At 36.4% G+C, this 72,089-nt stretch overlaps 1 protein-coding gene across 1 annotated transcript; it reads left to right on the top strand.

Annotated features, from left to right (window-relative positions):
* The first annotated feature begins 21,525 nt into the window (after positions 1–21,525).
* Positions 21,526–58,088, top strand: LOC145693529 (protein takeout-like). Its single transcript, XM_081769599.1, has 6 exons — positions 21,526–21,718; positions 36,774–36,866; positions 38,145–38,292; positions 48,533–48,666; positions 51,255–51,410; positions 56,531–58,088. Exons 1-6 carry the CDS (start codon positions 21,652–21,654, stop codon positions 56,683–56,685), a joined length of 753 nt encoding a protein of 250 aa, XP_081625725.1. The 5' UTR covers positions 21,526–21,651; the 3' UTR covers positions 56,686–58,088.
* The last annotated feature ends 14,001 nt before the right edge of the window (positions 58,089–72,089 follow it).

The following is a 72,089-nucleotide window of genomic DNA, read 5'->3' as shown; positions in this document are numbered from 1 at the left end:
CTTTCGAACAGTTAAAGCAATTCCTCAACAATACAGTACCGACAATCAGTCAGCGTCCAAAAAAAATTCCGGGCTGGCCGACCTACAAATGATGAGAGAATCCGAGCATTTCAGCGCATCTGTAGTTATTTGGAAGAGCACGATGATGAGCAACTAACTGTGGGAGAACTTGTTACAAACATGGGCACATTTCTTGAAGGGACTGGTCAAATTGCATATGACAGACGGCACGTGAAGCGTCAACTAATGGAGTACTTCGGTGAAAAAATTATAATTTCTAGTGACAGTGGAAAAAACGACTTCATTACACTTCGAGAAACTGCCAAATCACATTCTACGGGCATATCGTGATTTACCACGAGAGTATGGTGAAGAAAAAGAAAAAATAGAATAATAGAAACCGTAGCTCGACTGATCAAAAGCGACATAAAATCCAAACTACAAACTGGAAGTAATACATATCCTTCACCCAGTGACTTGACCATTCAGGAATTCCTTCAGTACCTAGCCTAAAAGTATTGTATACCACACTTTTTGCCGGAAAGGACAATGAAACCAAAATAGCATCGATTGGCCAGTGTTTGATGCAAGCAGTCAGACCAAGAGATATGTTAGCTCCTCTGCAGTTAGGTGTTGCTGTGCAGCTGCACCAGCACTATCGATCGAAACACATTGACACGCTGCATCACCTGGGATTTTGCTCTTCATACGCGGAAGTGCAGCGGTTTGAACGCTGTGCTGCAAGTACATTTGGTAATCGTGTGATCGAAATGCCAGCAGACCAGACTCTCCTCTTTGCAGCGGATAATGTAGACCATAATCTCCAAACGCTGAGTGGTTTAGGCACATTCCATGGTATGGAAATGTTGGCGGCCATTACTCCATCCACTATTACCAGTCTAACCATTCTTCGGAGTCCCGTCTCTGATGCTGATGTGAAGTCCCTTGCCAGTGTTCCTATTCACGCATACACTGAAGCCAGGGCTATTCTTCAAAAGGTCAACTGTGAACTGGTAACAGCACCATCACCGAACGAAAGCTCCCTGGATATTTTGTGGAAACTTTCCTGGCACTTTCCGTCACGCACACCAAACTGGTCAGGAATGATGCAGGCCATTCACGCAGCTCCATCTCTTCATCATTCAGGGAAATCCACTGTTCTTTGGATTTCCACCTCCATCCATCTGAAATGTCATACATCTATTCCACTTTAGTGTCCCTGAATAATTTTGCGAGAAAATATAAAGTCACACCAATCATCACCTTAGACCAACCACTGTTTTGGAAAGCTTCACGTATCCTGCATGACAGAGCACATAACACCAGTATTAAGGACACGGTTCTCCTGTTGGGCTCATTTCATACTCTGATGAACCTTCTAGGAGCAATTGGTTCCCTGATGGATGGTTCAGGCTTACGTGAAATCTTGCATGAGGTTTATGGAGAAAATTGGGTTGTACATATGTTAAGTTGCAAATCCATAGCAAGAGCCTTCCGTGCGTACATGATGGTTGACCTCGCATTAAGTGCATTGCTTGTGGAGAATGTTTTTCTGGAGACCGATAACGGAACACACAGAACTATCAACGATGCTTACTCTCTCTACCAGAGTCTGATGTCGGGTGAGATTACTGTAACTGGAGCTAGTTCTTCACCTCTTCTTCAAGAAGCCCGAGAAAAAATAGAAGCACGAAAGTCAGAACTTATTAACACATCAAAAACAAGTCAGTTGTGGCTTGCATACCAGCGCATGTTGACTACAGCAAGGAAATTTGTGGCAGCAGACCGAACAGGAAGCTGGGAGGATCACCTTGATGCTATAGCAGAGTGCATTCCCATATTCCCTGCAGCAGGAGATTTCAATTATTTGAAGTCGACGTGCTTGTACCTGCAAACAATGTTAACGCTGCCATCGGTTAATCCAACAGTTCACGAAAGCTTTCAAAATGGGTTCGGAGTTACTAGAAGAAGCAACCGTTATTGGGATGGGTTGTCCTCTGATCTAGTCATAGAGCAGGTTCTGATGAGATCGCTAAAATCCACTGGAGGTCTAACTCTTGGGAGTGGAATGACAGAGATGCAACGAACTTTGTGGGTGCTCTCAATGCCAGAATGCTCCGAGTACAATCTGGCGATGCAAACTCTTACTCATACAGCATATGTCACTAGCGAACAACATAGAGAAGCCGAAACGTCAAGAATGTCACGTGATATCAGTGACACACGTCGCATTCTTGTAGGACTGCAGCCCATTTCACCACTTGACGGAGACAAATAGTTGAGAAACATTGCCACTGGCGTCACAGCGGATTCCTCGGTCAACGTCCATAATTTATTTTCAGTTGGAGAAGAGCTTGCGAAGAAACTATCTGGCAAAGACCTGTTCACTGTGAAGTGGAAACGTGCAGATAAATTCAAAACTCTAGCATCCCCGAGTGGTGTTAAAATCAGCAGCGATATCTCCGTCGATTTGAATCTTTTGCTTCAAAGACTGTTAGTTGTCACTAATGCAGGCAGCACATCTTTAGAGGAGACCTTAGCGCATGAATTATGTGCCTACCCACCAGCTTTATTTGAGTCACCCAGCATGATACGTAAGGCAGACAAAGCCCCACTGGCCCATGCGATATTAGAATTCAGCAAGCAGCAGACCGCACAGTTTGAGGAAACGGAGCCAGACAATATTCTGTATGTCTTAGACGGAGGATCTCAGTTACATAGACTACCATGGTGTAAAGGCAGTTCGTACAACAATATCGCTGCATCATTTGTTGAGTATACGGTTCGTAAATATGGCACAATCAACCATCGTGTTTGATGGGTATGGAATTTGCTCACCATTGTTCATTGCAACTGCGCTACCAGGTGTGCAAGAACGAATTGTACTTGCAGAAAGCATGCCCTTTGATATACTATTGCTTGTGGTGTGTGCCAAGAAACTGAATGTTTTAACTTTAAATGAATATGGTGAGGACAGTGTTAGCGTAGGCGATGACGATGTAGATGTATAATTTCCCTCCCAAAGTCTTTCGTCTTCCCATTCTTTTGCTTTAGAATATTTTTGCTTTATATATATAGATGTTATGTTTCTATAAAACGTATTGTCTTGTACACTGTATTATGGTATGACCTTCTATTTTCTATTGCTTGTGGCGTATGCCAAAAAACTGAATGTTTTAACTGTTTAAACGAATATGGCGAGGGCAGTGTTAGCGTAGGCAATGACGATGTAGATGTGTAATTTGCCTCCCAAAGTCTTTCGTTATTCCCATTCTTTTGCTTAAAAATATTTTTGTTTTATGTATAGTACTTATATTAAAGCGACCTTTGATTTAAAGAAAGAAACAAGATTTTTTCATGCGTAGAACGATTATCAGGGTTGCCAGAGTCCAAGAAAGGTAAAAGTGTAGATTTTCCCAATGTTTTAAAGGTTTCTTCTTCTTCTTTTTCTACAGGTTGGGCACAGGGGATACAAACGATACGTCGTTGGCAAGGTAGTTCCATAAGCTTTCCAACGCGGTATGTTTCATGTCTCTTTGACAATTAGGGATGAAGCTAGATCTAAGAAACAGAAGTTAGACCACAGTAAAAAATATACAGTGACCCTCCTTGGTCCGCGGTTCCGAATTTTTATCTCCCTTACTGTTGTACCTACGTCCTTCGTTTTTTAATATTATTGTTACCAATGTCTGTTCTACGCGTAGGAAGTTTTCTGCCGGCGTATGAGGACGTACAGTATTGCCAGGGTCCAAGAAATATCAATTAAAAAAACAAAAAAATCGACTTTCTTCTTCTTCTTGTACGGGTTGGGCATGATGGGTACAAAAGTCACTTCATTGGAATTTGTGGTCTATGAGTGTTTCAACGAGGTATCATTTATGTCTCTGTGTCAATTAAGAGGGCTACTAGAGCCGCCAACGTAAAGGTCTACGATTTTTTCGAAAAACCATGGTCCGCCATTTTGAAAACCGTTTTTGGAGGTGTTCCCGTGGTCCGATTTTGTCGGATTTTGGATATTTTCATCAGGTGGGGTACCTAAACAAAATATAGGTGTAAAACTAAAGGTTGCAATTTTGCCCAGGTCAAACCGTATTTTGCCTCGACTAATATAGTACCATTAGAAAAAAATAATAAAACTTTATATTGGGTTGGCGACACTCTCTTGCTACTTGACGCCTCTGAAAACAGCGTATCGATTCAAACTTCTATCATTTCCGACCTATTCGGTGTGTAATTTTTAGAGGAATCATCACAGGCCCGTATCCACGGGGTTACTAGGGGGGCCGGACTCCCCTAAACTTTGGCTGCCCCCCTAAAAGTTTCACGGTAGGCTTGCAAATAATGAACTATAATATGATTGGGTCGGGCCCCCCTAACTTCTACCGCACCCCCCTACATTTTTGGGCTGGCTACAGGTCTGAATCATCTTACATATTCACTTATGGCTGACAGCTTGACACAAATCACATGTGATCCGTTACAAAAATCCTTATTGGAAAAAGGTACCTCACTATAAATCACTCTTCTACATACATTAATAGTCTATTTATGAGAAAGGAATGCGATATTTTCAGCATTAATGCTGTTTCTGTAAATAAAACTATTGAACTCATCTGAAATCTAAAAAGTCACTTATTACAGTCTAATGAAAAGTGAGAACGCTGTACGCTCTTCGATTTTTATATAACGTGTTGAAAGTTCTCTAAAAATTTATTTAACTAAATGCAAAGAAAACGCAGTAACCTTTGATTGTGCCAAATTTAGACCAACTAGTTGTTGCGTCTTAAACTTCGGCCCGCGGTACACTATCATAATTTGAAATAATTAAATTTAAACAATTTATTTTTCCTTCCTATGCCAACCAAGAGAGAAAAACAGTTAGAAGGTTCCGCTTCCTGTGCGGTAAGAGACTGAAGATTGCGCCTTCTGGAGCTCAATAATATTTGATGATATAGGGATGTTCGGATAGCTGCAAAAAATAGTTTTAAACTTGTACTTAAACTATCATAATAGTTTTAAATTTGCGAATGACTCGCACGGTAGCGACATCTGTTGGCATTACTCAGGCAGTAGGCAGCGACACATATTGGATAGATTGTTTACTACTAGGACTTAACGTTACGTACAGACTTTGTTATTATAAACACGAGTGTGATAAGAATTGTATCCATAGTAGTGCTCAACGGTTCTGCTTATTCAAATTGCTCGTTTAACTCTTTAAATGATTTCAAATTGAAGATGATTCGTTTGCGTTAGACTGGTTAGAAGATTTTTACGAACACGATTTTCATGTGTAATTAATAACATCTTCTGATATCACAATTGCTACAGATAATTTTAGCGACATATGTAAAATATCAGGTAGTCCTATAATGCAATTATTGGTTTGATTAGATTTCTTCTAGTCACGTATTAGGGAGGAATTCCAATCAAGAGTATCAGAATATTAAAGATAAATCACGTTACCGAAATCTTTTAATAAGACGTAACACCTTTTTCATCCATGTCTATACCAGTGCTTTCCAATCTTTCCTTTATGGCAACACACAGAATTTTACATCACGACACTCATGCACTAATATTAAATAAGCTTCCGCCAGTAGTCCAGCACGTGTGTCTTTATTGTACAGACTTCTGGTTCGATATCAGATGAGAAAGATACATGAATTTAATTTCTCAATCATTTGCTTATTTATTCATCTTTCTCCTTTATCCTAAATGGCATAATCGTGGGATGTTAAACTATAAAATTTTATTTAAATTCACTGATATTAGTTATAAAACAAAAATTGTGTAGTAACAAAAGTGGTTTATTTTAAAGAGTTTTTTTTTTTTTTCAGGGGATTTCCTAAGTATAATACACTAGACATATATTGCGCTAAATACCTTTATTAACAGATTCAAAACGTTTTTAGTTTTTGATCCAAGCTCATTCTCCAAGGTTAAGAGAGACCGTAAAGATGATACAAACAAAATGATGGAGTAAAAGATGTAGGAGGAAACGGGAGAACTCCTCAGCAAGCCAACTTACACCGCATTTGTAAACCTCAAAGCCCAATTAGGGTGAGCTAGGATAGAATCACAGACCCCACGCATTAGAGGTGAACGCTCTTATCTCTAAACCACTAGGAACCTATATAACGAAATCTCATATTCAATACGATCATTCGTTTACTTATTCCTCAAAATTGATTTAACATACCTGTACTAGGAGAAAAGGACGTACATGGTACAGTTTGTGGAAGTTGAGTATTTCCAGCGGATGAACACATGCAACATATATATCAATCAACTCGTCTTGACGAGAGAAAGCGATGTGTACCGTGTATAGGTTGCATGTGTACAGTCTCTGAATAAAGCCCAAAATCGAAAAGTATATTTGGTACCATAACGCAATTCGTCACTTAGGGGTCATGGTGCCAAATATACTTTTCGAGGATGGGCTTTGTTCAGAGACTGTACACATGCAACCTATACACGGTACCTAATACAGCTTCCGGTTGCTGGGTTATTTCCAGCGCTTTCACACATGCACGCTGTAGGTCCATCAATCAACTTATCTTCAGGAAAGAAAGCGATTGGTATTGGAATTGCTCACTTCCGGTCAGCTATTCATGGCATATGGTCCCACTTTTTCTACTCTCCGGGGGGTGGGATATACAAGCTGTTATGCACTTGCCTTTATTACAGTGAATTTTCTTGAATGGAAGCGATCAGTACCTAAATTTTACATTTTTGAGTCTTCTCTATGACTGTTCATATCGCTTTGCGGACACAAGTGAAGAGCGGGAGACTCACAAAGGCAATGATTTGCAATAGATTGACGTAGCATTTTAATAAGTGGATATTGCTGTAGGTTTGTGGCAAACTTGGGAAACTGGTAGACGATATAAAATAAAAATAACTTTTTCTTATAAATCTATATCCAAGTTCGGCTCATTGCGGCTCTACAGTCCTTGGAAGTTGTCAGAGTGCAATAGGTTTTGCCACTCACAAGGGAAGGTCCCACAAATTGTCGCTCAAATCTGATTGCTACATAGTACATCTGATAGAGCATTATGACAAATGAAAATTAGCAAAATTTAAGGTGCTATGGACCAGAAGAATAGGAGCTACGGGGATTCAAAATTTGAATATCCAAAAAATTATACCGTGGAAATATAGCTATACGTTTTAAGTAAATATCTTGAAAATGCTAAAACAATTAGAACAAATGTTGCACAATATAATGAGAACAAAATGCTGTATCGAAAATCGCAAACAATGTTGCCATAGATGAAGCAGTGTTAATAACTCAGCATAAAAGTATTTTGTTTGAAATAGCACCATATACAAATATGCACAGATTTAAGATGCACTATTATTACTAAACATAACAGTGAAGTGTAGTGGTACAGTGATGCACAGTGTTGGAGCTAAGTGTGCTGAAAAGCTACAATGGAGAAGTCTGGTATGTGACAACAAAGGGTAAGGAATCTGGGTCTCATATTATGAATTTAATTCAAATGCAGAATAATACCGATAATATAACATAGCAAAATATCAGTACTGTCACAAAAGATTGATGCATTTCAAAAACGAACTAGTGATGCCATTTTTAAGTCTTGTGTCAGCACCGAAGTAATATAGGGCGGGGCCTAAAGCGTAAATTGGGTTCCGAACCACTATGAGAGACGAAAGATGACAATGAAATACAAGGGGAAACGTACAACAAAAACCTCCGTGTCCGAGGCAGAATTGGAATCCGCTATAACTAACAAGTCGGTGGCCTAGCCTTCTAGACCACACAGCTATCCGGCCGATTAAAAACGAAAGGAGGTAGTAATGAAATAATTATATTTCCAATCTAAATACGGTAATATTACAGTATAAGTAACATAATCATATGATTTGTAGGAAAGGAAGTAAAAGAATATATCACTTAACACTAGGGTGACCAACCGTCCCGTAAAAACGGGATTGTCCCGTTTTTTCACTACCATTCACGGTGTCTCGAAAAATTCTTCCGGGACGCCAAATTGTCCCGTATTTACTTACATTCGTACAAAAAACCTTTCGAATCGCTAAAATTTCCTAATTTATATTATTTTTTCTAAGCTATGTGATTATATTGGAATATGTCTAATTACTGAGTAACGTCATTACGACTTTTGCGATATTGGATGTGGTGGCTGCACTGTTTTCCCTCCTAGCCCCCCTCCCTCTGCAGACGACAGTGCAAGGGTCTGAAAGTCTTATGAAGAACAATGTAACCTGTTTTTACTCTCTGTTTGGTCGCATTGAGGCTCTGTCGAGTACAGTGTTTCCGTGATATGACTAAGATGTAACACACTAGGAAACGGGAACAAAGGTATAGAACTATAAAAGTAAAAGTAAAAATAAAATCAGTTGTAAGTGAAATAATGTTTAAAAGTAAGAAAATGCAAATAAAAGGAGTTGGAATCCGATGCTGAGAGTAATTATAAATCCTGTCGGGAATAGATTTGAGCGCTCATATATTTTTAGTGATGGTTTCAAATATTTCATTTTTTGTTAGCTACTGATAGTTACTTGTTGTCTAATTAATTCCACAACCTTTCCAATAGGTTTTAAAACGAAAAAGTGTAAATTTGCCCTTTTTGTGAGAGATACAAAGAAAGACATATATATAGAGAGAACTGAGAGGCTCAAAAATATATTTAGGGGAGGAATCTATTCAGAAATAAAAGGTGTCCCGTTTTTTTTCTAGTTGACGATTTGGTAACCCTACATAACACTAAAGACATAAACCAAGAAAGTACTCTATCAAATCTGGATAATCTGGAAAAGCAGTTTACAGAATTAAAAAAAAAAAAACGGTTTTCTTTATTTGCGTGTAACATTTTGTTTTCGCGAGTTGTCTGCTTATGATAGTTGTAGTATGCTATCTATTCGGTCTGTATATCATCTTAAAGTAGTTTTCAAAAATTTCCCGCCAATAGTTTTCAAGAACAGATTTGTGTCCAAATGGTTATTTTGTATAGTTTTTCGTAAAGTGTTTTTGAGTAGTTGTAGCCAAATGGTAACAAAGTTCAATAAAGAATATAGTAGTCTCATAAGAAAGGAGAAATAAACGAAACATGGTAAGAGTTGTTTATTTTATAGGATTTAATATGTAAATCTGAAATATTAATTGTATAAGAAAACGTGAGATACTAGCTATAAAAGTCCACATGCAAAAAAATATTGAAACTTACATTTCTCTGAAAATATTTATTGAAAAATATATTTAAATATATATGAAGTTTTATAGAATATTTTTATTTTCTTTATTTCAGTTTTATATAAAACTGAAATAAAGAAAAGAAAATATATGGGATATATGAACGTAGTGTAACAATGACTTACTAAGTGAAAAATCATTCTTTATCGTGATACGAGAGAGTACATAAATACTTATAGGTGGAACTCCATAAAGAAATTCTTTCGCTGAGTCAGACACAGTCTGGTGTCACATTTCACGCATACTATTCTTGTTTCTCCCAACTTACAATAACGACATCATCCCTTATATGTGTTGTCTGGCCAGTCAGAAACAAAATCTTTTCTCGTATCGTCACATGGTCACATAGCAACAGGTCGGCATTTCTTCACTTGAAGTTCGCCCAAGCTTTCTAAAGATGGTCTTCTTCGTTTAGGCTTTCCGCATGATACTAGCACAGATGCAATATCAACCAGAAATAATTTAAGATGTTTGGATGATTTCCCAAATACGATACACTCCCTTTTATAAAGTTACCAGCTGTTGACAACAGCTAAATCCAACATGTACCGAAAAACTCTAAGATACCATCGTTTGGATTTCATTGGTGTACGGCAAAATACTATAAGCATGTTTGATTTGTCTTTACCTCCCATGTGCTTGTTATAACGTTTGATGATAGCAGCACATGGAACACGCACTTTACCTTTTTCCACTTTGTCATACTTCTTTACATATTCTAGTGGCTGAATTCCTGCTACCGACCGTTACGCACTTATAGTCTACCCACTTTACAACACTGATATCGTCACTACTATAATAATCATAATTTATCTTTCGTTCGTTGACAAAATCTTATCTTCTGCCACATAACATCCTCCTAAAAGATTTTATTTACGAATATTCAGTGAGTTTGCCTAATGTCTTCTGTCCACACATGGTGTAGGATCAGTTTGCGTGCTGGTCCTAACAACAGTGATAGAGTACTCATCAGAAATTGTTGAAAGTAACATATCTAATAAGAAAGTGAACTACACATGCCGCGATCTATAAAAGACGTAATACCACCTCCCTACTTCATTTGTTTCTTTGTTGTAGACCTACTAATGATACATGGACCTATTGATTATAGTTGAATCCGAACAACTATTTTCGTTCAACTGTACTCCACCAGAAATTGAAGCCGGAACCACGCGCACAACAGATAAGCGTAGTAGCCACTAGATCGGGTGGGGATCCTTTCCACCACATTTGCGCTGAAAGACGAAAAACAATATTGTCATATGTCACCATATAATCTTGAAATACTATACCTCAGGTATATTATCTGGATTGGAACCACTGCAAGTAAGATCAGGTTCTGAATCCGAGGTTCCGATATCCGATAAAGTAGAAGAGTAAGTGATCACTATTATTGGTCTGATTCTTAGTTTCCTTCCATAGAGCATATCAACTGAGATAACTTCTTCATCAATTTTTGACAAAACACCTGCAAAAATATAAATATCACAATATTTACATTCACATCTGACATGAGATTTCACAGTAAAACGTATTTATAGGCTGGCCACAAATTCCCATTACTCCTTGATAAATGCTAATGTAAGTTTTCCCGTTACATTAGCGGGTCAGCAGACGCGCTTTTGAGCCGTTCCGTTTCGAAGTGTTGTGAATCACCAGCGATGCCTGGACATGTTGCAGAACTGGTTTGTTCCTCTCTTGGAGGAGCACGGAAATAAAGAAACATGTTGGTTTTAGCATGATGGGGCACCTGCCTATTTATGCCCTCGCAGTACGCAAATATCGTTGCACATAAAGGACATCGCTGCACAAAACCATTACGATATACTGCCGAACTGAGAGAAGATATGAAACAAGCTTTCACTCAAGTTACACCTGCAATGCTCGGCAAACTATCGCTCAGAAACTGACGGCGTATTATGCTTTGTCATGAGAGTGACGGTCAACAGACTGATCCTTTGGACACTTGATGTTTCCTATCTCAATACAACTTCTCCAAAGCATCGTTGTTCATGCCATTCAGGTCTTTCCGTGTAGTACTTTACGTACGTTTAGTGGTTTATGTTACCTATTTGCAGGGGTAACAGGATTATGTCCACCCTGTATATCCCATACTGAGTCCCTGTATGAAATTTAAAATTTGATTAATAAACAGAGTACTATGTTTCTTTTTCACGTTAGATTTTCTATAAAGAATATCAAATAATTCATCATTGTAAGCTAGTCCAATATATTCTGTTTTATCCTCTAGTAAAAGTATAAGTATAATCCTTTCCCGCACAATTTAACCGAATGTTTACGTACTATATTTTTATCGTAAATAGTAATCAATTGTTGACATTATGCCGTTTTTATACTTGCACATTGTTGGGCAATATCTTACAAACAAGAAGATATCGAGAATAATAAAAACATAAATTGCTTACCTTCAGTATCTAATATTTTGTGTCTGCTTCCGGCACTGCCTGCAAAACAGCAACATATCCACAGACTACTTCCCGCGTAAAATGCACCAGAGTTGTCACAAGGGGCAATAGCTGATCTTCCATCGCAGAAAGTATGTAGCTACACAAATAACCGCAATGAACAATACCGGAATATAACACTCTTCAAACGCAATAGGCAAAATAAAAAAATGTGTAGCCAAATGGTAGCGAAAACTCGTAAAGGGGTATGTGCACATTTGTATATGGTGCTATTTCAAACAAAATATTTTTATGCTGAGTGGTTAACACTGCTTCATTTATGGCAACATTGAGGTTTTCGATACAGCATTTTGTTCTCACTATATGGTGCACTTTTTGTTTTGATTGCTTTAACTGTTTTATTAAAGATATGTACTTATACGTACATAATTTCATGATAAAATATTTTGGATATTCAAATGTTGAAGCCTCGTGGGTCCTATGCTTCTGGTCCATAACACCTTAAATTTTGCTCATTTTCATTTCTCATGATGCTCTATCAGATGTACTATGTGGCAATCAGATTTTAGCAACACATTGTGGGACCTTCCCTTGTCAGATTAAAGCGCGCCTGCAATATCTGACAAACCGCTATACGTAGCTCTTCTATTAGTTGCCTAATACAAGAATATCAACCTCTGTAATGTCCTAGCGACAATGTTAACCTTATAGGCTGAAAATGACCCTTGAAACGTTGAGCAAAAAAATACCGACACTTTAAAAAATCAATGGGAACTGAAAAATCTACACAAAATTTGGAGTCGACTAGCAAAAACAGTTCTTTCTAGTACTTGTGGTTTACGATGTCTATTTGTCTAAAGAACTGGCCACAAACAAAATAGCATTTTAATATATTGTTCCGATACAGCTTAACTGTTGGGATTGAAATGAGAGGCACCTAAGAGGTGTGGGGTAACGATACCAAAGTTGTTTGAATAAAACACATGTTTAATGGGGGTGACTCCACCATTAGTCTTAGGCGACTAGAACCGTGAGCAAAGCTAGGCAGGGTAACGAATATGAATTTAGTGCTAAAATAATTTGAAAATAGCCAATGTATGTTCACTAAGCATTGGTAGCAATAGGGCGTTAGAGGAATAGATGGTTGAGCAAGGATTAGCAACTAATTTAAAACAGCCTTACCCTAATTCTAAGTAGTTCCAATCTCCTCCTTCTTACTCATAGATGATGCTTAAGCGCTGTCCCCGAAGTTCCAGTATCTTGCAGGTCGCGACGTTTTAATGGTAACCATGATGAAGACATGTCCGACAAACGACCACGTCATCGAATGTCGGACCAAAGGTAAGGAGATTCCGATGTGTTCCGCGTCGTGGTTGAAATTCAAAGACCCAGATCGTGCTCTCTCAATTGGTTCGGACCCGATTATCCTCTGTCGTCAAGACGACATTGTCGTGACATCACATGATTTCCTGATCGTGGTCAATTACCCAAAAGCGACATTGACAAAGTTCGTGTTTCCACATGTCGTCGACACAACATAGAGTTCTTAAACTTCTTCCCCAGCTTACTAACGTTGACAGATAAACGTACCAAAAGGAGACTCCCCTGAGTCAAAGTGCTTCTTTCTATATACATAACTTCCATGTTGTAACACAGTGTTGTGGGTAAACGAACGAAACGGACAATGTCTTCTAGTAAACTAACTATGAGGAGCCAATAAGGTTGAACCAATTGAGAGAAGCAATTGATCTAACAAAGGTAACTAAAAGCGTCGCATGTGAGACTGTTAAAGGGTGAAGGTTCTTAAAGGTCGCTACCACTGTTTATTACAAATTATTTACAAGTACAAAGACTTCCTCAATAACAACAAAGCAATAGTTTATTTATGTTTCGATGTAAAGTCAGCTAGCGACGTACCACACAATATCGGTGTTAATAACATAAAGGCAGTGACCTCTTGAAGACTGCTTGGCTTCCATTTATGACTGAATTTCCACAAGAAATAAAGATTCATATCCCGTAACAATATAGATTTTCACCTGCTACCCCTTAAGTTTTTGCTTTGGAATAGATAATTAGAATAGCTAGGATTAGGATTTAGATTTCTGGGCTTTCGGCAACTATGGCCATGTTAGCCCATCACGTGAAAGGGATGTCGTCCCTCGGCGATTACACTATACGAGGAAAGGGAACGAATAAGGGATTGGGAAAGGAAGGAAGCGGTCTGGAACCTGTGGACACCCAGGGAAACCTCACTCAGGGTGACTGGCCTGAAAAAGCTTTGACATTTTTTCGACCGAGTGTACCCACCGGTCGATTAGCCCGTAGATACACTTCTGAAAAAATCACCATTATTACACTTCCAGGGTCATTTTGACCCACATATATTTAACAAGGAAACAGACTGGAAGCATATATTTTTTACGTTTCTTTGTAGTAGTGCTGTGCAGTGTACTTTTTTGCGATTGATTAGTGTTTATGCATGCCGCTAATCAGTCGCAATGGTTAGGTTGGCTAGAGTAGCTCGCACACAATCAGGGGTTTGAAGTTTGTGTTTCAATCCGACAAAGTGGTTAGAATTGCATGTGAAGCTAGATGTCTTATAAGTTATTACATGAAATTGTACAAAGTTAATCGAGTAAATATTGCATGAAATATAATGCAAACAACGCCTACTTTTACCTTTCTGAGAAATAACAATGTGTTTATATATTATACTAAAGTCAGAGTTTTATTGCTTTGAATTTAAACATATTTTTTATAACAATTGTGCTGGCTAATGCTGTCCAAATCTCAACTAGAAATATGTACTAAATATGTTCTTTCTTCGAATACACTTGTACTATGTTCCTTGTACTTCAAAATGTTCCTTGTACTTTCCTTGATACAACGTTACACACAGTCTTCGCACACGGAAATGGTATGTGATGAAAAATATATTTGTGGCAACGATAGCAACATGTTGAAGTTTTTCTGTTCTTAGAATATGGGCAAACGGCACATCTTTTTCTCTTTGGCTTTCCAACAGTCGTTCGTTGTTGTTTTTCACACATGTTGATTCCACACTTTATCAAAGCATCTGCTACAGTTCTTCTCAAATTCGGAATACAAGCTCGCATTTCCATAAGAGGTTTCATCATTTCCTCTGCAAGTTCCTTGAGAAACAGCCTGCGACGATCCGTGAGATTCGGTTTCAAATCTGGACATGTAGATGTGTACAATATGTAAGCATTTACAGCGGCTACATCCAACATGTTGAAAAATAACGCCAATGGCCAACGTTTTGTTTGTCTTTTGGCTGTGTACGTTCTCACTAGCTCGTCCAGTAAGTCAACACCACCTTTAGTATCATTATAAAATGTAATTATTTCAAGTTTTCTCTTATTGCTTTTCTGGTCAATACTAGCGTCGTGGTGCATTGAAGAAAGAAGAAGAACACTTTTATTCTTCTTTGGAACAAAGCTCACCATTGTCACTTCATGGAGAAACACAGATGTAGACGAATATTTAGCACGAGACTTGTCAGCAATCATAGTGGGAGGAACTTCCCTTCTGTGTTTACGTATCGTTCCAACTAGTGTAATATTTTTATTCAACAATTGTTTAGCTAGAGGTAAGCTTGTAAAATAATTATATTTCGACCAAGATGTCCATTCAAAATAGCACTTAATTCCATGACAATACTTGCGGACAGATTAGTGTTTGTAGGCCCCCCAGGTGACTTACCAGTATACACTATGCCCTTGTACGCATAACCAGAATTTGAGTCACAAATCCAAAATACTTTTATCCCATATTTCTTTGGTTTTTGCGGTATATATAGAATAAAACCGCACCTACCTTTGTAAGGTACTAACTGTTCATCGACGGTAAGAAATAAGCTCGGCACCATAACACTTGTACAGTTCTGTACAAATATATTCCATACAAAACTAATAGGTGCAAGGCAATCAATTTTACTTCTCACAGCCCTTGTACGTTTGTCATCAAATCGAATCATTCGGAGAATGTTCAGGAAACGGTTTATACTCCTAGTGGCTCTAAAACTGGGATTTGATCGAGAATCTAAAAATAGTTCTTTCACAGGTACATTCCAACTCTTTTGAACACCAGCACGTAATAGTACACCTAAGAAAGCGGCCAGTTCGATAGTATCAACTTCTTTCCAAGCAATGCGCTTTTCTTGTGCAACCCGTTTGCCTTCCAAATTAGTACAAAGGCGAATTTCTTCCAGAAGGTTAGGGCTAAGGAAATAGTCAAGTGCACTTTTCGGTGTAGTCACAGTAACATGGTTAGCAGGACCGGGATTGTTTCTTACAACATTATATGCACGAGTCTTTGAACATTTAGGGGGATACTTGCTCCAAACAGTACCGTCCTTAGAAATATAATGTCTATCCGATTGAGATGGCATACGGTTTACGAGGCGATTCGCAAGGGGAATGTCTTCTTCGTTATCATTTCCACTATGGTATTCATCACTCGAGTCTGCCGTGAAAGAATCCGAAGCAGACATTGTCATAGTTTCAAGTTCAGATTCGTCATCTTCACTTTCTTCTACAAGCAGCTCATCCAATATTTCTTCTTCTGTCAGAGCACTCATTATGGATTTATGTATGAAATTCGACCAGTGAACCACAAGAAACTGTAAATCTAAAACAAATATGGAAGCACAGTGTAACAAGCAATATTATTTTCTTCTTCTTCTTCTTCTTCTTCTTTCTTCTTTTCTTCTTCTTCTTCTTGTTTCTTTTCTTCTTCCTCGTTTTCTTTTTCTTTTATAAACATGCAATTACTTATTTTCACTTCAATGCAACCATGATAAACAATTTTCATTTATCAATGATTTTTTGTTTCTCATAGTAAGGAGAAAGACTTTAAAAAGTGTAAGGGTCAATCTGACCCACAAAGTGTAAAAAAGGGGTGTTTGTTAAATATCACGTAACAAAGAAACATTTATACACAAAAATATTATTTCATACCAGCAATTATAAGCACAAATAATGATATGAGAATTCATAAAAGGACAACTGTAGAAAAGGTGTATAAGGCACAGAAAAAAATCAATTGAATTACTCGCAGGGTCAATTTGACCCTGAAAGTGTATCTAAGGGTTAGAATAGCAATGGGAGATTTGCGCCACTTTTCTTTAGCTATGTTCCTATGAATGCGGATGAAATAGAACTGGTAGATCATGTCAAGTTTGTGATAGATCATGTAAGGAAGGAGGAAAAGACCAACAACTTTCGTATAGCGTCTAGATGTTAATGTAGATATGATCAAGTCGTTCAGCAATTCAAAATAGTGCTTGCAAAACGTCCGGAGTTGTCGTAATCAGAATCAATAATGTAGTAAATCTAAATAAGTTTAAATATTTATGATTAGCTGTAACAACTCAATGCGCACTTATCGAGGGTTTTTTTTTTAAAAAAAAAGATAGATAGAAAGAAAGTGAGTTGTGAAACTACGCTAAACATACAGATTATAAATATTTAATACTGAAACCCTAAGTGGTAATTCTACAATGCCTGGCTTCTGTAGAGGAATAACGCGGAAACGGAGCCTATATTTGGCTGGAACGCTAAATATATTTTAAACAAAGACTCTTCTCGTTACAATTACCGCTTTAGACTACGAGGGCTCTGTACAGACCTTCAAGATAATCTCCCTGTTTGGGAATGACGGAATTCCAACGTCCAGGTAGCTTTTACATTCCATCAAGAACACCATCTTTGTGAACCTGTCGAATGGTTCAGGTAACGGCTCCAGAAAGTTCTTTCAGACATGAGAACTGACAGGCCTGTAGCCAGCCCAAAAATGTAGGTGTGGGGCGGGTGAAGTTAGGGGGCCGAAAGGGAGAAAGAGAACATTTCCCAACCGTATTTGAGCTTTTGATGCAAAATATTAACGATGTACGGGCGAGCATTGTTGTAGAGAATCAACGGACCCGCCCTGAGTAACTGCGGTTGGGTTTTGTGCATTTTTGTGCAGAGTTTCAGCAAAATTTCACAATAGCATGCTGCTGTGATACTTCTTTCACATGGAACTCTGTCTGTTATGGTAATGCCTTGGTGATGGTAAGAAAAAAATCATTTGCTTAACCTTTCATTGAGATCGAGTAACCCAACTAGAAACTGTACGACGTTCCACTGTTGCCAGAGCACAAACTTCACGTAAGGCACTGTGAATTTCTGTCGAATTTTTGCCATATAAAGTTTCAATCTTTATATACAACCTCAGATCTTCAAACGAGACGTTACCCGTGACACCTGCCGCCTCCATTTCCAACACTTGTTACAGTCACACTAGAAAGCGCACAAACTTACAGTTCTGCTTTCTCAAGATCTCAGTTTCAACTGACGAAATGTTTACCTTGATTTCATCATCTACGCCGTACTGTTGGCATACTGTGCAATATTTATGAAATGACCCTCGTATTATGAGCAACATTGAAAACGGAACTAGTTTATTTCTGCCACTTTCAGTTTGAATAGAGGGTTAAATATCACACTGAATCCATAGCATAACATCGTTGAATACTACGTTTTTGTTCTATTGCGATCAGTGCTGACACTGGAAATTGTAAACTGCATTACAGCAGTTCGGGTTACATCTTAAACTGCAGGTGCAAGTCTCATATAGCCTTGATGCTTAAAAGAGATGCTGAACAATCAAATAAACCTCTTCTAGCTATCTGTTAACGTTTTCATTCTATGACGATGAACGTTGAGACCGAATTTGGGTTTAAATTTGAGTTTAGCGTCCCTTTCAGCAACGAGGCTATATCAAACGAGTACCTACATCTTAAAGACATGCGCTCTTGCCGACAATCGAACGCGGATCCACTGCGCCAAAAGTACGTACAGTAACTATATAACCACGAAGAGCTAGAACATTTGGAAGTTGTTGATTTCTAGCTTCCAAGTTGGAATAGAGTGCTCATAGAAGTTTGATTGATTTTGGAAAACCGTTTCTCGTTATCCTTTATCGTTTTTGCTTTGATTCAAGTCGACAGGCTGACGGACGGACATAGCCGCTCTACAAAACTTCCTATATTTACACATAGCATAGTTTTAAAGTTTAAAAAGGTATATTACTGATGGAAAATGCATATTATTACTCTATAGAGAACCTCTTGTCTTCGCATGTACTTCGATTAATAATGATGATTTGATAGTATTGATGTAAAAAAAAAAAATCTTCGCTGCATGTACTTCTTGGATAGGAATGTTAGTTATTAGGTAACGAGAGTATATACGGGCTAATATCTTCTGAAATTAACTTTAGAATCAAATAATGGGTGTCCTATTTGTGCTGTAAGGTGTTGCAAAAAAAAAAGCTGGAACTTCAAGGTTATTAAAAATGGAACGCTACACGAAAAACAACGTGTTTTGATTGTTGAGCAATATTTTAAATATAATGAAGGCTTGGTAGCTATATTTCGCAATCTTCGTACAAAATATGATCAGAACAGTGATTTGACTTCATCTGTGGAGAGATTAATTTAAAAAATTCGGGAGACTGGATCAGTTTGTGATCTTAAACACTTTGGGCGTCCTTCAACAAGTCGTTCAACATAAAACATCGAAGCAGTTCGTGCGAGTGTTGCTAAGTGAGAGTCCAGGAACATCAATTCGATACCGTGGTCAAAAATTGGACATTTCAAGAAGCTATCTTTATACAGTACATTTTCATGAAAGGTTTGCATTTCATGCTTACAAAGTTCAATTGACTCGAGAACTGAAAGGTTTTTGAAGTTTAAGGTTTGCGTACAAGCCCACAACAACTCATGTATTGGAGGAGGAAATTGAGCGCTGTATCAAAGAATTTCAACCACATTTATACAACACGGTTAAGGAAAATTTCAATAAAAGAGTGCGTATGTGCCAGCAAAGCTGTGGAGACCATTTACGCCATATGCTGTTCCATGCATAACCCAATACTGTAGAGTTAATGAATCAATTTAAAAAAAAATACAATTTTAATTATATATCTGTGTTTTCAATCAACGTTAGTTCTTGAATTGTGGAACACCCTGAATTGTGGGACACCCTTTAAATAGGCAAATAATGGTGCAACAATAGGCAAATAAAACAATGAATTCAGAGTATTCCGAATTAAGGAATTACTACAATACAAATACTAATAATCAAATATAGTAGTGCCAATAATTTATTTAACCAATAGGTTTAAAACGTGCAAACGCCCTTGCCGTACTGGAATGCTACTCCTCGTGAGATTAGCGAAATCAAGCAATGTCTGGTGTGGTCGATTAGTAATGGGGTTAGGAATTAGAATTCTGGGCCCTCGGGATCTATAGGCATGTTCGTCATGTATGAGGAATGACGTCTCTCGGCGATCACACTATCCGGGGAAAGGGAAGGAAGAAAGGATTAAGGAAGGAAGGAATTGGTCTGGGACTTATGTGTTAGGTACCATCCAGGCATTTGCCTGGTGTGATGAGGAAAACCTCACTCAGGATAGCTTCCCTGAAAGAGCTTCTACACTTTTTTCAACCGAGAGTCACCACTGGGAATCAAACCCGGGACCGCTCGTACCAAATACGAGAGCGTTAGCACTTGGGTCTTGTCGAGAGGAAAAATGAGTGCTAGTTCGTACTTTCCAGATGCTGTTGGCATTGCGACGTCCACCCTGCGTCTTGTGGACAACTGGGAAGCTTCTTGAGACAAAGAGATAAAAACTCTGAACTAGACAGCCAGCGTTAACAGTGAGGAAGAATATGCGCTGACCACTCTTCACCCCAAAGGCATGAGTGCTATACGCCGGCTAGTGGGACCTTTCCCCCTAACGGTTGTAGCAACATAGAAATTCTAAGCTTAAAATGTGAGATGCGTATCCACGTTGGAAAATACACTCTGGGGTCATTAGTAATTAATAAAAATTTTCAGGGAAGAAGGCCGCTACGTGGGGTAAGAGGAAGATATAAAGTTGAATATTAAGAGAATGAATAGTAATCATAAATCTGATTAAATCGGTTTGGAACTGGTTAGAAAACATAGACGAAACATTGTTTCTACAGCGATATGCTTCTCGGTTCATAGAGTTAGTAAGTTAGACTATATTTCTTAAAAGCGAAAAATAATAAGCGTTCATAGGCGAAACCTTGAGGTATGAAGCACAATATCAATTAATAACTGTTCGATTTAAAGGCAACTATGTTAAATGAAAAAATAATTGAAGTAATAACATTGTATGATATAATAAGATTTTTTTTTACAGTTTTTTATTAATTAAATACACAGGTAAGGGAACAGAATATGTCAGAAAGCCATGTGAATATAGCGAAGCGAAAGTAAGGTCAAGAGGCACTTTACTTGCCTAAAGAACTTTGACAGGAAAAAACAATAAAGAAAAGAAAAACCAAGAAACGGTAGCATAAACAAGTTCATACGGCAGGCTGACCGACCTTGGAGCAATCATCTTTTTCCCATGTGGAAACCAGCATGTTTTCTGTCTTACATGTGAATATAAGCTCTTTTTTGTTTTGTTTTTTTCCTTCTACGAATAAGGAAATCTAATTGGAAAAGTAGGAGGGGGAAGGAGAAGAAAGATGAGAACGCGTGGATAACACTACAACTTGATACACACTATCATGAGAAGTGAAAAAAAAATGAAGTTTTTTAAGAGGAAGAGAAAAAAGCCACAACATCTGTGAAAATTTTGCTCGAGATCTTGCTTCACATGACTCACCTCTGAGTCGCTGATTGGCATGTTGAAAGAGACGAATCAATTCCCTTTTTCCCCGCCTCCTCTACCTAAACCAATGAAAGCTATCCTTCATATCTTTGATATGATAAACAAAAAATGACATTACTATATAACTGCACATGGTGCCGGGTTCTCAACGCAGTGTGTGTTTGTTTTCTGTTTAGTATATACTGCTTTTAATTTTTTTGCGTACACACGTACGCACATAGGTTTATTTCTTACATATTCAGCAAGAGTGTCTAACGAATTTGTAAGATGTTCACTTCATACGTATTAGGCATAACTTTGCTATGTGTAGCATCATTGGCTAACGGAAAGCTATGTAAGTACAATATTTACGAATATCTATATATATTAAAATGCTAGGTTTATATATTTGTGGTCAAGAAAAGTTTATGTGTTTATGGTTAAGGGTCTTCACTAGAGCAAAATTAAACTACCGCTAATTTTAGAGTTTTTGTGTAATATCTTCAAAACAAATAAAAATATTCGAAAAGCAGAAACGTAGTGAACTAGACTATACGATTTTACATGTAATACCGTTATCACAACTCATCTATCTTCTTACGATTTGCAACTGTAGCTAGTTTTAGTATTTTTGCGGGTTCCGTAAATAGCGGCATACCAAAAGTAGATAGGTGAATTGTGGTGAAGGTATCACATGCAAAATCGTATTGTCTAGTTCACTACGTTTCTGCTTTTCGAATATTTGTATTTGCTTTGAAGATATTACGGAAAAACTCTAAAATTAGCGGTAGTTTAATTTCGCTGTAGTGAAGACCCTTAACTCCGTTTATATGTTTGTAACCAATTACTTTTGACAATGAAATCTCGCCTCATCTCGGAAAACAGAAGCTCCAGAAACGTGCTAACATTATTTACACTGGTCTATTTCAAATTTTGTGTAGATCTACCAGTTCTTATTCAAAATTTCAAGCCAAAAAAAAATATATTTTTTTTTCTATGGAAGTTTTAGGGATTGCTCTCGCCCGAAAAGGGCCTAGTTAAGGTTTATAGCTTGCGTTAGGCAACCGGTAGAAGAGTTATGTACGGCGGGTTGATAGACATTACAGGCGCTATTCTGAAATCAGAATGGCAAAACTTATTGAATGCTGGCAAATTCAAATGCTGCAACGAGGAATACTTGGACGGATATGGATTTATAAGGGGAAAAATTCATTTGACATAATTTGTCACTTCTCCAAGTTTACCACAAACTCAACCCAACATCTATATATTAAAATGCTACGTTTATATGTTAGTTTATATAACAATTCACTCTCCTTGTAAGTCGCCTTGTTCTTCGCTTGTGTGTATAAAGAGATGTGCACAAATACAGTGAAGAAGTGGGAAGGAGATGCATGGTCGTCTCAGAATGATGTGCTGAGTATACAGTGCAGGTTCAGCTAGTACATACATAATTTACTCCTTTTAACACATCAACTTGGAAGGAAAGAAAGTCAATATTTTGTCCATATCACTCTGATTGGCCATACCCTTTCATCAACCTTAAGATATAAAAAATTATTTGTATTTGAGATTTATTTATTTATTTATTATTTATTCATGTATTGGCCTACAGAGCTTTCACACTTTAATATTTCCGTGTCTCACCAAGAGCAAAATTTTACCGTTTACTTCTTTCTCAACATTTTTTAATGTTAATTTAGTTTAAGAAAAAAAATATCGTTTAGAAATGTCTTGTTTTATTTTTGAAAATGTTTAAGTTTTTCGACAAAATGTTGAAGTTATTATCGGACTCGTATCAACTGTAATGTTACCAGTTAGAGAGACTGAATTAAGATTATTTTTACAAAAAGTTATTATGTGTTTATCTACTTTTTTATACGAGTACTTCACCGAAAACGAAAAAAAAGAGAGAATAATAATAGAATTGGTCATAATATGTTCAATCTGCGAATAGGTTTATCTGTTGGTTACATATCGCAGTTTCATAATCTATGAAACGTGTGGTGTAATTTCGTTTCCTGTATGTGACGTATAATTTAATTCGATAATGTGTCTCTTTGTAGCTAAGCGGCTATTGCGTGTGGTACCAGGTTCGATTTCTGGTAGGAGCTCATGTGGTTCTGATACCACTTTAAACCGTAGCTCCACGTCTTATATAGCCTCAGCGCTGAATGAGAAACGCGAAACTGGAAACCAGCCAAGCTATGTTCTAACCAGTAAAATTATATAGTATCAGATCATCAGGGAACGTGTATACCTTAGCTTACATATTGTGGGTCGATAATTTCGGAAAAATGGTGAAGTTCAAGATTATTTGTGTGTTGGGGAAGGAAGTTAGGGAAACATCATTCTCATTACTGGTCTATTCTCTTATCCCTTCTAAAGAGCGAATTAACGTAAAGTAAGCAATTTTGATGACTAAAATTAATTGTACCACTCTATATAATGAACAGTCTACATTTTCTATGCAACATAATGCATTCCTGTTAAAGGTTATTTTCTTTCGAGTTTAACGTTTCACAAATATGCTCCGAGACTAGGGAGACGGTGATGGTGATAATGATCAAAATTGCAGAATGAAGAAAGTGTGATGAAACGGAAGAACTCTGAGAAAACTCACGCATACAGTATTTGCCTGCCACAAATCCCACTTGACGCATGCTGGTATCGAATGAGGGATTCTCATGCAGAAAGATGAGCGCTCTGCTACTGAGCTACCTCGGCCTCCATTTTTGTTCAAACCACCGTGCATTTTCATTAACTATGTATAACACTCGAACATCATGTAATTCGTAGTTCATTTTGATTTTGTGTGTCTAACATAGTACAGTTTTTTCTGTTGTCTCTATGTAATATCCAGCACATTTTCTTTTTCTCTGTGTAACACATATTCAACGAACTTAAGAGTCTTCATCCCGGCGAAATTAAAATACCGCTAATTTTACAGTAATTATGTGATATATTCAAATAGATAGAAGATAATCGAAATGTGGAACAAGAGCGCCCTAGACAATATTATTTTACATGAGAAACCGTTATCACGACTCATTTATCTGCTTTCGATTTCGAGCCATTTCGAAAATCGGCATTTATTTTCGCGTTTCTAAACAGCTGAAAACGGAAAGGCGCTACGTGACTTGTCATAACGGTACCTCAGGCAAAATAATATTGTCTAGGGCGCTCTTGTTCCATTTTTTAATTATATTTTATCTATTTGAAGATATCACATAATTACTGTAAAATTAGCGGTATTTTAATTTCGCCGGGATAAAGACTCTTAAGAAGTTCGTTACTGAATTCTCTCTCTCTCTCTCTCTCTCTCTCTCTCTCTCTGTGTGTGTGTGTGTGTGTGTGTGTGTGTGTTATTTGCAAATTTTTCAATTTTGAGCCGTCCATCAGATAGAGCATTAAAAACTATCTAAAAGAAGTGATTAAATTTTTCGCGGTACTCATAACGTTCCCGAGATATTGACCAAAAAAAGTTCCGATTACGAGAGATTGAAGGAACCATATCTCGGGAACCGTAAGTTGTAGAGAGATGACATTGGTGTTGATCAATACCATTGCCACTTACTGGTTCAATAATTATTAATATGTTTACAATTTGATATAAATTTCGAAAAAAAATGTTTTTTGTAAAATTAGTTCTCTTTGAACATTCTCAACTGGTTTTTCTTGTATCTTGTTCATTACAGCTTTTGAAACTATTCCACAGCATTGATAACACCAAACACACCAGAGCATCAAATATATATATTAGTAATACGTGTGTAACAGTTTAGCAATGTAACATCAAATTCATCAGACACGTTATCTGATCGTGTCTCATGAAGGCAATGTTATTTTGTCGAAATTGTTACACAAATATTATTGATACGAGTGTCGCGTATATATTTAATGCTCTGGTGAGTTTGGTTTTATTATATTTTCTCTATGTAACATACGATATACTTCTATTCTTTAAATAACACACAATGATAGTGAATTTTCATTATCTTTACACAAAGTACAGTGGACTTTTAATCACACACACACACGAACACACACACACACACACACACACACACACACATATATATATATATATATATATATATATATATATATATATTAGGGTGGTCCAGAAACATATGGCCAAAAACGAAATTTGTGCAGGGTACCGCGGCACCCTCTAATTTTTTTACTTTCAATGTTAGTATTATTTTGGTAGAATTTCAGCTTCCTAGTCTCACTGGAAGATGGTGCTCAACCACCCTTCTCCTTAGAAATACAATTGGACCTCGACTATCTGATAGTTTTCGGGATATTTCTCAGCGCCTGTTCAACCGATTTGCACCAAATTTGGAGGGCTAGCTTCTATTGCTATCTAGTTTTGTTCCTTAAAATGTAAAATATATCGGTTGAATAGAAGCTGAGAAATAGCCTGGAAACTGTCGGATAATTGAGGTTTTACTGTATTTTTATAGGTATATAGAAATTTTAATTTTAAAAAAGTTAAGTTTTTACACGCTATATTTTTTATTTAGAAACGACATAAATTAGAGAAGCATGTACATTGTACACACAATTACATTTGTACAATTTACATACTATATTTAGATGCCTTATACCGGTGTATACACACATGGAAAGTATACCAAACACAAGTGACGTCCTCCATGGTGGACTACGGTACAGAAAGACATGGTCGATAGAATGAACTCAAAAGTGCAAAATAAAAATAAATGCGCAAAGTAATAAACGACAAAGAAAACTAAAACAATTATTTTATCTCTATCTTATCCTGTTAAAACAGTGAATGCTTAATAGTTCCACAGTGTCCAATTCACAATTGCAAGGCATCTATGGCGGACTTTTTAGTTGTCTGTGTTGAAAGTGCTTTCCGATTTACCTCAACAACTTGCAGGAGAAACTGTTTATCTTCTTCTTCGTTTGTTAAGAGATTATTAATCTCCACGAAAAGCTTGATCCCTCTTTTTGCGGTGTCATTCACGACTCGAAGTTGTTTCACTCGCTCTCTGCCTTCCAAATATTCATGGTTCTTCTTCCATTCACCCGGCCGAAGGTTAAGAAATTCATCTCCAATCTGTGAACTGAAGAGAAGCTTTGCCGTTAGACTGGTTGCAAAATCTCCGAGACTTACTCCTTCTTTAAGTAAGGTTGCATCATCTCTCACGTTCTTCTCTCTGGACTCAGGTGTCATTCCTTGGACAATTTTGTTTTTCTCTTCTGCCATAACTTTGTCTGAGAACAAGGTAAGACCTACCAATTCATCAGAAAGGTACCATAAATGACGTAAGAGGGCTTTTCTCGTGGCGATGCTGATCTCATAATTGATATCTTGCTATTTCTGCAACTGATTCCAGAAGTTCGTATCTCCACCAAGAGCTTCAGCTGCTAATGGAGCTTGTATCCATACCTTCGTGTAGAGAAGGGCTCCGAACAGCACGAAACGCACAAATTGGTTTTCTTCCTCCTTCGGCAGCTTGAACACATCATGCTGATCTTGAAAAAGGAAGATTTTCATTACGTAGATTAACTTCTCCATCCACCGAGCGTGGTGAACTGGCCCTGGAGCTCTTCAATGTATCTTGTTAGAGGAAGATCCTAGAACAAGCATCGTCAGCTCGATGAGTTCATGATAATCGTCTCTGCGTTGTAATTCCCTTTCGATAGTTTTCTTCAGGAAGTCTACAGTTGAGACCATGCAAATTTCACTTTCCTTCTTGATTTCCAATGGCCAAAAATTCTCTCTCTGAACCCGGCCCCAAACCGCCTTCAACCTTTTGAAGATAGGGATATCAGGTGAACTCAAGCAACCATAGCATAGGGTGAAGACTTTTTCCAAAATCAATTTCTTCACCTGGTGACGACAGGCTAACCACAGAAACTCTCGGCCAATCCTGTGTTCAAGAAGAACGCACACCCCATTGATATGACCTGTGTTCACAGGGATGGTGTCGAAACTCATGGCCTGCACTTCTGTCGATTAAGTTAAAATGTGTGATAAGGTCATGAACGATCTTGTCTTGATTTTGCCCTGTCCCTGAATACAATTTTGGCATACCAAGAAGCTTCTCGTGACCATCGCCAGAAACAAGTACTGTCAGACGGTCAACTTTTCCCCCACTGAAAATTTCAGGTAGAATTTTCCCATCCCAGTGGATCACGAGAGGGTATTCCGGAGAAAATTCTCTCTTCAGGGAATCCGCTCTCTTTTCTCTGAATTTCTCTTGCTCCCTGCGGACTGTGCTTCGTGAAAGTGGAAGGGATCTATTGTCGCAACTGAGAGCTGTTGCTATCGGGACCATTAACCGGACTGCTTGGCGATCAGATGTTTTGTTTCAATCCAGGTGTTGTGACCTTTTCCTCCCGTTTCTGTCGTTTCCGGATAAGACATCCAGCTGGTTCAAATTCCTCATCCGAACTGGAAGAATTTTCGGAGTTTTCTTCTTCATCTGTAAAACAAACATTGGAAGCTGCTGCTGCTGATGATGTTAAAGCAATTGCTCTTTGTCTGCGTTCATCTTTGTTTCGTCGCTGAAGAGGTCTCTCCTGCTTTTGTACAAGTGCCTTGTCTACTGCAGCCAGAAACATCTTACGATTCCCCCTTTGGTCTAGGAGAAAATCGCAAGCTTACTTTATTTTCATAACCGTCAAGGCATCAGCGTGGGCGATATCAAAGAGTGGTTCCAATAACTTTACAAACTCCAACTCCCAACTGCACTGGGCTTCAGAAGTGCGCCCTTTGTTTTTTCAGCATCAACCAACTGCAATAGATTTTTTCTATTTTTAACTTTATATTTCCTCAGAGTTGTAGAAATTGCAGCCTTAGACCACAAAATCATCAATTACTCGGTTGTCACCTGGCTCGCAATTCGCAATTATTGTGTGATACCTTTAGGTGATAATGAAGCCGTGGTAAGAAATGCTTCGTAGTTTGGAGCTGTTTCAACCTTAATAGCGGCAGTAAGTCACGAACACCAAACAGGAAAACTTCGTTACTCGAGCAAGTTGATGCCATTTTGTGAGAAGTTCAGAAAAAATCACTTCGAAACCTAGGTTGAATCGTATTTACAGTTTTGTCCCGAACTCAGTTTAACTTACTATAACTTATTTAATAATTACTAATAATAAAGTCTATACTTAAATATTGAACACTTGAGTAAAAAACAATAACCTTAGCCATGTCTCACTAATTGTATGTGTATACCTTGTAATAGAAGAAATAAGGAATGTCTCACGTTTATGATATGCTTTTAAAAAATGCTATATATAACAAAACAAAATAATGGGGAAAATGTGATCTTTTATGGGGTCGTTGAGCACCATCTTCCCTTTGATTTAGAAATCCAAAATTTTACCCTAAAGTTACTATGTATGAATGTAAAAAACTTAGGGGGTGCCCCAGGTTGTAGCACAAAAATGAATTTTTTGGACCACCCTAATATATATATATATATACAATACGGAGACTTCATTTCCTCTGTGAAACACAAATTTCTTTTTTATTTTCTCCATGTAACACTGGTTTCATATGCATATAATTTCTTCTATGAAATACAGCGTGAATGTTCACTTTTCTATTTACTGCAGTGCATTTTTCTTTCTTTTCTTGAATATTTAATACACTTTTATCTCTCCTTTTTTTCTAATGCATATTCCCTCTTCATTTCCTCTATGTAACTCACAATCTACTTTCATTGGTTTCTGTATTATCTGTTGTAATTATAGTATTCTGGAAGCATATTATAACTGCGATAGTATTATTAATAGTGATCCTACATCTTCCTAACTGGACAATCCTTCAAACTAATATGAAATCAGAATACACTTTACTAAGGTTGTTTTACCTCGCTTTGCCACTTTTCTACTAAACTTTGAGATTTGTACTTTTAGTATTAGGCGTACGGATACGTTATCAAGATTAGAAAGTTCGGGATTCGAATGGGAGTCTATTATCCATTTGAATAACTGTACATGACGCACGTGTGCTCTCATTAAATTTCTCACGCAAAAATAAATTTTGAATAGCATTGACTTTATAAGAGTTTAAATAGTGGTGAGGGGTAAATGGAATGAAATTTTTAGTTTAGTCTCACACAGTTGTGCCTTTTAAGCTGAAGAAACGGATAATTATGAAAATGAATGATTATGAAAGAATTGGTGGAATGAGACTGTGGGAGGAAATGGGAGACCCTTTAGAAATCCCCGGTCACGATATCTTCCACCACAAATTTGCATGACCTCTCACCGGACATGAGAACTCTACCACTGAGCCAGGATGCAGCCTCTGAAAAAAACGACATACAGACATCATAATAGAATAGGATCATAATACATCCTATCATTGGACCCTTGGAGGTCATATTGGAGTTCCTCCGGGAGCAGTTGTCCTCGGACACTGACATATACCGTTACGGTAATGCCAAGGATTACTACAACTTTGTTCGTCAATATCGGGAAAGTTACTTGTTTTTGGTTTATGGTTCGCAACAAAGTTGGTGATACGAAATATTGATATAAACGTGAAAGTGAATGCAAGATTCTTCCAGGCATTATGGCTCCTTATGGTGCGGACACCAACTAAATGAAAATTCATATGTCTAAGGCTTCAAGTCATACGGCCAGATCATCTCAGCGCTTTTATCAGAAAATGGAACGGGAATTAGAAATTTCTGTCATTCTGTTTCAATACATTCCTGTGAAGAACCAAGGTGTCAGAAGAATGGATTTCTGTGACATTTGCTTATTGGAAAGACGCCTTCAACATCGGAGTTCGCTCACCTTCTATGGTCTCTGGACATTTTGCAGGGAGGACTAAGACCAAATTTCTTTTCCGGTGCTCCGCTAAAATTTGCTCTAATGCAGCCTTCAATGTTGGTCGATAATCCATTGTACTAAGAATTCAATAAAACACCATTGTTGCTGGCGGCAAGGTTTCTCGTAATGTTAGTACCTTTCAAAATTTGTCTGATATAAACCGAACAACCTTCTGTATCAATGACTTTTATATTATTACTTCTTTGCAATATTTTAATTCTTGTAAAAAAATACTAAATACGACGAATTTTGTAAAACGGACCAAAACTTATTTATTATCTACCTATATAAATAAAAATTAAAGTGACTATGTTAGTGACTATAACTCTTGTACCACCCAACCTACGTATTTCGATCAAATTTTCAACATTAGATGAGGTTCGCGCCTGGAATGATTTTTATAATTTCACTTTGACGGTGCAACTTAGGAAAGAGGGAAGGGTAGATATATAAGAATGATCGAAAATGTCCTATATTAGTGTCAAATCTATATTTTTCGGTGTCGCTAAGATAAAACTTCCGATGCCGTTTAAACGAAACATATTTTTTCTTATTATAACCTAGTGGAATAGGTAAGTAACGCTAGTAGTTTTTAAAGGAGAAAAATAGTTATGGTTCATTTTACAAGTAAAAATGAATCCACTCCGGGCAAACCAAACACTTACAATACTTCGACATATACAGAATTGAGATTTTATGTAATAAGTATTACATTCTACGCCATCCACACTTACAATACTTCGGGACATACAGAAAGGAAATTTGATCAGTATCACTCTCTGGTCCCTTTACTCCCTAGATTTATCCAGGTATTTACTTTTACAAAGATTAGGTAAGTCCTTGAGCCACATTCGAACAAAGGCAAAAAGAAAACAAATAATTCCTGAGACCATCAGTGGTCGAGCTCATACTCTTGCTTCAAACAGGTTCTAAAATATTAGACTTAAGTGTATTAATACCTTATTTTCTCAGTTCATTTGTTCAAAAAATATATTGCAAAGAAGTTTTAATGTTAAATTACCATAGCACGATTTATAAGACTATGTTTTTCCACTACTTCGATTATTAAGAGTAATTTGTGTCTTTTAGGAATAATATGCCAAAGACAAAAGCACAGTCTCTAAATTACTATTGCGCACAATACCTTAGAAACTATTGGTCTGTCAATCTGACTGCCTCCACTCATTTACCCATTCCATAAATAGTGTTGCTTCATTATAATTTCAAATAGTGTATTACGCACCATTATAATTAAGCAATATTAAAGGACTAAAAGTTAAAAATGCTTTTCTGAAAAGAAAATCAACAGCGTTTTTATTTTCCACGGGTCCCTTCTATTCGCCTGGTAGCCGCGGGGGTCTCACGAGCAAAGCGGTGATATCAGAAATCGGGCCCTGGTCCCGAGGCCGCAGAAATGGAGTCCTGAAGTTTTGGGTTCGGGTTCCTTCTATTTGCCTATTGAACATGGAGTTCTTGGACGTGGTTTGTGGTGTTAGAAAGATCTGGCTCCTCTGAGGACAACGATAAAATCAGAAATTAGACCCTAACCCGAATGTTTCGTTGTGTTAAATGACGAGTGAACACCCAGCGACTGCAACTCTTGTTGCTAAATCAGATATCAATTCTAAAGTATTATTTGAGCTCATGATCAACCTTGTTACTTCGTAACATGTGCAAACGCTTCAGGAATTAATATGCATTGTCTTTATTTTAGCAGAAAGAGCTTCGATTTTCTTTGCTTTGTTCCTTGCAGTAGTGTCAACAGCCACCTAGTTTGAGTTGCGACGAGATACCCAACTATGCTGAGTGATCATGAAGACAAACGATTAATTGCCTAACTTGAGGTCCTCAAAGGAACCGAACTAATCAAGATGGCCAAACAATATATTCTTACAATGGTTACATAGGTGATGTAGAATTTTCATATCGTGGTACACATATCAAAATGCAATCATGATGTGGGTACAGCATTCCGGTCCTTGCACCACTGTCACAATTACACCAAATGCTCGACCACTCTATCAATTGCAGCCAGAGTAGTGTCCGAATGGAACAACAGAGAAACCTTTCGTGATTTATTTTGGCAAGAGCGTTGTGATTACAGTATGCCTTTTACCAGAATGGCGTTGTTGGTTTGATCGATTTCGATGGCAAGGACGCAGTAATCGATATTCGGCTGGCCCGCGTATCTTTTCACGTCACGGTTCTTGCTATCATCAACGTCAGCATTGGTTTCACTCTCGAGGTATGAGATCACATTGTCCAGTTGATAAGAGCCCCAGATAATGAGACAGAAGTCATTAGTGAGACGAGGGGGAAGATTATGGCAATATTGGCAACTGGGAAAGGTGTGTAACCAAGTGTATTCCTCCGTGTTAGATTTAATAGGGTCAAATTCTCCGCAAAGAAATTTCCTATCTTGTTCTTCGTTTTCGTGCGATCAAGTAGGCGTTGGGCCGTCTTGGTTAGCGTTGTTCTTTGAAACTAACTTACTGAGCATAGCACAAGCAATTTCTAGCGTCTGAAAGTCACGTGTCGGTAATACGATGAAAACCGGGATAGCAAAGTAGTGAAACGTTGCTTTCAGCCGACCAAAGAACTGCTTAATAACGAATTGCACCTTGGTGGCTGATCTTGATTCGTTGGCTTGCTCTGTCATCCGTTCAGCAGCTCATGAGGCCCTATTCTGCGGAATATTAAAATGAATGCCAATTGACTTCCTACTTGTCCTGGCAATCCGAAAGCCACGGGCCGCCACCAATGTATCGCCCACTTGTATGAAAGGTAGGTACCTTTTCAGGAGAATATGATTGAGAATGAAGGCATCATTCTGGGTAGCAAGGAAAGGACCAAACAAAGCCATCAGTAGCCGGCGTACACTGATTTGAAGCAGAAAAGTTGGGCAGGGATGCTAGTTTGCCCAAGCAGTATGGCTCGATCAGGTGTATTGTAAAGCTAAACCATCACTTCGCGCATCACAATAATTGCTGCATTTAATTCTCAACCCATAGCATGCTGCTTCAAGCTTAGCAGAGAGCCGTTGTTTCTGTTGGCAACGATAGCCCTGACCTTGCATAAGAAATGTCTAACTGGCGGCAGATAGAGGGAGGGGTGACATCTTGCAAGATATCCTGAAACTGGTCCTTGTTGTAACCAAACCAGATCTCACAAGTTTCATGATTCATGAGATCAAGGTGATCAACATTGAGGAAGGACTTGCTCTAACTGGCTTGCAAATACAACACGTAGTAGCGATGTAGTTTATTCATGGTCAGCAAATTTTGCCGGCTGGCTCTCGCCCATTTGAGCCAAGAATCAATTGACTCCAGTCCATGGTGTCCGTGTATGACAAGTAGATGAGCGAACCTTGAGGCACAAAGAAGCGGTAGTCGACAAAAACCAGCATTCGTAGGACCAGGAAATATTGACCTTTTGCACTGAGGTTAAAGTGGTTTAGGAATGGCCTGAGTAGGTTGCTCATCGTCAGAGTCATTGTCCCCTTCTGTCTTGAGCTCTTGTCTACTAACTGTGCTGTATATATATATATATATATATATATATATATATATATATATATATATATATATATATATATATATATATATATATATATATATACAGAGCGTTCAAAAAATCTCTATACACCTGATTCATGTCACATATTCAAAGCAACGAGAAAATTATTTTACTCAAAATTTATTATATTTTATGGCATAAAAGCACTATGTACAGGGCGTAGCATATACACACACATTTTAACACACATTTTCACAGCAAATGTTGGAAATGTCCCCCATGAGCCTATTCTTCTTCTGGATATTGCAATCCACATCCCTACCTTCTGGTCATGCAGAGGAACTTCATATATGACATGTGGGTTTTCTGCACACCACAAACGTGATTTCTGGGCATTGACGTAACCTGATAAATGGAACCAGGCCTCATCAGTAAAAAAAAAGAAAAAAAAACATTATCCAAAACATCGTCAGACTTGTCCATAACAAACCGTGTAAAGCATTCACAATACTGCCCTCGTTTTACACTATCGGGAGGAAGTAACTGCTGCACCGCTCTCACCTTATACGGGATAAGACGCAGTTTCTTACGAACCGCCTTTTGTGCCGTACCAACACTTATTGCTTCTTCCTGGGCAAGTTTTCGAAGTGGTTTATAAGGGCTACGTTGCATTGTATCCGATATGTGTACCATGTTTTCTTCATCGAGCACTGACGGTCTACCACTTCGATCATAGTCCATTACCGTTCCAATGTCTCTAAATTTATCGATCAGTGCCCTTACAGTGTGACGATTCGGAACAGGTGTATCCGGAAACCTAGCTGCAAACTTATCTTTGACTGTCTCTTTGTACTCACCTTGTTCACGAAACACATATTCAACCAGGAATATTCGTTGTTCCAAATTAACACCATTGTTTCAGAGACCCCTAACTAGATGCAACAATCACTTCAACGTCACTTTGCTGACTGGAATGTAAGAAAGGAACTTCACGCAAGGCGATAATATAGCAGTGTTGCAAACCTACGCATAAAATTTTATTTCATGTGACTTTGAATGCGACTTTGACTTGCCACGATTCAGGTGCCCTTTTTGAACGCTCTGTATATATATATATATATATATATATATATATATATATATATATATATATATATATATATATGAGTTGATTATTTTAAATCGCGCAACAAGGTGTTGTATTTAAGCTACAGCAAAGATTTGCGACACACCCAAAAACTTCTGCCCAATTTCTGGGGCTTCGGGACCCGAGCTGGATTTCTGATATCACCACTACGTTGAGACGACACGGACCTTTCACCACTCTTGTCCAACAGCTTCATGGTTAATAGGCAAATAGAAGGGACCCGAGCCCAAAATTTCAGGACCTCATTTCTGAAACCTGTGGTCCAGAGCCCATTACTGACCTCTCCAACGCTACTACACGCGCCCAACAACTTCAGTTTAATAGGCCAATAAAAGTCACTCAAGTTCAAAACTTCGGGATCTAAGAGCCCGGGTTCGATTTCCGACATCACCACTGTGCTCAGATGACCCTGACCTTTTCAACGCCACCATCCTTGTCCAACAACTCCTTGCTTAATTGGCAAGAAAAGGGACCCGAACCCAAAACTTTGGGGCATCGTTTCTGAGGTCTCAGGTCCCGGGGCCCATTCCTGATGTCACTGATTTGCTTAGGGCACCTGAACCTTTAAAACGTCACAACCCATAACCAACAGCTCCATGTTTCAAAGATGAATAGAAGGAATTAGAGTGCAAAATTCGAGATCCATTTGTGAGACTTCGAGGCTAGGGTCCAATTTCTGACATTACCACTGTGTTTAGATTACCCTGGACTTTCCAATGGCACCACCTTTGTCCAACAACTCCATACTTAACAGGCAAATAGAAGGGAAAAAGCACAAAACTTTGGGACCTTATTTCTGGGAACTCATTTCCTGGCGCATAATTATTAATGACGTAATCTTTTTTCCATATCGTCCCACTCTCTCCTTATTCTGTGATTTTCTTTTGGTAAATGTAACACGAAGAGAGAAAGGAGATCTAGGATTAGCATGAAATATTGATATAAAAAAATTGGGAGGTGAAACACTATAGTAAGGACCTGGTAAACAAAATAAAACAGCCCCGAAAATGGTTCAAATTAGCCCTCATCCTCCTGACTCATTCTTCACATATGTATTGCGTAGGTTTCGAGATATGCTGTTTTAGAAGCCTTCCTACACTGTTGGGAGCAAGGAAGGAAGGCAAAAAGTAGAAACAGAAAGAGAGTCTCTCACATGGATGTGTAATGTGAGGGTTTTCCACACTAGTTTTTAAAAGAAAGGTTTCTGTGTTCTGTACTTTTTACACATTCCGGTATTCGCCTGGTGGGACTAAGGAGATTCTTTGGAAAAAATTTTGGGTTAGAATGGCCTTGAAAGACCAAATCCGGGAGTGTTTTTTTAATGTACCACCTAAATTTTTATTGTTTCCCCTTGTACAAAAGTCTGAATTCAACACTAGCTCACATAGTGAAGTGTTTCCCGAACAGACAACGAGACGTAAGCAAACTTCTGTACCAAAACAAATATGGATTTCTATCTGCTTCTTGATTTATGATTAATTGACAGATTTTTTTTATCTGTCAATTGAAATTTAGACAACGTGTACAAAACACATGACAAGATATATTATTTTTCAGGAAATTGACCAAGTGGTTAGGCAACCATCATGATAATGTAATATGTTGAGTTGAATAATTTATCATTTACACTTTCTGGCCATTAATGAAATGTCAGTTCGAAAACCAACAACTAGCAAGCCCGTACTAAACATAGAGCATAAGTTTTTAATTGTAGAATCCACCAGAAGAAAATAAACTTGTCACTTGAAGAAGAAACTTATAAAAAGTCAAAAAAAGTTGCTTCTTTTATTAAAAAAAAGACCCCCATCCCAAAAACAAGTATTTATTTAAAACATTTCTAAGTGATACTAATGTATTTCATTTCTGCTATATAGAATTTTAAAATATTTTGTGTTAAAATATTATCTTTTCTCTTTTCCAGCTGACTATCTTACTATATGCAAATACAACGACCCAAATGTTGACGAGTGCGTACGGTCTTCAGCTCAACAGATGTTTAAAAGTACCATCAAAGGTAAGTTCAAGCAATTATATATATATATATATATATATATATATATATATATATATATATATATATATATATATATATATAGACTATATATATATATACATAGACTGTTCCATAATTCCTGTAATTTTCTACAGCAATAGCAGAAGATAAAGTTTTCACACTATTAACGTGAAATTTGGCATTCTTATTGAAAAATGTCTGAACTTTTTTTAAAATTTCGAAAGAAAATAAGAGAAAATCATTGTTTAGTTCCTTTTTGGGGGGCGTAAACACAAAAGTTCATTTTCCTTATGGGAGATTCAATATTTAATTTTGGAATAAGTTTTTTCCAATAATTATTACTAAAACTTTCGGTACAAATGAGTATTACGTGATACAAAATGCAATGACACTCATCCGTAGTGCTAGCGGAGTCGTTTCAAACACTATCTTGGGTAAGGCTCTCCCTTCAGGGGTAATGGGCATTAAAAGGTGGTGGGTGGAGTTTTAGCACAATCCCAAATTTTATTTTGAAAATGCGAGTAAGCGTCAGATTAATCACAAATTTCACAGAATTAATATTCCGATGCTTCTTGTACGTGCCAGTGACTGATATGGGGTTTCATCCCCCTTTCTGAAAGTCACATTAAATATTCACCATAAATATCTTTAGCAGGAACATGCGGAAAAACTAATTTTTTTTATCAATTAATGTGAAATTTGGTGTCATTTTAGTAAAAAGGTAGGCCATTATTCTCCACCGTAAAATGGCCAGTGTTAAAATGTGATGTCAAGATTTTTACACAGCTGTATGAAGGACATTTCTTCCCCAGTGTTCGGCTCATATCTATATGAATTTCCTTTGAAGATTTCCCTTGGAGCCATAGGAACTTCATAACGGTCCTCAGCTCCGACGACGTGAAACTTCCTCGTGCCTCTTACATCTTACCTTCTGCCTGTAGTGACAGATGTTGTACAATTAGGATTCAATCTATTTTAACACAATTACATATTAAGATATGAGGATTTCATATGCCAACACTTTTATTTGTCTACTTCAATTTAAAGGGAACAAAGGCATTAAATTTTCAGCCCCCCTCGTATATTCCAGGAACGAGAAAATTTGGTTTATGTCTTTCTGATCTGTTGCTTGCGAACATTTAGATTTTTCTTTTTATCATCTTAAGTTCTATTTATGTAATAAAAGATTTTGGCTTACCCCTATCTGACTTGTTGCCAGCAAGCATTTAAAGTTTTTCTTTTTCCTTATTTTTTTTATTCCTTCATATTATATTTCAGGAATACGAGAATTCGGTTTACCTCCTTCTGACCCATTGCCTGCGCCGATGATCTTGATAGACCAAGGGATTGGCCCAGTGGGACTTATACTTACCATAAAAGATGGACACATACACGGCATAAGGAACATCAACGTTAGATCAGTCAGGTAAATACATAACTTTCATTTAAAAAACATAGCTTTTGTATAATTAATATTCATTCTTTATTATTGTTTATAGCTATATATATATATATATATATATATATATATATATATATATATATATATATATATATATATATATATATATATATATATATATATATATATTGTATGTATATTCACTCAAACATCAAACATCAACGTAGGTGTACCGATTTTGATAATTCTTGAAATACTATTATTCTGCTTGTAAATTTCATAAAGATTTGATGACAGTATTCGGAGCTACGAGATACGGGCAAAATCTCGCGGCGGATACATCGCCGCTCAAAATCTTGCGGGCCAAAACCTCGCCGCCGTACTCAAACCCGGAGCTACACTGTAAAACTTCACAGATGATCGAAGCGACAATGTAAAACTAAAAGCTGATCGGAGCTATGGTATAAAATTTAACAGCTGATCGGAACGACACTGTGATACTGAACAGCTTATCAGAGCTACACTGTGAAACTTAACAGATGATCGGAGAAACACTGTGAAAGTAAAAGCTCACCTGAGCTACACTATAAAATTTAACAGCTGATCGGAGCGACACTGTGGGTCTTAACAGCTGATCAGAGCTACACTGTGAAACTTAACAGACGCTTGGAGCTAGACTGTAAAACTTCACAGATGGTCACAGCGAGACTGTGAAAGTAAAAGCTGATCGGAGCTACGCTATAAAATCTAACAGCTCATCGGAACGACACTGTGGGTCTTAACAGCTGATCAGAGCTAGACTGTGCTATTTAACAGCTGCTTAGAGCTACACTGTGAAACTTAGCACTTGATCGAAACTACACCATGAAACTTAACAGCTGATCGGAGCTACACTGGCAAACTTAACAGCTGTCTGAACTACACCGTGAAAATTAAGGAGTAACAGAATCGACACTGTGAAACTTAATAGGTTGGAGCAACATTGATAAACTTAACAGGTGATCGGAGCAAAACTGTGAAGCTTAACAGCTGATTGGAGATACACTGTGAATCTTATCAGCTCATCGGAGCTATACTGTGAAGCTTAATAGCTAATCAGAGCTACGCTGTGAAACTCAACAGTTGATCAAAGCTACGCTGTGAAATTTAACAATTGACACTGTTAATGTAGTAATTGTGTGTATCAGGTATATCCACGTATAATTCCGTAACACGCAGTATCTTAAAAGAAAAATATGTTTATTAATACATGTTTTATAGACCGATACCTTTTGTGGAGTTCTACATCTGGTTTAGATTAGGGATGGCCGGATCCGGATCTGGCCGGATCCGAAGATCCGGATCTGATTGGGTCCGGATCCTTTGGATCCGGATCTCGGATTTCGGATCCGGATCTCGGATCTGGGCCCGGATCTCGGATTTCGGATCTGGATCCGGATCTCGGATCTGGGTCCGGATCTCGGATTTCGGATTTGGATCCGGATCTCGAATCTCGGATCTGGATTCGGATCTCGGATCTTGATTCTTATCCAAACCCACATCCCATCCAAATTATGATAAACTTGAATATCTAAAATTCGCCGAAAGTAATTTCACGAAGTCCTGACAGTGAAGAAGAGAACAGAAAATTAAGACGAATATTGACAAGTCTATTTGTTTCCTTCATTCTACTCTAAAGATCAAATGTTTGGCTTACTTAAGAAAAAAAATGATCCGGATGAGAGTTCGAATGTCGAATCTAGTTCCACTCGGTTGCAGGACCGAGATGAATATTTAAAATTCCTCAATGCACCTATTTCATTGACAGTTAAGAAAACATAAACAGTTAAGACAAGTATTGAAGTATTGACTCCTTTTTACGTATATTTATCTTGCTCAGTCTGCTCAAAATATCAAATGTATACCCTACAATTAGATTTAATAATTATTTAGTAAATCACAATATGAACACTGAGAATAAACTATGAATTTTGGTGCCTCTTATCTAGATTTGAAATTTCGGATTCATATATAGAATCAGCTGAAATATAAATATTTGGGATTTGGAAACCGAAACATGTGCTAGTACCAAGATCGTAGCCGTTTGTACAGTGGCGTATTTACGATTTTGTTTCGGGGGAGGCTTTGCTAAATTTCGGGGGGAGGCTTTGCCTGAAAATGTGAAAATTCTGCAAGATATTTCATATAGTTTACTATGGAAAGTAAGATTTCGGGGGGGAGGCTTAAGCCCGGAAGCCTCTCCCCTAAATACGCCATTGCGTTTGTACCTTGGTAATGCGAGCGGAAGTCACTTGCACTAATTCCGCATGTAGTTTGAGGAACACGAGAAATTAAAAACAGATAAATATTCTTTTTCAGGAGTAAGTCGCGCTTTAACATGACTTTTCATGAGTGTTGTGTTCAAATATGAAAACTGTAATGACAACTTGTTTGAAATAAAAACCTTTTCATTTTTAACAATAAAGTTAGGTACTTTCACATTGGAGAAAAATTAGCAAGGCACATACCACTGATTAGGGTGCTGAATCTTATGGAAGCTTTTACTTGGACCGGAAGATTTCCTCATGTTAGTATCGGATTGCCACAATTCACCTTGCTGAAAGACGTGGTTTATCAGGAGGTCGGACAAGATTCTTTTCAACGTAGCCTGTAGACTGCTTCTAGTCTCAATTATTCCCATATAACAAGACTAGCCATATACATAGTTGGTTCGAAATAAGTTAAAATATCACTAATTGACCTTAAGGGGATAATCGTGATTTAAATATTCGTAAATCAGAAGAGATGTGAAAGTTAAGCGGTAAAATAAATCCGATAACTCCGGAATAAAGAGATTTATATGCAACCTAATGATAGCAATAAAACTCTTTATGTAACATTTTCAAAGCTAAAGTTAACAGTTATCTTCTTGAAGAGGGTTTACGGCAACATAGAATATTACAAATCCAATTATTATAAGTAGTACCTCTGACAGCCCTGCATTTCACATCACCATCGCCCTTCATCCTGACAAGTGGGCATTTCACTTACCCACAATGACTTTTCAGGCGTTCCAGTGACATCAATATCTCAGTTTGGGTTTGGGATCATGCTTCAGTGAACCTTGACTATCACCATCAGCAGCTATTAGAGAATCAGAACTTATTTCTGTATTAGATAATGTGGGTAACTATAGCTTTACTTCTATAGAAGTCGGAGAGTGTATGGTATTATGGCAGGAAATATTTGATACATAAAACTTAGATTGTCAGTATTTAGGAGCAACTTTTAAAATAATCAGTTACTGTAAATGTGCTACAGATTAGCCGAGAAAACCCGACAGCCATAGTCGAGTGGTCTGCGGCATTAGGCTGTGGATCCTTTTACTGTAAATGTCTTGCATTTAAATCCCACTTCAAATGAACGTAAGCCCGATGGTAGGAACCAAAGGACTGTCGTGCCAAGAATTTAATTTGTTTTAATTATCATAAATGCCTTCTTTATTATTAAATTTTATCCAATATTTTCTTTTCAACCAGTTTGCGAAACTCAGAGCTAGCTACTTGATTTCTTTTTAATTCATGTTCATAGTTAGCACAATTAATCACTAAGGAAAAACAATCATTTCAATAAAATTCGCCTCGCGTCTTTCGTAGCTCCAAGTTATTTTCAGCTTTTTTTTAAAAAAAAAAGCTGAATGGCGTTTTATCACTTTCCCCTCGCTTTCCCTATTTTTTTTCTAGTTTTACCTATGTTTCTTTGCACGGATATTGTGCCTATATGCACGTGCTTAATGTGTTCGTTTACAAAAGCGGACCATTTTCCTGCCACTATAGAAAGTAGAGTGCCCTGTATCAGAGAAACATTAATTGACGTGTGTAAGTGAATATATATGTGATGAAGTCATAATTTCTCAGTTTTTGCATCGCACATAGTTTCCTCATCCTCATTAATCTCTTCACCCCCGCTTCCTGAATTCCAGTTCTGGTATTCTTTCTTGAGCAAGGCCTATGTAATGGGAGACTGATATCTCATGTAGGCTTATTAACTATATCATCAGCAATAAAGAAAGTAGGGTTTAATTTGCACTAATTTTAGAACATTACGTTAATTAAATAATAATAATAATACGGAGTGAGCTCAGGCTACTTGTTAGGATTCTTGCTTCGCAATTGGATTATACTGAGTTCGAATTCGGAGACCAGCTATCTTGACTGAGGATTTTCCAGGGTTGTTCCTCAGTTATACTGGGCAAATGCTAGGTTAGTACCTTGATCTAAGGCTCTGGAGACCTTCCTTCCATTCCTTTCCCAATGTTTTCATCTGTTGATTATTACAGTGTAAAGTGGCCTCTGAGGATGTATCTGGTAGCTTATAGTAAATAAACAATAACGACTTAATATATCTTCACGAAACGTGTGGGTTAATTTAACTATAGCCTTACAGTCCCGATAGATAGCTAAAGTTTTAATATTAATTTCCTGACTTTTAAATACTATTTTCATATTGTTTCAGCTTTCAATTATCTCATGTATGTTCCACCGAGAATTGAACCTGAGATCACATGAACAAATGCGAATATGTTAAATATTTTTGAACACTAATATACAAAACACAAAACGTTTCAATGATACGATGCATGGATATGTTTTGGTTACGTCCTGCAATGTATGATTAAAGAAACCTGAAGTGAAGAAGAAATAACAGAAATCTCTTTTATATTTACTCCTTCAACAAACTCCTGACCTCAGAAGTGCAAGCCATAAGTCAGGTAATAAAGTCGTACAACGAACACTTTTATTAATACTAATAATACTACACAACCATATCGCTCTCCTGAAATTCTCGTGTGTATGTTTAAAGATCTACTGTTGTTCCACGCCAGCCAGTCTATATTTTTTGCTGTACCTTCGAAGTGAAAGATTTGTTGATGGTTGAACTCTAGTGAGTCAGAAACTACTATTAATAAAGAGTTTGTTTTGTCCAGTATTCCTGCGATTAGAAGGGTCTTATCTAAAAGATATTTCATTTGTATATGATAAAATAAGAAAGTTTATATAAGAAAGTAAATATTGCAAGGTTAAAATAACATAAAGAACAAAGGTAGCACAAACGTGTTATGGAAACATTTAAAAGCACAGCATCCTACTATATTAGTGGATCCGAAAAAAGTTTTGACGAATTTTAGATATTCAATTTTATCATCACAATTTCAGATGTAGGTTTGGATACGAATCAATATCTGAGATTCGGATCCAGATCCGAGATCCGGACCCAGATCCGAGATCCGAATTTCGGATCCAGATCCGAGATCCGGACCCAGATCCGAGATCCGAGTTCCGGATCCAGATCCGAGATCCGAATTTCGGATCCAGATCCGAGATACGGACCCAGATCCGAGATCCGAATTTCGGATCCGGATCCGAGATCCGGATCTGAGGTTTGGATCCGAGATCCGGATCTGAGATTCGGATCCGAGATCCGGATCTGAGATTCGGATCCGAGATCCGGATCTAGGTCCGGATCCGGCAAGATCCGGATCCGGATCTCACTGGATCCGGGATATCCGGATCCGAAAATTTTTGGCCATCCCTAGTTTAGATGCCTAACTAAACTACTAAAGTAATGGAAAAAGCGAAAAAAACTATAGTATATATATATATATATATATATATATATATATATATATATATATATATATATATATATATATATATATATATATATATATATATATATTAACTGACTTTAAAAGAAGCACAACATTTACGAAAGCTCTAGAAAGCAGAAAATTTAAAAAAAGCTCTGAAAAACATAAAATATTTTTTTAAAAAGTTCCCAAATCTTACTATGTTACTAATAAAAAACTTTGAAATCTGTGTCAAGCTAAACAAATAAATGCTGATATAAAACTAGTTACAATGACAGTAATTTGATTTTAAAAAAATAAAATAAAAAAAGTATTTATGAATAACAGTAACGTTTAAGGCTTTTAAAAAAATAATTCTTCTCTTTTTAGTGTTTTTTGTATTCTGGTTCTAGACCACTTTTACTATTTTTTCTTTCTAGAGTTTTTCTTTCCAGGTAGAAAACACAATGTAAAATTAGTCGCGTCTATAAAAAGAAGGGATTATATCTACCTCGTTCATTCACTTCTACTGTAAAATTAGCAATTGTGGAACATTTTATGTCGTAGAGTATGAAACCGGATGAACTGTTAAAAGGCCAGTTTCCCAAAACACTGGAGATGTAAATGTTTCCACTTGAATAAAATCTTATCAAATAACGATGTCTGTACGCGTAGCCCCAGGATCGATCTTCGGCAAGATCACGTCTTGTATAACCTCAAGCAGACAAGGAATGATGATCTTAAAGAAAAAAAAAAAAAAAAGAGAAATATACATACATACAGTAATTACTACACAGAATATCCATGACGTTATTCCAGGCTAAAATTAATTAGCTCATGTAGTAGCTGTAAACGTAATATCAAATTACATAAGGCCAACAGCTACTCTTTTGTCCACGTTTATGTAAAATTATTTTTAATTAGAGTAAAATATACAAGTGTTAATGCTAAAAGGAAAATCAGGTTTAGTAACTTATGCCACTTTCTTTCCAAATGGCAATGACCCAATAACATATTATAGTGATCGCACGGAGGTGTGAAGCTTGACCTAGATCTACTAATTTCAGCATCGGATAGAACACAAGTGTTTGTGTCCCGGTTGTCAACCCGATCCATGAAATTTTGTCAGTGGCGTCTCTCGTGCTACACAAACAACATCTTCCCAGAGTACAGTGTTGTCGGATGGCCGCTAGGTTTCGTTTTGTTTATTTTCTTAATATATATATATATCTTTCCTCTTATTATTGTTACTATATAATTTCAACTGTTTGTGTTATAACGCTTTAAATGCTCCTTTTTTGTCGCTCGTTCGTTACGTTTCTTAAGTTTGGCAACATTGTTGGTGCACTCATGCTGATTCACGTCTTTTCCACTGTGTTTGGAAGACAGCTCCACGATTCGTACCGAATTCTTACAATCCATCACATGTGAGGCAAAGAAGTTCTATGATTGGTGTAGAGCCCAGGTTTCAGAAGTCGTCGCGGTCACAATAGGTCCATATTTACCATCCGTAACGATAACAGTATACACTTGAGTTGAGGTTTGGGTACCATTGTAGTTGTGGGCAGTGGCGAAGCGTACTATGAGGCTCTGAGGCCGAGTCTACCTGTTTTCTACCATATATTTTCTTTACCTTTGATTTCTTATAAAATAAAGTCAATACTTCAACATTTCGTTTTTTTGCGGTAAAAAAAAAGTAGTAGGTTGGTAGAAACAGTTGGAGACCCTTTCGTCTGAGCCTCACCAGCTCGCTAGACAGACTTACGGGCTATGCTGCTCAGGAAGCGAAGCTATTATCGCTGGTGATTGCACGCATTTTGGGAAGGTGCAAAGGCTCGCCTCTGGGAGTTCAGTTTTAGCGTTGGAGACATCTTTCAATGCTAATACGTTATTAAATTATTTTCTTAACATAGAGTAAGAAGTTTCTGTGTATAATTATGTATTTCTATTAGTGCTAAACTGTTTATTTTAGGTGTATGCGCTCAGGAGTTGTTCAGAGTACCTGTTTCTCCCCCTACAGGGGGCTTGGTCCATAATAGCTTGTAAAATGTGAGTCTGATACATTAAACACATGCATAAATTTACCAAGCGCTACCGTACAGGATAAAATCACATTTGTGTGTAATTTCAGTTGAATTTTCCATTTCGTAGAATCAGTGGTATATTTAGGATTTCGTTTAGAGGGACTTTGCTTGTTTCGAGAGGGGCTTTGCTAACTTTATTCTTGTAAATGTGAAAATTCTACAATATATATATATATATATATATATATATATATATATATATATATATATATATATATATATATATATATATACAAAACAATAAAAAAATCGCGATAAAATTTCGGTGAGTGCTTAAGCTCTGAAGTCATCCCTTAAATATATCACTTAATAGAATACAGTATTAAATATCTTGGGTTGATTCAAATGAAGTTCCTCCTGAGCATTGACATTTCTAGTGAAGTCATTATCACATGATGCATTAATTAAATGCAGTATTGTACTTTAAAGTGGAAGATGTAAGTAAGAAACGCTTATCCAAGAAATTTGACGGTTAACATGTAAGAATGTTCTTTCTTTTTCTATCCCTCCATTTTCAGTTATGCAGGAAATGAAAACAGCAAGTGAGTAGGAAATCCCCCTTATTCCCACTGCAAATCCCAGACAGAAGAAAATATGAACTGCACTTCAAAATATTTGTAGTGGAACTAACTATACTTGTGGGATTACGCTTCGCCACTGGTTGTGGGTCCAATCTTCTTACGTTTGATGTAACGTAAAAGTATAAATAAAGTAAACAAACGAAATGCTATTGGTTCGTAAATACTACTGCTAATTATTATTAATAACATCGTCATAAAAATATTGTAATTACAGCTTATATTGCCTTACTGACAACACCTTGTGTGAATGCCAAAATATCTTGATGGATTCGGGTTTAACATAACTTTTCAGCATCAAACTACGTGTAACAGAGCCTACTGTTTATAAAGTGGAATTCAAATTAGTTTTGTATTCGAGACACATTACAAGACTTGGAATGTCACCCCAGAGTCAAATGCGAGAAAGAACGAAGGGGGAGGGGGAGTTAGCTGATGCCAAAGCTATGTATTAACTCTGAAGTCACTATAAAAGAAATGTAACCAAAGAGAAAGAAACACTTGGACATTCTCTCACTTAAACGAAAACACAACAGTACAACAATATTGAGTTGTTTCTTTGATTGTTGATTGGCTAAAGCAAAATCATGCCCGTTTATTAGTCGACTGATATTAGTCCAATGCGAAATCATAACAATCGAAATGGGGGGAGACGAGTGTTAAAAAAAAAGAAAAAGAAATCTCTTCCAGTGGCGGATCTAGAAGCAAGGGCGTCGATTTCTCTGGAACTTTAGGGGGAGGAGCATTCAGATGTGTTTGGTTGCAGAAGGCACATATGAGGATTTTAAGACAAACTGAATTCAAATTATGCCAAATATGTATATTCATAAATATAATGCGGGGCCCCACTCCCATAACACCCCAGGATCGGTGCTCTTGTCTGGAAGGTAAAAACGGGGGGCTGCAAGCCAGAACCCAGACTATGATAGGCATATCATGAGTTTACTATAAACTTTCAAAATATAAATAAATAATTAAAATATTTTTGTCACTCAAAAAAATACGAGGGGCCGTGGTGGCTCAGTGGTAGAGCGTTCACCTCTGGTGCTAGGGGTCCCGGACCCGCCAAGTGAACTTTGTGGTGGACAAATACCGTGTGCGTGGGTTTTCTCGGGGTTCTCCTGTTTCCTCCCACTTTCTTCATTCCACCATTTCATTCAGTACTCATCATCACCGTCTTCTTTAGCCTCACCGGCATAACCGTGGGACGTAAAACTCAAAGATTTCATTTCATTTTTCAAAAAAGTATGAGGGCCTAGACTCCCGGCTCCGGGCTAAATCTGCCTCTGATCTCTCCGCACTGCAATGTTTTGATACAAAGAGTTCACATATTTGAATAATCATAATCATTGAAGGAGGTGAGATTAGAGATACCATTAACTACTAGTCACCCACTAACTAAATATTAAATTAATTTGTAAACTTCTGACAATAATGTCACCCTAATCATCACCTAGTAAGATTTTTCCAGAAATATCAATTGGGGGCAAATCTCCCCATCTCCCCAAGATTTCGCACTCTGAATATCAAACACACTACCCGCAACGTGAATTCAGAGCCTAACGAATGTGACATCTGCATTCCAACATTCGTCAACAGTATTTTTCTAGTAGCACGTTAATTCAAGAAAACATTCCACAAGAGTTTTCTTACAAATGCATATCAACAAATTTGCTCTAGCAAGGACCTACGGGTAATGAATTTAAGGAAAGAAAATGACTATGAAAAAGTTAATAGAATGGGAGTGTGGAAAGGAATCATGAGAAAGCACACGGACACGATTTTGTTCACAGAAACTCATACAGTCTGGTATCGAACCAGGGAATGCAGCACCAGACATGAGTGCTCTGTCACCTAGGCATCATCCTCAAGCGCATCAGACTTCAGCGTAGCGATACGGACACAGATATAACATAAAACAGCAAATTTATTAGATTATTTGAGCATTGATATAATCCAATCTGCCATACGCATAAAAAACTCTTTCATTTCAGGACTGATCTTGCAAGATATTACATTGAAGCAAATTTGACATCACCTCAATTGAGTATTGTAGGAGATTATGACGTCAAAGGGAAGATATTGCTTCTGCCAATCACCGGCATCGGGAAATGCAATATATCTTTCGGTGAGTACATTTCACAGATAAAACTAGAAGTAGGTGTTCAACTCAGTTTTTTCATCCTAGATTTGGAAAAGTAATAAATAATTAAAATCTATAATTCTATTTGAATATAGCTGAAAACAATAAAAAAGACAAGTCATACCAATCGATAACTCTCACTGAGCTGAACAAAATGATATGTGATAAATTTTGAGATAAACCTTGTGTCATTTCAAGTCGATTGCATTTTGAAGTAAAAATGTTAAAGTGGTAGCCGTTAAATCAAATATGTGACATGATGAGGAGTTACTTTAGTGACATATCGTTGATGTTATTTTATATACAAATTCCTAACATCTACTTTTATATATAAAAATGTTTTTTTCCTATCAAACGAACATGATGTATGATGTTTAATAAAGTGTGGCATGGCTGGCGACGAAGAGGGACAACTGATGGCAGCACATGCACTTGTGTAAATGTTCACAGAAAATACATAAGCTTACAAAACTATTTTCGTGAAAGATTACCACGTTGTTCGTTAATTGGTATAAGTGCCAAATGTAACGACTAGGACTTTGATTATAATAAAATATAAAAACAATACGAATTCTCAATGTCAGTTGTTAGATATTTATGATATTCTTGGAAGATAATGTGTACGCTTAAAATTATAGTAAAGGTGTATCTATCCGATATATAAGATTTTGAGGCGGCTGTGATGCCCTGCTAATTCACTGTCCTCAGCAAATGGAAAGTTTCATTAAAAACTGACAAATAATACAATTACTAATATTAGTATTTAACTAGCCTGCTTCTTGCCGTGTTATTAATAACACATGGTATATATAAGTGTCTCAGGGGAAGACAATACTAAACGCCACTTGTTAGGTAAATTTGAGTTATTACGTGGAATAGGTTGGATCGAACCATTAGTTTAATTACGGAAACGTACCTACAGATGGGAGGGAAAGCTTTTCAGTATGTGCCATTGCATGGAAGTGTTGACCTTTCTTTTTCAGTTTATTCGAAAGTTAGAAAACGTGAGATATCGGTCTTCCTCCCGAGCCACCCGTATAGAAAGATCACCGTGGCACTGTTCCTGTTTCCATGTTCTTTCGTTCATTCACCTAGTTCGGCAACAGCACCACGGTGTTATTGTTACACAGTTCAACACCATCTCTGTGCGAAATCGGCCATAACAGGCCTGTGTTAACCGTAACATTGAGCCCTTGGTCTTGAAGTAACAAGCCAAAATGGTAGTCATGCTGGGATTGCTAGCTTGTGTTAAAACTGAGTTTGTTTTTTAACACCATTATTTCTTGCTGTGTAGTTTCCGAGAAAATTAAGAAAAATGTGATTTTTTTGTGAACTATTCATGTTGTACGAAAAACCACACAACTTATTAAGATGAGACCGATTGAGAGTGTACAAACATCTTTAAGGTTTCTGTTATGATATTCGCAAGATTTTAATATGCAATATCCTGAATGAGATGTAGCCTAAAAATATTATAAACTCATAAACTTTTAACAGTATCTGTGTGATGTTTTCATAATTCCCTTTACGTTTATTAGCATATACGCAGAGACGTACCCAAGGGGTGGGTCCTGAGGTTCCAAACTTCTCCGAGTTCTCTGTAAATGTAGTCTAATTTTAAAAGTGATTATTCAGAAATTTTAATATAATTTAATCCTGATACTGTATTTGAACCCCCTCCTCTAAAACTTTGGGCGCCTCCCACAAAAATTCCTGCGTACGTGCTTACATATACGTATTAGGGAAGGCCAGAAAAAATTCAAAACGAATTTTCAAGTCGTAATACCATGGAGAAATTGCGCAAATTGGGGCGACTAAAAAGAGTAAAAAGAGAAATAAAATTGGTTTATATCTTTCGGTTGCAAATGTGCTTTTTTTTTTTTTTTTTTTTGAAATTTGGAAAAATTTACATTTCTACGATAATTTTTTATTATCTTACTATGGTCTAAAATAGTATTTGTTTTTAAAATTTTAAACTTGTATTTAATAAAGGAAACCAAAATATACACGTAAATTGTTAGTATTTTTTCCCCTTGAACTGCGATCTACAAGTACATTTATTTGTAAATTATTTTCCAAACTTTCGTTAAATTTGAAGGCAATGCGCGACCGGATGATGTTAGTGGATTTAAATAATATTTAAACATCATTTTCTATGCTTTTAATACATAAGAATTTAAGCTACTACACTCGTCAAAGGGTTAATTCAAAAATGTTAAAAATTATCGTAAACATGTGAAAATTTTCCGAATTTCGGAAAACTTTAGCGTACATTCGCAATCAGAAGATATAAAGCGACTTCCAAATTTCGGTAAATTTTAGAGCACGTGCGCGACCGGAAGATATAAAACGCTTTTAATTATTTTTTAAACTTCTTTTTTGTCTCCCGAATTCAAAAATTTCTGTGATATTACGACTTGAAAAAAAATATAAACAATTCTGATTTTTTTCAGCCCACCCTAGTACGTATCACAGATACTTTTGAGGTGTTCTGATTACAATCTTTAAAATCTGTAGTATTTTTTAAAGTTGCATGTGCTCATTTATACTATTTTACATTGTCTATTTTACAGATGATGTTGACATTAGAGTTCGTCTTTATGGCATGGAGGTGAGGAGAAATGGCAACATTTACATGGAGCTAGATCTTGACAAATTTGAGTTCCACATCGACCCTAAACGCGGTCATATTTATCTTGAGAACCTGTTTAACGGAAACAAACAATTAGGTAAGTTAAAAAGTCAATTAAAATATTACGTATTGAAACTCCTTTCTCACTTGAAAAATTGTTTAACGGGAACAAACAATTAGATAAGTTGAAAGGTCAATTAAAAGATTATGTATTGAAACTCTTCTCTCACTTGAAAAATTGTTTAACGGGAACAAACAATTAGATAAGTTGAAAGGTCAATTAAAAGATTATGTATTGAAACTCCTTTCTCACTTGAAAACCTGTTTAACGGGAACAAACAATTAGATAAGTTGAAAGTCAATTAAAATATTACGTATTGAAACTCCTTTCTCACTTGAAAACCTGTTTAACGGGAACAAACAATTAGATAAGTTGAAAGTTAATTAAAATATTACGTATTGAAACTCCTCTCTCACTTGAAAACCTGTTTAACGGGAACAAACAATTAGGTAAGTTGAAAGTTAATTAAAAGATTGCGTATTGAAACTCCTTTCTCACTTGAAAACCTGTTTAAGGGAAACAAACGATTAGGTAAGTTGAAAGTCAATTAAAATATTACGTATTGAAACTCCTTTCTCACTTGAAAACCTGTTTAACGGGAACAAACAATTAGGTAAGTTGAAGGTCAATTACAATATTACGTATTAAAACTCCTTTCTCACTTGAAAACTTGTTTAACGGGAACAAACAATTAGGTAAGTTGAAAAGTCAACTAAAAGATGACTGAAATTACTTTCTCACTTAGAAAACGTAAAAGAGCTTGAAGCCGCTCCGAATGACTGTGGCTCTTTCGTGCAAATTAAGAAATTACTAAGTCTATGGCCTATGGAATCTGGAGGTTCAGTGCCACTTTCACGAAAGCTCTTCACTGACTTCTATTATTAGCCAACTGGATTCACTTTCTACTTTGTATTCCTATTTCTGCAATATCCATCTTAATATTGTTTTTCCACCTGCGCCTAGGTCTTCCTAATGGTCGTTTTCTGATTGAACTTCCAGTTAACACTTTGTAGTTCTTACTTTCTTCCATTCTGGGTACATGACCTGCTCATCTGTACCTCCTAGACTTGATAGCCCGAACAATGTTTGATAAACAGTATAAATTATGTAATTTCTTGTTATGAAGTATTCGCCATTCCCCATTCCCATTCCTCTTGGGTCCGAACATTTGTCTCATGATCTTGTTCTCAAATACTTTCAGTCTACGTTCTTTCCTCAGAGTAAGCGAGCATGTTTCACAACCATACAAAAGAACAGGCATGATTATCGTTTTACACATTTTAAGCTAAAATTAATAAATACGTAGTAATAGTATTATCCGTAGTCCGACACACAAATCTCAAATTGAATTTCATATAACAACTATTTAATACATGTAATGTCACTGCTCAAGTTATCATGAATCCATCTCTATCTCTTCAATCATTCATTATGAAACCGTTTAAGTTACATGGAAAATAAATAAATTTGTAACAAGCATACTTTACTTTCCCAGGTGCGAACATATCTCTTACTTCAATATAGATAAGTTATGCCTTAATTGATTTGGGAGGAAGAAACGAGTTGACTAATAGGGAAAAATGGTCTTATTTGGAGAGGTTTTTCTTTTTCAGAAAATTATGAAACATTCTCTATTAGTAATAGTGCTTTACCGACATATGAATCGTGTCGCTTATTAAGTTAACTAACACGTACCAAATGTTAACCAGAGACACCGTTTTAAGATTTTGTGAAAAATGCCGATTTATAGAAGAATAACAGTCTTTTGTTAATAGATTTTGAGGTTCTCAATTTGAGGAAATAAAACATTGTTTGAGAAGGGGTGAAAACAAACTTAAATGTAAAACTCCATGTTTACTGCATCAAATTTTTGTACCAGAGAAATAACGAAACACAATCAAAGTGGTAGGTCTACTGATCTGAGACAACTCGCGTCTGTCATGCGTCATCTGAAACAACAATAAACGAAAGATAATAATGTACATTATGTTGGCATTCATCACCGGGCACTCACACCAGTACGTTAATCCAATCTCTCAGCGCCATTTCTATATCTTGTAGGGCCACCTTTTGCCACAATGACGTCCCCATCCTTCGAGGAAGACTTTCACGAATTTGTGATACATGTCAACGCGAATCTTGGCCCATTCATTTTGCAAAGCGGCAAACAGCTCAGTGGTGTTTTATGGGAGGTATGGCCGGCTATCATGTGGCGCTTCAGCTCTTTTTTAAGTTGTTCAATAGGGTTGAGATCTAGACTTTGGGCTGACTAATCAAGTTCTTGCACATCCATGTCCTCGAACTACGTGTTTGTAATGTCTACCGTATGGCACGGAGTATTATCGTGCTGAAACAGGCATGGGCCACCACCGAATTTTACCCATAATGTCGATAACGAAGAATTGTCTAGAATTGTTTGGTATGCTTCGGCATTCATGTTCCCCTAAACTAAAACAAGAGGATGTCCTCCACCGAATTTCATTTTGGGCACGGTACAGTCCTATAAACAGCATTCTCTGGGGATACGACACACCCACACATGTCCATCGGATAGCCACATCTTGTAATGCAATTCATAATTCCATAGGACGGATTTTCAGTTCGAGAGTCCAACGGATTTAGGTTCCTTGCACCACTGTAAACGACAGATCGCACTGCAGGCTGTGTGATATGTGGCTTGTAAACTGCTGTTTGACCATGGAAACCAAGTGCGGCGATTTCTCAGCAGATAGGACAATTCGAAGCCGATCAAAACTCCTGTGCCACAATCTCCAATAATGCTTTCCAGTTTGACTTCACCACATGTTTCAAACATAAACGATCACGATCTGTTGTGCCTGAGCCGGCATCTCATAATCCCCTCTCGCTTCCACTTTACGATAACATCACGCATTGTCGACCAGCCTCTCGAAACACGTTATTGAAAATCTCATGAATCGAATGTCCAAACTTGTGGGCTCCAGTGATCATCTCTCTTTCCGCCTCATTAAGTTCGTGTCGTCTGTCCATAGTAATTGACTGCTGTAGCTGGTATGAATATACGGCTATAAAGTTAAACTAGTGGCAGAAACGAGGAGCTTGAACTGGTAGAACCACTACGACAATGTCGTAAAGCCTACAAACTTACTTAGATACCCAGTTAAAGTTGAAAACATGCTGTAACTTCATCATTGTGATGATACCAATTATAAAGCCTTTCCTTAGTAAACACATTTTCATCAAAGCCTACATCCACCCAGTAAATATAACTGTGCAAGCCATTTAGTCAGGACCAACTGTTTATACGGAAATACTTGCACATGAAACCGGTTCGCAAAATGATGTTCATCAATCATCATGGCTACAATAATACATTAGACTTTTCTCTATGTTAATGTGCAGTTACTACTAAGAAATATAGATCGAAGATTTACAACGATTCTTGACATCGAAACAAATTGAATTCTTCAGAAATACACAAAACTCTATTTGTAAAATTCAAAACCTTGTAAATAGTTAATCTGATACATAACTTCTACATTCTAGAGATATTATCCATTAATTTCTTCGGGTTACGGAAATAATGGTAATACACCTGTCCAGTGCTTCAACAAATACATTAACGATCATTCAAGAGAGGCAAGTCTAGTTGACAGACCGTTCAGTAGAGGTCACTCGAGTCTATGTGGCAGAAATGGTCAACCTTTTTAGCTTTGAGAACTACTTTTCATTTTAGAAATTGCTGGCGGTCTACTTTCTTTACATGATATGTTTACCTAGCGTCCACCAAAAGTAATTTTAACTTCGCAAACTTTATTGATATTTCAAGACAAATATATGTTTGAGTACTTAAGTTAAATGTTTTCATTGTTATTTCCTTTTTTTACTCACTATAATAGTAGTACGTCTGCTTTTTTTTCTTTAGCCTCCTATGGAGAACTAAAAACTTCTACAAAACTGATGGGAATTCATCGCATAACAATAACGCAGCAGAGGAATGCACTTAACATTACATTCCAGTGAAGTAAGCTCGATTGCTTATGACGCAACCAATAGCGCAACTTCAGATTTTGCTAGGGGGAGGGGACTGACATAGGAGTTTCAAGTTTTTATTAAAATACAATTTATTAATATATTTCTCAAACTCAGGAGGGAATTGTCTTCTGTCCTCCCCAACGACGCACCTGGTCACAATTATTCTAAACGTCACTTTCCGCCAACCTTAGTCGCAGCGAGTCGAGACCCTTACCACGAACGTGAACTTCCGAGTCGCATCAACGTTGCCGTCTGAGCCATTCAAGAGTGTTCCAGCTTCCAGAAGATTTGCGAGTAAGCTAGATCTTGTACTCTTTGGATGGTAACCTTCAATTAGCTCACCAGAGGTCAGTTGTAGCTAAGGGTCTTCTGTTCACTAGCCCGCTAGAGGTAGCCACAGAACAATAACAACACTACAGACAGTATGACAGAGAACACTGCTGGCTACCTCTTCCGACTTACTAGTAGATTGCAGGAGACGCGTTGACTACCTTGTTATATTGTAGCATACATACCTCTGGCAAAGGATCCTGAGTTCGATATCCGGCGGGAGTTTATGTACTTCGGATCTCACGTTACGCTATAGAGGCAAGTCTCACATAGCCTTGCTGCTGAGAAAAACGCTAAACTCCGTATCGAACCCTTTTCGTTCAGTACTATTTCATGATCGTAAATGCAAATTGTGAGAGTTCTCATTAAACACACAACGTCATTCATATTTACTTAATTTCTTAAGTTCTTAATTGATTAAAAAAAAACTACACTCACAAACACACTAAATTTTGCAGTGAATGATGGATACACTTGACATAGAAATATCCATGTTCAGAAACATTTTTAAATGAAGTTTTCACTAATATACTCTACAGAAAAAGAAACGAAAAATTAACTTCAATTTACCGTTAATTTCATATATGTATAGAATATTGTTACTATTCACCATTAGCTTACGGACACACTATATTATAACCTGTATAATATACCTTGGTTTTGAAAGTACATCAGTTCCTTAAGTCTAATAACATCAAATACTACTACAACTAGTACTATTATTAATAATCTTCTATTACAACAACTACTAGCACTATTAATATACTAGTAATAATAATAATAATAATTAATCTATTGCATTTTGTTTTCAGGTGATACAATGAACAACTTCTTGAACGCCAACTTCGTCGATGTGATCAAAGAACTTCAAACTTCAATCAACGAAGCTTTGAGTGCATTGATCGGAGGACTTGCTCAACGAGTGTTTACGAAAGTTCCATTCGAAGAAATGTTCCCTAAAAGTTGAAACAAAGATTTCAGATCTTTTGGACATTTTAATATTGGATTATGTGCACTTACCTAAAGAAAAGAAAAATGAAAATTCAGATAGTAAAAAAATGACCATTTGAAGTTTTTTTAAAGAAAAAGTGAACAAAGTACAACTAATTCGAAATTTTTAAAAAATAAATAAATATAAGTGTATTTTCAAGAAAAGAAAAACATTCGAACTATATTAGCTTGTCGGTTGTGGTACTTAGTTCTGAACTCGACAGTATAGTGAACATTTTCATAAAGAATAAAGCAATTACTTGGTGGATATTTTTACTTTTGAGCGACAATAGGAGTGAAAGAAGCATGGTAATTGTGAAAAAAAAGTAACGAAGTTTCAATGGATTCACGTTTCATGGTCTCAACACACCGGAAAATGATCTTTGGATGTCCATCAGTTGTCCTGACGTCTATACACTCATCTAGAAGCCATGGCGCTCAGATTCTTCAGGGGTTCAGAATTTTCTTCCTATCCATTCTCCGAATATAGGTTGTGTTTGCTAGAGAAAGAAAATTTTTAAAAAGAATGCTATTTCTCCAAAATGGTTCTAACGATTTAGTCTATATTTCATACATATTAATATTTCATTAATAACTATCATAATTCTCTGGAAAAGTTTACAAGAAATAGTTTACTCTTTGGAGTATATTTTCTTGGAAGATTTTTTGCAAAAACTACACAGACAATTTTTTAAAAATATATATTTCATACTTAAACATGTCATTGTTAGCATTACAATAAGGCAGAAATTGTTTTTCCTAAGAAATCCACAGTGATTAGTTTACTTTTAGGGCGAGTTCTTTTCGGACATTTTTTTTAAAAAAAAAACATTTGAGCCCGATTTTGTTCATATTTGTAATTAAATGTTTCACGAGCGACCTTAGAATATGACACAAATTATTTCACACGAAAAAAAAAATCCATAAGGGGTAGTTTTAATATTGGGAGTGAATTTTGTTTCGGAGAATATTTTCCGAAAACGTTTATCATATTTCATAAGTAAATGTTTAAAAGATAATTGCATCATGACATCATTTATGAAATGGAGAAAGTTAAGATTATCTTATCTACATCTTTTAATTATAACTGTTTCTCATTAATATAATTTGACTGTCTTTACGGTATGTTAAGTTTAGTCTTGAATTTGATGTAGTTATAAAATTGAAAAGAAAAAAGTAATTAGAAATAATATTGTCATAGTAGCAATGAATTTTTTAGATGATTGTTTGATTTTTAAAAATCTACAATAGTTAAACTTACCGTGTGTATCAAAGTGCACTATTAAGTTTCTAAATACCTTTAAATTGGTCACTTAAGAAAACGCATAACTTTCGAAGTCCTGGCCATTTCGTGAAGAAGAAACTAAATGACATTAAAAAGTTCATGTTCTTTCTTTAGAAAATCATTAGTGCACGTCGTTTAATATATTGGACGCTCACAAACAAATGAATTGACACTCCAAAATTACTTTTCCACTGAAATAACTTGTTTCTGAGGTAAATATTTTAGACATTAGTCATTAATAGGTAATATTTTTCATTGTACGTGTGTATTTTACTTGAAAACTCTTTATTTTTTGTACTGAATTCAAACGATATAAATGTTTTCAACACTTACAGAAGCAAAATAATAGTGTACATAATTTAAGTGCATGTAATTCCTGTTTCTTATCATTACTCTCATTTTATATCGCATAACTTTTATCATATGATCAATATTCATGTATTTATATGTTTAGTTCCTCTAGTAACTTTACTGTATGTATGTGTATGTGTGTCTGTGTATGACTAGTCTGTCCATGTGTATTTAGTGTGTATCTTTTTTATTTGTAGTGGTTGAGAAATTTGAAAAATAAAATAAATTACGTGAATTAATCTAATGCATTTCAGTCTTATATTATAGGTATAATACAAAAACATTTTAGTTTATTTGTAACGGACCAATTTTGGTCTTATCCCGTTATATATAAATAAATCAATAAAGAAACTCTGACATCTCTTTGCATAGCTCCGTCCCGGAGAAATAAGATATTTTCAAGGATAATATCTGTTGTCAGAGATTATTTATGATAAGAAAGAGCATAATATACCATTAGGTCTAATTCAAGGATGTTATAAAATAGAGGATCTGCCCATATGTATCTTCATCCTATTAAATCAAGGACGCCAAAAAACAACCGAGCATCGCCAAGTCTGATTGGCTACTCTCGTTTCTTGGATCGTCTGATTGGCTACTTTCGTTTCCGCCATGATTGTTGGCTCAAAACATTGCGATCCTATTGGGCAGAATGGGCAGAGTAGGGGTGGTGAAACTGTGAGGAATGGCTTCAAGATTTTGTTCTAAGGGCAGATCCTATATTTTATAAGATCCTTGGTCTAATTAGATTTGGTCAAATTGAAATATTCAAATTAATCTTTAACAAATCCCTCTTTCATTTACCATTTTGAAATATAAAAATATATATTTATATATATATTGTAATTTAATTTGTGTAACGCACTGAATGTTCAGTATTACCAAAATATGATCTGATAAAATTAGAATTTAATAGTTACAGAAGAAGAAGATGTTGATTTTGAAGAGCGACAAGAACATGTTGAAAGTTTTGTTGATTGTTAGTAGCAAGGTATATAAAATAACAGGTAGCCCCAGTTCGCGATTAGCGTTCTGATTGGCTCCCTGTCCGTGACGTCATGTGGAGGTATTGTTGAAGATTTTTCTCACTTGCCTGCTTGTTACACTTCGCGCTTTACTCGTAAAACTGGATTCAAAGTAATATAATTATGAACTTCCTTGTCCTACCAAATGCAAAGAATGAGTTTTTTTCTACTCACAGATTACACAATATAATAAATAAATATCGTCAATAATGATTAATTATCTATACAAATAAAACTGAAGATAATGTTTGGTCGCTTAACTTTCCTAGAGCTTTGGGCTGATTTTCACAATTTTCAGTACGAGTTGACCTGATCTAAGATTTTTATCACATTACTTTGATTAAAGGGCGAATCCTAAGTGTGTAGAAAAGGTTCAAAATTTGTGCCTAAAATACAGTATCTCACGAGCCTATTAAGTTAGAAGGATGAAACTCGGCATATAAACTCCATTAAACTTAGGGGAAAACATGCCCCATTGTTTTAAGGGGAAGAAAGGCCATATTCTATTCATATAAATAAAAATCATTGTAAGAATGTTTGATTGCTAACTCATCCTCGACCAACTTGAAGTACCAAGTATTTTCAGTACTTTAATGCATCCAGGCCCAGTGGCGGTTTCAGCGGGTAGGCGCAGGCCTACCCAAAAATTTTGAAAAGTATATAAACGCTAAAAGATACACTAAAGAGTAAATATATTTTCCACTATTTATATTAATGGTAGATAGTTGTTTAACAAACAGCATCAATCATTACTGTAAAAGTAATTTCCTACTGTCATTAGTCAATCAAATGTGTATATGTATACATCAACGAGGCAGCAGGCCTATCCAAAATTAAAATCCTAAAGCCGTCTCTGCCCAGGCCTAACTTAGGATCTCATCATTTTTCGGCTCGGTGGCGAGAGAAGATACGAAGGAGACGACAAATAATCGAAAACATCCGAAATTAGTGTCCAGGCCATAATTTTCATGGTCACTGAAATGAATAGTGATCCCCCGATACCGTTTAAATCCAAATTCATCATCTTTGGGCGGGGGAAGGAGTGACATTATAGAATTTTGTCATTACACTTTCATTGAAACGTGAATTCTATGGGAAGAAGATGTTCAAATACTTTTCATAAACCAATCCTCTCCATGAGAGCATTTCAGGTAGTAAGATACATGAAGCAAATATGATGCAAATTATTCGGAGATTCAGTTCCAGGTATGAAATAAAAAATTAGGTTAGGTTGTGTTAGGATAGATTAGGTAACATTAGAAATCTAATCTACCTTAAGCAATAAGCAATAATAAAAATTAGGTTAGGTTGTGTTAGGATAGATTAGGTAACATTAGAAATCTAACCTACCTACCATAATTCAAAGTATTCAGAGATTCCGAGAATTTAATAACAAATTAGGTCAGGTTGTTTTAGGATAGGTTAGGTTACATTAGAAATCTAATCTACCCTAACCTAACATAACCGTACCTAACCTATCTTAATTTTGTTAGGTTAAGTTAGGTTATGTTAGAAATCTAACCTACCCTTTTGTATTTATTGTGTAGTAATCACTGCGTCACTGTCACTGTCAGATATCGTCACTGAGAAATATTTCCTTTACATTATTAATATTCGTTTATTACTTAACACAACACACTTTACATTATGTATTACAGGTTACAAGTTGCACAGATATCTATAGAGTGGTATACATACATAAAAGAACCACCTTCACAGGAGAAAAATTGCCGTAATTTGTCCTCCACTTTACCCTTCGATTTTGTGGCTTAGCCCCCTCTGTCGGTCAGCCCTTCAATTATATGAATAATGATTAGAGTTCACTTTGAGCAGAAAAAGTAATTTTATCACATGATGTTGCATTGGAGAAGGAAGAAATTCAAGGAATTTCTTTCTTCTCCAATGCCACATCATGTAATTCGTATGTAACAAGCACGGTTCGTTTAGACAAGATTAGGGTAGGTTAGGTTGAGTTCGGTTCGTAATAGGTTCCTATGAATGTCCTGCTCAAAGTGTACCTTGAGTACTTGGCCAGAATAATGATTCGGATACTCAACAAAACTTAAGAATATAATTTAAACTAAAGAATATATGAGAGTATGCATTTATATTCTTGATGGTATCCCCTTCTACGTCGCTTTACGTACATAAACTCCTTAAGTTTCTGGCCCTCAGAAACAAATGTCAATAAAGTAAAATAAATTATTGTTGTTACACACCTGTTTTTCAACTTGACTAACGTCTAATTTATTTTTCCCCATGCCAGTTTAGTATCAATAATGAAGGAACAGTGTCAGATCTTAAACTCTACTTTTGCGGACAACCTAGAAGCTCATTTTTCAAACCCTTTGATAATCCTGTGGTAAACGGTGAACAGAACATATTCGTGCCTTATCCATATTAAAAGTGTTCTTTTTGCTTAAAGTGGGAAATCCATCTTCGAAGTTCATCATTTTCAGGGAATAGATGGAACATTATTCATTTGTATTGCTTCCTCTGTTATTAAAATGAGCTATTGCACAATTAAGATGGTTTTTGTCCATATTGAAACAGTAGCGTAATTGTTTATCCAGTATTTCACTCGTTCTGATCAAAAATACAGCGATACCTCCATGTGACGTCACCGGCCTCAAAGTATCCTGGGAAAAATGAGAGCGGAAAAGCTGAATCAAGAGTCCCCTGCGTTAGTAGAACTAAAAAGTATGTCAAAAGTTTGTTGATTTTCATTAGAAGTTAAAATCAGGGTTTCGAACAAATGTTAATGAAGTAATCACTTGTGATTGTGTACTCAGTAAAATAAATATATAAATAAATAAATAGATAAAATATTAATATCCCAAGTCAGAGAAAATTAGATAGAAATGTGTAATACAATGATTATAGTGTTCGAGTAATTTAACTAAGGCTCCTCAACTGCTGATAACTTATCAACTTCGCCCGGAGTATGTTAAAACTGAAATTTATTAGATTGCTAACTACCGTAAAGGATGACAAATGACAACCCTGAAATTTAACGTTAGTACGTAATGGTATTTGAACATGTCACTGGATTTTAAGGAGTATGCTTTTTAAGGTCCCTGTAAAGTATTGTCGTATAGGATGAAGGTATAGTTAGATTTACACGGTGATTTCTCTGAGCTGGAGAGACACACCTTATGTACAGGGTGGGCCAAAAGTCAGGTGACAGTCCTGTAACAGAAAAATCTGTTGGTTAGTTCATATTTGGCCATAGATGATGAGTGGGGGTGGGAGAAGCCATCCACGACCACCATCTTCAAGTCCGAAATTTTAACTATCACTTTATTCTTTTTTTAATTGCAAGGTAGGCATATGGCACATATTTTAAGACTGCTTTTTGATCAGGAATGCAATGCTGCAATCAGGTCCGCAACCAGCCACAAAAATTTGAGATATGTATTTTAATCAATTTAATGTCATACGATCCTTGAGGGGACTAAGATTTATAATCATGCCAAACTAAATTAGATTGATTCAATAGTTATTGCGTTATGCTACCAGACAGAAATTCACATTCGCTTTCACATAATAGAAAATTTCTCTTTTTACATTTTGACACCTTATACTTTGATCTATTTTCAAAATCTACCCATTATTGATTAATTTCCAAAATTACCTATAGTTTTGAGAGCTTATCACCCAGCCACCAGGTACAAGAAAATTATGAGTGTTTAATCATTGTGACAAAATTGTATTATTCTTGGTCTTGGCTGATTCATCAGTTTGGTGTATTGATCAGTCACTGTCTCAAAATTTCTAAATCGGTATTTATTATTTTGGGGGGAAGGAAAAATACTAAATACGACCTGCTAATTAGCAAGAATTGATTTGGCACGTATACATTCGAAATTACTTCAGTTGTAATGGGAAAAATTACTATCATTTAATAAACTGAAAAAATCAGATTTATATAGAATGATATTTCAATTCCTTTACTTAAATATTCATTATACACATCTGACACCTAGCCAATAAGGCACAACCATGAATATATAAATACGTATATTAAGGAAATAAACTAGAAATTCGATCAGATCCCTTTATCTGTTTAGACCAGGGATCTTATAAAATAGAGGATGTGCCCTTGCAACAAAATCTTGAAACCATAGTCACAGTTTCGCCACCCTACCCTGCCCACTTCGCTCAATAGGATCTTCGCCCACTTGGCAATATTTTGAGCCAACAATTATGGCGGAAACGAAAGTAGCCAATCAGACGTGCCGATGCTCGGTTGCTTTTTGGCTTCACAGATTTAATAGGATGAAGATACATATGGGCAGATCCTCTATTTATAACATCCTTGGTTTAGACTCTATATAATTATTTTATCACTTCTTTTTCCTTTTGGACATTGTAACTGAGATATTTTCTTATTCTATGTCAGTCTTCTCCGCTTCTTGAATAGTCTCACTCATTTTTTAGGTTTCTTCCTTCTTAGTCTAGTTTATACTAATCAAGGATTTTCATCCTTATGTAGAATGTTCTAAGGAACTTACATCAAGATTTTATTGCCATCGATACTTCTTTGGATTTTACATTTTCTATTGCCTAACCACAGTTTTCAGTGTTCAATCACGACTTGTCTTCATTCTTAGTAGCATTATCTACTTCTGTCTGATTATTTTTCTCTACACACTATTACTAAACCATCATTCTTGTATTAGAAATTTTAGGTGTTCTCTGCACGTGAAAAAGGATACTTAACTACAGCGCTGTGATTTAGATTTTTTCTTGGGAGGGGCAAGCATTAATACGCGTATTTGGGTCCCCTATAAAAAGTTGTTTCTCTAATTCTTTGGCCCCCTCTTTCCATCTTTCTTTTACTCTTTATGGGCCATCCGGAGCATGTGGTCCCTCCCACACGGTAGGTCTGCGGGGCCGTTAATTACATACACCCCTGGGCTCGTTCCATACATGACAAATTAATAAAGGGCACAATACTGAGAAATCTCAAAGCCATGCGAATAAATATTATTTCTCGGGCCCCTAATAGTAGACATTTTTTACTGAAATGGGCCCATGACTTTTTTTGTTTTATTTACTTTTTGTGTGTTGTTTTATTTATGTAAAGTAGTGAAACTGTTTGATTCTTCATTTATAATTTCATGTTCGTATTGTATATGGAGTAAAAAAAATGGTCTCAAAGTGGGCCCCCTCGAACGGTGGGAAGCTTCCCTGGGCGGGGGCAGTTGTGCCCCCAGCCCCCCCACAAGTTACGGCTCTAGTTAACTGATGTTCATTATTTTTTCTTTTGATTCTTAACACATACATCATGAGTGTTCTTCCATAATGTTCGAGCTATTTGGCCTGGTATGAGTTTAGAAAAAAAATATATGATTCTCTAACCCTATGTTGCTCTACTTCCGATATTTTTCTTAACTGTTATGCGACTTTCATAAGTATATATCGATTGCATCTATAAAACTCATAAAGAATGATGGTTAGTGAATTCCGGAATTAACTTGTGTCTGTTAAATCATAACCCATTTAAGATTTTTTTTTTCTAAAATATCCAGCTATTGTTTATTTGTGCGGATACAATATTCCTCTCTTCCATTACTGCACTCTTAGTAGTTCATTTTAACCTTTCTGCAGTTCTTTCCGCTAACCTATTGCTTTCTGGATGCTAAAGGCAAAATATATACTAATTTAATTCCTGTTTTAATCCAATATTCTTGGGGTTCCTTGCTAGAAATCGGGAGTGCGACGTAGTGCATTATAGAAATCCAAATGTTTTAAAACAGTTTGTTAATTTGGCAGTTGTCTATGAAGCAGGGGAATATTGCAATGGTTATATTTCTGTTGCTCTGTACATAACGTCATCAGCATTAAAAATTTTCTTACTTCAATCTCGATAAAAATCTAAGTGTATACTACATGTATGTCAAAGGTGTTCCGGTGATTTCCACGATAGAAACAGATTATATGATAACTCATCGTGCGTGGCTCTACACGGTCTACACTATAAAATCATTTTATAAATTTCATCTTTTCCGTGTGTGTTGCCCGTAGAATATGGATTCAAAATTTTAGATTGTAACATTTATGATACTATCAATTTATGTTTTGAGATACTAGAGATGCAAGGGCTCGGAAAAAAACCGGCTTTTTTGAAAAAAACTCGGTTTTTTCTGCTTCGCTTTTTTGCTTGGGAAATTTTGGGCTTTTTTCAAAATACTGCTTTAAGTTGATAAAACAGACTTTGTATCGCTTTTCTATAACACAAAAAAATCATTTAATTAGTGGTTGATGCTGATAATAATATAAAACATCGAAAATAAATTATGAATTTCGAAAAGATATTTCAAACAATTTTTCTTCAACATATTTACATTATGAATTCCACAGGATTAACCAATGTATATAATAAGAATTTTTTAACCTCCTATATACAAAAGTAAGCAGAGTTGGCAAGAACCGTGGTTGTTTTTGAAAATGCCAAAAACCCGTTTTTTGGGGGATGTTTAAACCAGGCTTTTTTGGTTTAAACCAGGCTTTTTTGATTTAGATTTTTTGCTTTATGTATTTATATTACATATTCACAGAAATAAGTTTGTTTCGCCTTGGTGTTATTATGCAACAGCGGGGTTATGCCGGAAGAACTCCCATAAGCTTAAAGAAGTCCGGTCAGTAAATTTCTTAAATTGAGAATCTCCCGCCCTAGCCATTGGGAAAATCCCGTCATTACTTCAATGTAAGACAATAACGGGAAAATCCTCTTATTGCTTTGCATGTAAAATTTAAAGGTCAACGTACCATAATCAGTACGCTAAAACTGAGGTATTAAATTACAAATTTAGTACGTAGATATCATTGAAAGTCCAATCCAAGCTAATGTTGGAAGCTACGTAGGCAATCGATAAATTTTGCCAATTTCTATCAATATATTTAAGTAATCTTGGCTTCTTTATGAAACAACACGCATTTAGGCATGCAGAAATATACAATTTGGTTTGTTTCGTATATTTAGGCTTAACATCCTTACGAAATACCGAGGTTATCAAGGAGAAGACTTTCGCTTAAACTGACATCCGAACCACTACTTGGATTACGCATGAAAGGTTTGTGGTTCGACCGAGAATTGAACATGGGACACCTTGATTAAAAGGTGAAAGGGAAATAAAACTATTGCAGGTGGTTTGATATCTGGAAACGTCACCATGAAGTTCACACGATTCGCATTTTTCATTCTTTTTTATTTTTGTGGTTTAAACCAGTTATTAAAACAAATGGTGTAAACCAGCCAACCCTAAAAGTAAACACTCCTTTTAAAAGAATACACAAATAACTAGCAAAATAGTATGTAGTATTTTTACTTCAAAATATTCCATACCCTCTTTGTGAAACAAAATAAAATTAAAATAAAACATAAGAGAAATACTTAGATTTATATGATACACTTAAAGGCTGCACATTTAGAGCTTTTGGTTCTGTATATTCTTGAAATTCTACAGTTAAGTTTTATAGAACCACCATCACACTTTACCCAATCCTCAAGTTTTCTGAATTTTTAAGAAGAGGGATTCAACATATCATTACGGAACTCCCCCTCCCCCCCAAAAAAAGGACTACGGAATATATTTAAGTTAAGCTAAATACAACTGCACAACAAACATGACTGAGTGATTAGCTTTTGCGCTTGTATCGGGAAGTCCGGGATTCAACTCAGCATTCGACCATTCTGATAAAGCTTTTCTTCATTCTATCTGTGAAGTAGAAATAGTGCGTGTACTGTGAGTTGGGCGACTTCCTTTCTTATTGTTTTTAAATCGTTATTATTACTAATTACCAGCAGTGACGGTTTTACGAAGGTTAGGGGGCGGTCTTTCGGACTGAAGCCCGTTCCTTAAAGTTACGGAATGTCTGCAACAAACGAAATATCTATTATTTATGCCTTTACTCATAAACTTTAAGCTCCCGTCAAATAAAAATTACAAATGTTTAAAAAAACTAAACATTAGTAAGAAAAACCCTTCCCAAAATACTTTTCTAAATCCGCCACTGATTCTCAGTATAAAATGATTTTTAAAGTTGTATCCGGAAGATTATTGCTAAACATATAAACGAAACGAAATATTAGTTATGCCTGTACTCATAAACTTCAAGCACCTCCCAAATAAAATTAGGACTTGTTAGGAAACGAAACAATCAGAAAATCCCCTCCTAAAGTACTTTTCTAAATCCGCTACTGATTATTTGTATAAAGTGGTATTCAAGGTTGTGTCCGGAAAATTATTGCTATAGCATTGCACAGCTACAGTATAACAGAAATGTGGAAGTACGGTTTGACGGATATATAGAAAAACGTAAGTTTAACTTTTGCGCTAGAAGCTAGAGTACTAAAAGCTCTTAGGAATAAAACACGGATGACAAACTAGGGAAGAATAAAGATGTCGATAACTCAAAAGTTAAAATAAAGTTAAATAGCCTCTAAAATTACCCTCAAATACTACATTCTTCATGTTAGTTTTAATTCGTAAAACATGTGCTCCATCCATCTTGATGGTGAATTTCAGAGCGAAATATCACATTCAGGTCATGGAATTCTTATCTAACTATAGAATATACTATAAGAAAGCTATTTAGATAGAAAAATCATGAAGTTGAAAAAAGCCAAAATTTCCAAAATTCTCGTTTTTTTCCCAAAAAAGCCGGCTTTTTATGTGAAAAAAACCATCGATTCAAAAAAGCCGGCTTTTTTGCATCTCTATGAGATACACAACAAATCTAAGGACTCATTGTTTCTTCAGTTATGTTTGTGATATGGATTCGATTTCCTACAAGGGAAAGAATCGCAAGTAGAGTTTAGGATTTCAGAGTTATTATTGAATAGTATATCCTATTGAAAAGGGACGTTAATTATAATCAATCAGTCAATCAATCAATCCCACCCATCAAGTTTTATTAAATCATTTAGGTTCTAGGTGGAAATTTACGTTTTAAGAATATGATGCTTAACTTCTGTCACATTGATCTTTTTTTATAATTGGTGCTATATACCCAGTGTAATTAATGAATAATGAAGAAATTAAAAACCTCTTAATCATCCAATTATATTGATCAATTTAAGTTCTACATATTTAGTAGTGCTTAGCGTCATCCATGCTATTGATGTTGCTCATGGAAGAATGACAAAACTATTGTTTCCATAAATCACATTTTACGAGGGAATAAAAGAAAAATAAATGTTACGGGATACCGCACAAAACTTTCTTGTTAAAATTGATTAAAAACTATAGCACATTATGTTGCAGTTATAACTGAATCATTCATTAGTGACATACAAACAAAATTATAGGTGTTTTAAAAGCAAACTTCGACCTTAGAAAACTCATCCGCATATGCAAACAACCCCTTGTAGATATTTTCATAAGAAATGATTTACGTAACATTATATGTTATTAATGTGCATCTTTATTTATGAAATATGTAGAAAACCGTCTGAGTCATTTTTGAAGAAATGCCCGAAAAGGAATTCATTCCCAAAAGACTAAACTACCACTTGTTGATTACTTCATGAGAAAATTACATATCGTGCATCGTAAGGTTATTAGTGAAACATTTATAAACCGGTTAACTTACCAATTATTTCCAAAGGAGCGTTTCAATTTTTACCTATTTTTTATTGCTAAATTCTAACATCTAATATCTTCTAACATTTTAGGAGCAAAACGAATGGCAACAGTGTGATTATTTTTACTGAAGCCTAAAATGTGCTTGATTTACGTAAGCCTAAAATGATTTACGTAAGCCTAAAATGATTTACGTAAGCCTAAAATGTGCTTTCACTAAAACCTCGAATATACTCGAGCTTGTAAACTTTGTACCGTTCAACAGTGATCAATTGTAATAATGCCCGAATATACTCGAGGTTTTAAATTATTTGTAAAATTTAAATCTCGAACATACTCGAGCTTTTCGGTTAACCGGTTTTAAGAAATGTGAACGTAATTGACTAAGAAATTTTTGCTAAGGGAAATCTTTGTTGTGAAACTGCATCTTGCGACGTGCATGTATTGAAGATTTTGCATTTTGTTTCTACTTTTGCTGACCCCAAACACTCTCTTTATAACGTACGAGCATCAACCCACTGTTGAAAATTTGGAGGTTTTCGGCGCTGTTGAAAATTGGGAGATTCTGTGTCGGTGTGACAGGATTGTAATAGATGGGACATTTAAGGTTGTACCTCACCTTTTCTTCCAATTGTACACTGTGCACCGGAAATACTTGTTCCAGGTATTTCCTCGTCTCTTCTGCTTATTTCCAAGTAAAAAGCAAGACACATATGTAAGATTACTGCAGGTGATCAGGAAAGAAGATGAGAAATTTGGACTGAGTTTCAAATTAAAAGAAGTTTCTATTGATTTTGAGAAAGCAGCAATCAATGCTGTAAATCAAGTATTTCCTGATATTAAAATCAGAGGGTATTTCTTACACTTCTCTCAGTCTGTGTGGAGGAAGGTTTAGCAGTTAGGACTTTCTCAACTGTACAACGAGAACTCTGAAGTGAAAAAATGGATTCGACGTGCAGCAACACTACTTCTTGCATCGACTTCTCATTTAGATGTTCTGTTTGTATGTTTGCAAGGAGATGTACCTGACGTTCCATATAAAGAGGAGTTTCATGATTATCTTGTCGTAGGGGCGGATCCAGGGGGGGCGATCGGGGCGACCTTTCCCCAAGAAGAGGAAACTTTTTTTAATTTTATATATAAATAAAACCCATCCACGACTTTGATGCTCTTACAAGTAGCTCTAAGTACCAGTATTATAAACCACAGCCCTCCACAGAAGTCCGTCCTGGATCCGCCCCTGTTTTGTCGACACGTGGCTGGATGATGGTGACGCGCTATTTCCTCCGTAAGTATGTTTTCTTTCCTACATAGATAGCTGGCGTTCAGTGCAAGATCTTTTTAAATTATTAAATCGTTAATTAAACTATTCCGAGCATTCTACAGTAAAGCATTTTATTCCATTAGTGCCTCATCTAGTGTAATATAAATTTTCTTGCAACGTGCATGTATTGAAGATTCTGCATTCACTGATTTGTAAATTTATCAAAAGAATAAATTCTTTTGATTTACAAAAGAAATAAATTACATTCACCCAAAATTTTGCTATCGACTTTCCAACATAGATTATTCTGTAATCCTTTGAATCTCTAATGCGCTAATGATGTATTTTTACCTATTTGCAGTGACTTGTGGAATCACTTTGAAAACGATCAAGAAAAAACGACTAACAATATGGAAGGCTGACACGCCAAATTGAGAAGAAAGGCATCAAGGAACCATTTAGACATATATTCTTTCATTTAATTAATGAAAGACGGAAAGACGGGCAACGTGAAAATGAAAGACTGCGAAAACTTCTTCAAGTGGGTAATCAGGGAACACTTAGAAAGTTAAAGTGGAGACGGCTAGACGACAGGATTCATTGCCTAAAAGATAAACCTAAGAACAGTGAAATTGATGTAACTTCATATATTGATGCTGTTTCATATTTTATCCACATTAAACTTGATATGCTATTTTGAGTGTCATAATGAAATTTATGTTTTTGTAAGACATGTGAGTTTAATTTTTCTGAAATAAAAGAGAGGTTGCAGTTGAGGATAAAATAAATCCCTCTTTGTTACAGATACGGAGTAAAAATTCCCTTATATGTTATAAGGCAAAACGGAAAAGAGCCAAACGGGAATTTCCGTTAAGCCTTAAGATAATACCTGATCGGTTGTCTGTCAAAATATGTTTTCAGGACATAAGGCGAAACGGGAAAAGGTCAAACTGGCATAAATCACTCCTTTTGTGATATATTCCTTTTATAAAAAAATACTTTCTTTTGCATGGCATGTTGTCAGGTTAGTAATAAAAAAATATATTTATGAAATATTCTTTAGCAATTGTGTTGGTTCGTAAATGCTCAACAAAGCGGTTAACGTTAGCAAATTGAGTTGGTTGGCAAATACTCGGCAAAGCGGCTAAAGTTAGCAAATTGAATTATTTGGCAAATGCTTAGTAAAGCGGCTAACGTTAGCAAATTGAGTTAGTTGGCAACTGCTCGGGAAAGCGGATAATGTTGGCTATTGAGTCAGTTGACATATACTTAAGAAATCGGCTAACGCTGGCAATTGAGTTAGCTGGGAAATGCTTAAGAAATCGGCTAACGTTGGCAATTGAGTTGGTTCGGAAATGCTCAGCAAAGCGGCTAATGTTAGCAAATTGATTTGGTTGGCAACTGCTCGGCAAAGCGGCTAATATTGGCAACTGAGTTAGTTGACAAATGCTTAGTAAAGCTCCTAACGTTGGCAATTAAGTTGGTTGGCAAATGCTTAACATGGCGGATAACGTTGGCAATTAAGTTAGCAACTGCTCGGCAAAGTGGCTAACTTTAGCAATTGAGTTACTTGGCAACTGCTCGGCAAAGCGGCTAACGTTAGCAAATTGAGTTGGTTGGCAACTGTTCGGGAAAGCGGATAATGTTGGCTATTGAGGTATTTGGCAAATGCTTAGTAAAGCGGATAACGTTGGCAATTGTGTTAGTTGGCAAATGCTTACAAATCGGCTAACGTTGGCAATTGAGTTTATTGGTAGATGTTCCGCAAAGCAGCTAACATTAGCAAAATGAGTCGGTGGCAACTGCTCGTCAAAGAAACTAATATTGGCAACTGAGTTAGTTGACAAATGCTTAGTAAAGCGCATA

This window comes from Thermobia domestica, chromosome 8, assembly GCF_964235325.1.
Source record: "Thermobia domestica chromosome 8, izTheDome1.hap1.1, whole genome shotgun sequence".
Lineage (NCBI taxonomy): Eukaryota > Metazoa > Arthropoda > Insecta > Zygentoma > Lepismatidae > Thermobia > Thermobia domestica.
This window is presented reverse-complemented; position numbering and strand designations above follow the sequence as displayed.

Excerpts from the sequence above, each read along its gene's own strand:
- LOC145693529 (XM_081769599.1), top strand. The coding sequence starts at position 21,652 with ATGTTCACTTCATACGTATTAGGCATAACTTTGCTATGTGTAGCATCA. Across the intron at positions 48,667-51,254 it reads GAAATGCAATATATCTTTCG|ATGATGTTGACATTAGAGTT; the intron begins GTGAGTACATTT and ends TCTATTTTACAG. Across the intron at positions 51,411-56,530 it reads TAACGGAAACAAACAATTAG|GTGATACAATGAACAACTTC; the intron begins GTAAGTTAAAAA and ends TTTTGTTTTCAG.